General features: G+C 38.3%; 3 protein-coding genes across 3 annotated transcripts; 1 reads left to right on the forward strand and 2 right to left on the reverse strand.

The window, feature by feature from the left end:
• Positions 1-1398: 1398 nt before the first annotated feature.
• On the reverse strand, positions 1399-14170 carry arhgef38 (Rho guanine nucleotide exchange factor (GEF) 38; the record flags this gene model as incomplete). Its single annotated transcript, XM_079238158.1, has 14 exons — positions 1399-1581; positions 2245-2528; positions 3486-3687; positions 4863-5000; positions 5091-5459; positions 6199-6318; positions 7092-7196; positions 7347-7480; positions 7564-7763; positions 7846-7863; positions 7983-8130; positions 8218-8335; positions 9535-9719; positions 13966-14170. 14 exons carry the CDS (start codon positions 14168-14170, stop codon positions 1399-1401), a joined length of 2409 nt encoding a protein of 802 aa, XP_079094284.1.
• Positions 14171-20449: 6279 nt separating this feature from the next.
• ppa2 (inorganic pyrophosphatase 2) lies at positions 20450-27302 on the forward strand. The gene is made up of 12 exons (XM_079261198.1): positions 20450-20667; positions 23882-23946; positions 24038-24079; positions 24178-24231; positions 24464-24583; positions 24731-24817; positions 24935-25061; positions 26140-26267; positions 26381-26466; positions 26544-26613; positions 26721-26760; positions 26847-27302. The coding sequence occupies exons 1-12, from the start codon at positions 20463-20465 to the stop codon at positions 26867-26869; spliced, it is 1047 nt and encodes a 348-aa protein (XP_079117324.1). The 5' UTR covers positions 20450-20462; the 3' UTR covers positions 26870-27302.
• Positions 27303-27517: 215 nt separating this feature from the next.
• Positions 27518-57473, reverse strand: tet2 (tet methylcytosine dioxygenase 2). The gene is made up of 10 exons (XM_079264496.1): positions 57124-57473; positions 35459-38452; positions 35283-35373; positions 35092-35185; positions 34799-35007; positions 34355-34505; positions 34155-34244; positions 33415-33552; positions 31804-32158; positions 27518-31572 (listed from the first exon to the last, which is right to left on the reverse strand). Exons 2-10 carry the CDS (start codon positions 38406-38408, stop codon positions 30224-30226), a joined length of 5427 nt encoding a protein of 1808 aa, XP_079120622.1. The 5' UTR covers positions 38409-38452; positions 57124-57473; the 3' UTR covers positions 27518-30223.
• Positions 57474-60948: the final 3475 nt, after the last annotated feature.

Consider the following 60948-nt stretch of genomic DNA (forward strand, 5'->3'; position numbering starts at 1 on the left):
TTATACACAAAGGAACTTAGAATTTCATTGAACAATTAACAAAAATAAACAAATAACTTGCATCAACCATTTCACACATCTTTTATAAATCATTTCACATATTAACTGTAAATCTGCTCGCATATTAAACTTCATATTCAATTACTTCATCAATATCAAACACTGAAGAACAAAAAGTGCTTCTTAAATTGCACTGTCAATTGAAATTCACCAGAAATGTTATTTTTTTGGTTGGTGAACCTTCGCTACATTCATAAAAATCCAAGATGTTTGAACACTTTCAGTCCAAGGTGATAACATCTACTATTGCAAAGTGCACTTGGGACTTTTACCAGAGATGAAACTTCAAAAAGATTTTTCCAAAACAGATGACACTAAAATATACAATAAATAACAAACAACAATGATTTTCATATTAATTAAACGATATCTTGATTAAAAAACAATGTAGAGACCAAATAAAAACACATTTTTGTTGTTCTTTACGTCATTCTGGTCACAAAAACATGATTACAAAGAAATCTGAACAACCAGCTAGAAACCAATTGCTTAAAAGAAAAGAAAAAAACGCACATTTGGTGGAGTACTTGTCAATTACATTCATGGGCATCAAGCGGGGAACTTGATTGTTATCAAAAATTTTAATCAATCTAAGAGCGACCGGGTCTGTCAGAGATAAATACTTAAGTCCCCACTGACAGTCTGAATCAGACTGTACAAGGTCTGAATGCACAATTTGACTGTTAAAAATGTTTTAAGATGTAAAATGTCCAATAATGGTTAATTTCACAGGATTAGGCTCCATGAAATATGAATAACATACTGGTTTTATAGCAATATGCTACCTTCCAGATGCTATTTCTGTCAGGGAAGGTCTTGCTTGTTTCAGCAAGACGTCAAACTGCATTATGCATGTTTTCATAACAGCAGCGTTTACGAGTCCAGAAGCTGGACTGGCCTGTCTACAGGTCAGTTCTGTCACTCACAATTTAGCTCATGGAATGATTAAAGGAAAGAAAAAAAAAGATTACTTCAGAATGGGGTTCAAGCTGACATAACACAGTATGTTAATTTGATTTGGGAAATATTAAAAAATTACAGCAACTGCTGATGTTTCCAGGCACTAATGTTTCTAAAGCTTACAGAGTTTATATCGGTATCCAAGTGTCTGCATCTACCTAAAAAACACTTTGCTGGTATCACATTTAAATTTGTCTGCTGAAAACAATCTCTTATTTTCAACAGCTCTTATGCTGCCTCTTCTAAATTAAGTGTAAGGGATAAATCATTATATCTTCTTTTTTTTTTTTTTTTTTTTTTTTTTTTTGGACTGTAAAAACACATTACTGGATTAAAAAAAAAAAAAAAAAAAGAAACTAAAACAACTTTAAAGACTGTTTATGCATAAGACATTCTTCCGAGGTAGTTTGCAGGCACATATCCTTTCTGTCCATTAGCCTCTGCTAACCACCACTCTTTATTGCCTCCCAGGTCACAAAACTGGAGTATGCGGACATGCTGGTACTCCTGCAACGTCAGCTCCTGGTCACAGCGGGCTTGAAATGCATACACGGCATAAAACTGTGGAAACAGACACAGCTGAACTGTCATAAACAGCAAAGATCTTTGTTTGCACTGATCATTATTAAGCTTTCACTCATACACAAACACAAATCCGTGAAACTGTGTATTTCCCTGTAAATCCAGGAGGTGTCCCTGTTCACCCACATTTCTACGTGTAGAGAGCAAAGCACTGTTTTACTACCTGCTGATGCTGACCTGCACTTTGAAATCATTAAACATTACTATGGCGAAGAGGACAGATGTATATTAGTTAGTTATACCAAAGGGAACTGTGAAAAGCTCAGGATGGATGTAATGACCAAACTATCATCTTATTATTATGGGAAGATATTGATCGTGCCATTACAAACTTACATATCCTCTGTTTTGTAGTCTACATACCTGATAAATCTGATAATTCTTTGTATAGGAAACAACTTTGGCTCTGAAAGATGTTTTGCTATGGCTGAGTTGGTTCTTTATTTCTTTATTTTTTTTTCTTTATTTATTTTTATTTGCATATCCTCAATTGTGTGCTGAATTTACAGTCTTTAATGTTGTGTCTGTGCTAAAATATGCACAAGACTCTTTGCAGAAATTTTATAAGGGCCTCAATCTTTCTGACTTTAGCTTTCATTCTAACAGCAAAACAACAAAATCACTTTAATGAGATGAACATACCTGTTGGGCTTCAGCATCCACTGAATCTTCCAGGTCTTCAGTTCTCTCCAAATCTCCCTGCAGACCAGAGAGGGTTGAGCTGCTGTCTGTGGTGTTGAGGTTGAAACTGCGCAAGCTGCTGCTGCCACTTCCTGAGACGAACAGACTGAGGTCATCAAAGTCCTCATCCGCCATGGCAGGTTGCTGCTGCTGTTGCTGCACTTTCGCCATCTGGCCTGCCCGCTGCAAGTCCCTCAGAGGGTTGTACTGCTTCAGGAATGTGGAGTACACGTAGCCTTGTGTACCTAGTAGAGGCACAGATGCAAAACCTCTCAGAGCATTTTAAAGATTTTAATCATCATTGTTAAGTTTTTTTTTCTTAAATGTACATTTAGTAATGTGTAATCCAACATCTTATTCTGATGGAGTTTCATATGTTTGTCGTGATTTCAATTTTTAATAATGTGCAATGTTGGTCTTGATAATCCAAGTGTATATAAAAGAGCATGTTTGTTTGAATGAATACCTGCTTAAAATGTGACTGAAGAAGTTATGAACGACTCAGTGAGATGCAAGAGCATTTGCTTACATCATCTTAAACCTGGATTCACCGAGTGACTGAAAGAATGTGTAAATATGATGCAAACATATTCATAAAGCCGGTATCAACAGAAGGATGAACAGCAACTTTCCAGGAATGTTTTTTTTTAATCCCAAAGGGAAAAAGAAGTCTGTACATGCTTTTTAAATAAATAAACAAAACAAAAAAGAGAAGATATCACTATTGCAGAGTACAGAGAAGAGCAGAAAATTCTCCATAGCTGTTTGTGAATACCCAGAGGGAAAGGCTTGGAACACTGCTTACTACATAAAGGGGTTTGTTCCAACAAGATGCTGGGATCTCGGCTGCCTCTGTGAGAAGAAAAGGGAAGATGGAGACAAGCTATGGCGTTGCCTCTGTTGTGAGGCAACCGTCTCTAGATGCACCAGCAACCATGACTCCACAGCCACTCTTGGGACTGTGTGCTGACTTGTCAGAAAGTAAAGTATGGTATGCAAAGAGGGCCTGAGTCATTTAAAACATGCAGGTGGAATCACAGAAAAATGCATATGCGATGAACCTAGAGTAGAGCAAGCACACACACCCAGCGGTGACTCAGTCTGATAACTTCATGACAATGTGTTATTCCCACCATTAAGAGCTGATAGTTAACTCTGCTGCACAAATCTCTTCCTTTATTCGCACGTACATACACATTTACCTCCAGTGTGCATCAGCCAGCGGCTGCTGCTGCCTAATGGGTCTGTGTCCTCCAGTAGAGCCACCAGCTCCCCCTCCAGCAGGCTGAGGTCCTGCTCTTGGCAGCCATTACACTTTCTCTTCAGTTGATACAGCCGGTTCAGTGGGAACTCTGCCAGCAACCAGTCACGCTGCTCCTCGGTCTGATGCGGCACCTCTGGCACCTGGAGCACAGCGCAGCGTAAAGAAGTATTGATAAATATAAGTAAGTTGCATTCTGGGTATATGTTGGACTGTTTTAAGGAAAAGGCGTTCTACATGTTGGAACATGAAGCTGACAAAATGATGCTCTCTCTACCGTGCTTTACTGTTGGAATTCACTTATACTTGCATTCTAGTTTTTGTACATTAACATGCAACATAGTAGAATGGGGAAGAACTGCAAGTGAATGTGAAGTAGAGAGATGATTATGCTGGATTATAGTCCAAGACATCAGCAGTGTGAAATGATATTACATTATAGCAATATGTCACAGATGAATCATGTCACTGTGCAGTGAGATGTGGTAGCTGATGGATGTCATCACATAGCGAGAATGTGGGTGGATGTTAAATATATATACATCATGGCAAAAGCAGCATTTCCATGGAGGCATAGTGAGATGAGGGTGTTAAATAAAGTTATAGTACAATTCATGAATCTTTGTGGTTTTGTGAAACTGTTTGGCCCATAGACAAACCACTTTTGTACCCAAGGAGGACCCAAGATTATGATTATTTATGTGGTGTTTCCTGACTTATATGTAGTTTGTAAAATTTTGTGAAGTTTGTAGGTGATCTAGAATCCTTTCAAAAGTACATCTCATTCATAGTCAATCAGAGATGCATGCAGCCTTTGCATGGTTTACATTTGATTTATGGTATTCCAACTTTCTGGCCGACTGGAGTTAGAGGATTAGAAAAGATGTATTAAATGCGATTGAAAATAAACACTGTAAAAGTGACTCATGTTAACAATAAAGCGCAGTTTTTGAGTGAGCATAAATTTCATTCTACCAATTCTCTGTATGCGCAGGTCCTTATGTGTATATCTTCTAACATACAGCATGTATACATGCTTCAGTGTACTGATATGTGGAGGACCTATTAGTTGTGTCTGCGTTTCTGTCTCAAAGTGTACAGAAGCTAATTTAGGGATTGTAAATTATTAGAAAATTAATGTTATTAAATAAAAAAGAGGAAGATGTGAGACTGATATTCTAACAAAGTGTCAGTGAGATGTTTAGGACGCGTTTGCATCTAGCCACAAAGTTAAATACTGTAGTGTACATTTCAGACTGTGGAGAGATAGTTTAGTCTGTAAGTAAATCTAATGGAGATGATTATTTAACTTCCTTACCCCCATCTTCTTGTCTCGTTGTCTCTCAAAGCTGACTTTTCGCTCCATTAATTTCTGTGCATTGTCTTTGACAAACGTTAGATTGTTAAGATGATCCATGATGCTGTTCTGCACTTCAGTGATATTGGACAATGGAGCCTAAAAAGGCAAAAATAACCCAGTTTAGTTTAATTTAGAAAAACAAAAACCAAACTATCCAACATTATGATCTGTGTGTGGCATCCTCACTGGTAGCTGCTGAATGGAGGGAGCACCAATCAAAGCATTCCCCATCAGACCTCTGAGCAAGTCCACCAGACACACCACACTGTTGGCTACGATAGTATAAGCTGCCATGTTGAACCTCTGCAACTCTTCCACTAGCAGAGCATTGAGAGCTTCATAGTCTCTCTTTGCAGGACCAGGCGGTTCTGCAGACTCCGGTGAGGTGGATGAAGAAGTGGTAGATGGTGAGGATGCAAAAGAGGATGAGCGCTCCAGGCGACAGCAGTAATCCAGCAGTTTGTCATAACGCTTCTGGATCAGCTTCTGTGGAGCCGTGAACATGCCCTGCAGGGAGGACAGGGGGAACAGGACCAGTCGCTCCATTCTGTCCTTCTAAAGTTAGAATCAAAGAGAAGCAAAAGATGGCAATTAGTCAGCCGTGTTAGTCCTTATCATTGATGTGCACCATTACTTTACGAATGTTTGTCTGTCTCTTAAATCTTTTTAATAACGTATGACCATGAAGGTCTTACTTGTAATACACAGCACTGTTTCTACAGCATATTCTACAAGTGGTGATATCAGGAGCACACAATATAGCTACACAACTTCAAAGAAGAAGCTCGTCTCCAATGCAACAGGGACGTTGACCATGATGATAAGCAGATTTCATCAGTTTTAGCGAGGATAAAACAGCAGGTAGTGCTGCACATAAAGTAGAAAAATCTGTTTAATCCACAACAAGTTTACTGATTCTCTTCTTATCAGAGTATACATTTATTCATGTTTTCACCCGACCTGTCAAACCCATCGCTGAAGTCGTGGTGTAGGAAGTGATAGTTAAGGACATGGCTTACAAAGAGAGTAGGAAGGGAGGAGAGAGTGCCAAGGTCACACCAGGATCTAACAGGAACGTTGGAGGATCAGAAGAGGAGGATTAATATTGGGGAGAAGACAGGTAGCTGTAGGTAAATTGGCAGATGACTCACAGTAGGAGGGTGAATGGGATGTCAGAGAAGAACAAAACAAGAACAGATACACACACACATGCAGATAAGAATGAGAAAACTGGAAGACGGTAAAGCTGGACAGATGAGTAAATGTTTCCTTGTGACACAAAAGAGATACTTACAAAGTGCTTGTAAGGATCATTGCCGTTACTGTGTGATGAACCATTTATGTCAATCTTCATTGGATCTTTGACAATGTTTTCCATGTCCTTCCCGTTCTGAACAGCCACAGACACCATCTCCTGCAGACAAGACAAAATATTTGACAACATAAAGAAAAACAAAAAAACAACAACTTTAAAATGAGGCGTATTGTGTTTTTTTTTTTTCCCTGTCCTTCATTTTTACCCTGGAACTCCACAGGAGTGGCTTTACATGATTAACAGGCTGAATACAAAGAAAATCTTAGACACTGGCCCTGTCAGCCGGAAAACAGTGCAAACCAGTCAAATTCTGACACCTCACATACATCATGACATGTTTAAGCCTTAATGTGTTTAAGATTGCGAATGGGAGCCACAATCTGCAGTAACAAGGATTATAGCAGGAGTACTTATTGCCTCTGCCTTATAATGATATACAGTTGGATTTACACTCAGTCCCAAGCTCTGAGATTCTGTTTATATTCCTGTATGCAGCTCATTTGCTAATACGACAACTGAGCTTTTTATATTACAGGCAGGATTTTAACTAATACTTTCTTTAAAATGTACTAAACACCTGGTATTACAACATTACATTCAACAGTAAATAAAGAACCTGAAAGTGTGCGCAGTTGATCCCATGTAAAGCAACACAACAGTACTTTGAAGGCTAATTCAGCATCTGTCTTGCATCCTGTCTCTTTTCTGAGCTCTGTACAGCCAGTAAAAGTCAGTCCAGTGTTGTGCTGTTTCTCAGCCTTAGGACACTACAGGCAATGATGGCTCCAGGAATGAACATAATGGATATCAGTGAGCCATCAAATGAAGTTCTTGTATGTGGTGTTGGTTAAAAACCATTTTGTTGAACTCACCTGAGTGTACTGTATGTAACAGTGAATATTCTTGACCAGCTGCCTCACAGCTTTCTCCAGGCTCCTGAAAAGCTTCTCCTCCCTATCAAACACTTCATCTCTCACCTGTTGCAATAATAAAAAGTTATAAGAATTTTTATTCACGCAACTTAAACAAGAATTTCCATTTATTTGTTTTGGCCTGTTCACATTGTTTTGTATACAGTATGTGTTTTAGGTGAACTTGAGAAATGGTATATTGTTGCTGTACTTTACCTGGGGTTCAACTCCAGTGAGGATCTTCAGATAACCAGCAAACCTGTCTCCTTTTTTCCTAATAGAGTGGATGTTGAACTTATGTAGCTTGCCCCTCAGCGTGCCTTCATCTTCCAACCTCTTGTACTTCATAACTGACAATCAACAGAAACATGGAATCGAAACTAAAACAATTAAATTTAAACATATTTGGCTCATACAGTAAACATTACCACACCTATATCCTTGCGCCTCTTGAACTCATTGATGTTGACGTTTATGATCTTGGCGGCAGTGAACGCCTCCTGCAGCGGTCTGTAGTCGGGGTGATCTTCAGGTGTGGCCTGCCATAGTTCTCCAAGCAGCAACGGATACTTCATGACCCTCTGGACAGGTTTAATGAGCAATGAGCCCATTTCCAACAAATTAGGTTTTCCTCTGTGAAAACAAGCATCTGATTTAGTGAACAATGACCAACATGACGGATGAAACACAGTGAGAGAAGAATTATGGAACTTACTCTTGAGCATAGATTTTCCTATGATTGAATACCCATAAGAAAAGAAAAAAACACACAACAGGTAGAAAATGTTAAATTTTATGATTGATAAGTTGCAAATAACAAGACAAATATCTTTAGGAGGTGATGTGACTTACTTCAGCTCTGATACACAAGCAGTAAAATGTTTCTTTACTTGTTCGTCTTTCTCATATGATTTGAGTGACATGTTAGCATCATCATGGTGATAACAGTAAATTTTATATACATCTTCTAAAGCTGCCTTTGCCTGGATGAATACTTCCCCTTTAAAAGAAAAGAGTTTCAGTTATGAAAACAGTAGCAATAAGCAATTTTAAAAAGTGAGAAAACTGGTTAAGAGCAAAGCCACACCTATGACAACTGCCTCTGGATCAGGATCAGCCAAGGCCTCATGCAGTCTGTCAAGGAGCCCTGCTGAAACCTCACAAACGGTCTCCACATTGGTAAACAGTCGATCTACATCTACAACCTATGAAAAGGATAACAACCTCTGTGATCATTTCCACTTTTTCCTAATCAAATGCTCAAATGATGAATGGTCATTATCCAGTTTTGGTTTAATGATTCACTGATACAATACAGGCAGAATTAATCAGAGCCATGTGGGGAAGTCTGATCTATGGTCTATGGGACACTGGTAAATTCGCTACATTTTGCTGCCACATTACTTTCAGGTACAGAAAAAAAATAGAAAATGTTAAAAAAACAAAAAAAAAGTGTGAATACATTTTTGGAACATTCTGCCACCAATGAATTTTTAGTTTTGCATATGCGACAAACATAAGGTAACATTGTCATAATAAGACATTAGTTAATATAATCATGATATTATTTGTACATTTATGGCTCCAAATTCTTGCAATAGACCGGCGACCTCAGGGTGTACCCTGCCTCTCACCTAATAGTAGCTGCAATAGGTACAGGTGGCCCTGCAACCCTGCTTTGGAATTACAACCTGAGTGTGTTTACTTTTGTTTTCAATGCTCTGTGACATCTACCCAACAACAGGAGCTCCAACAGGTGATGTGCATGGTGGGAGGGGTGTCTGATTATATTTTGTGCCTTCTTGAGGCAGCGAGAGTCCATCAGGAAATTTAAAGGACAACCAGTAATTTTCTGGTCCGTACTGACGCCCTCTTGTTTGCTATTATGCAGTTGGCAAAAACCAAACACACATACAGTAAGTGAGAATGACCTCTAAGAAGCAGCGATAAAAGGCCACCAGCAGAGACTCCCAGGATGAACAGTCTCTGCTCTGCCTTCTTCACAGTGGCTGCTCAAGATCAGCAATGACTTGCTAAACTTATTGACAGCTAAAAGCCTAGTAGTCAGTAACATATGCAGTATAATGACAATGCATTTTCCAAATAAATCATAAGACACTACAGTCACCAACATGAAAGTACTCAAGTACTTAAATAAAAAGTATGAGTACTGATATCAATAACACTGGGTTTATATAATTTATTCATTAATTTTCCAAACCGCTAAGGGTCACTGGGAAGCCGGAGTCTATCCCAACAATGATTTGGCCGAGAGGCAGGGTACGCCCTGGACGGGTCGCCAGTCCATCGGTTTGTATCAAAGTTTCACACACCACTAGTGTGTATGTAAAAAGTTATTAAGCATACAATAGACTTCTCCCATGGTTTTTGGAAGTATGTGTACCTGCAGATTTCGCAGAGGCTGAACCACTTCTCTGATGCACAGTTCCAAGTCAGTGAGATAATCCCTCTCAGTCTGCACCAGCTCCTTAATGACCTTTGCTCTACGGTTCATCTTCCTCAAACGGATCTCCTCTGGTTCCAGCACAGGAGACGGCAGCGCGGACAAGTCAAGTGGCATCAGTTTTTCTGTAGGGAAAATGTTCATTGTTATTCTGAACTTAGAGCTGATGTAACCACTTGTAGTGAAAACAACATACGAGATATACAAGCTCATATGAAAACTAACGGCACGTTTTACTTTTGTTTACTGTTTAAAAAGAAAAAATATATATGTTTGCTATCATCACAACCCATATGTGGAATATATGCATCATCTAAAACCTTGCAGTACACTTTTGTTCTGTGGCCTCTGCATTCTTCTAAAAACACACATCTATTCTAACACCTGCTTGACACTTGAGCAGTATTCTGTATTTCAAGGTGATCTAATTATTTTCAACCAAATGCCAAAGAAGCCTCACTTAACATGCCTGTCAGGCTCACGTCTTTTTCTTTCTTTCCTTTTTTTTTTTTTTTTTATTGCTCTGCTGCCTAATCAGTCAGCTGCTGCTCTGTGCTTTGCATGGCAGGCAGGACTTTCTGTCTGGGGAAGAGGATGCTTCCTCGCTGCCTAATCGATGCCAAGCACTGCTTCCTCCGCCTGGGGAAGAGAGCAATGAAGAGCAGAGATAGAGGTGAAGGGAGGTAGACAGACGCTTGCGAGGCTCGTGTCAGGTTACGAAACTAATCATGCTGCTGATGTAATTCCACCGTGTGCTCAGGCATTCCATCTGCTCTGACTGTGTGTGTGTGTGTGTGTCTGTGTTTTGGAGGTGAGAGGTGCAAACACAAACCTAAAATGCAAGGGCGTTCACTCAAATCCACTGACACTAACTCACAAGTCACGCATGCACATGCAAACAAATTTTCTCCTTTCTGCTTCAGGGTACAGCTTTTACTGATTGGCACACACACACACACACACACACACACACACACACACACACACACACACACACACACACATATACACATACATATGTGCAGTGACTGTGCATGAAATTCCTTCCTACTTGGCTTTAATGTACTGAAAAATGACTAACAATTTATTTATATTAAATACAGCTGCATGCAGAGCATCTTTTCAAAATAATACCATGAAAATAGCAGGAGATTAGATTTCTCCTCAGTTCGGTCTCACTTTCAGCTCTAACGCCTTTTTAGTTATTTTGGGAGTTTATGGTAGTTGTTTTTAGTTCATTTCAGTCATTTTTTTTTTAAAACTTTTTTGCACTAAAGTAAAATGAGTGTGTTACATGCTGAAGAGGAATATGATACATTTAACCAGTTCAGTCTTTTTTAATGATAACATGAATTTAATAAGTTGCAGATAATGACAAGAATACAGTAATCACTGGATGTCCTTTACAGAATGGATCATGTGATTCTGGCCAATGGGCAGTGCTTTTGGATGAATGTGAGCACTGTGTAAACTGTGTGTAACTCTAACAGTGATCTGATCTCACTCCCACTGAAACACAGTTAAATTTGACTTTGACTTTTTTCTCTTTGAAATGATGCTGTAGCCTTAACAGAAATAATAATTTATTATTACTTTTTTTTTTTTTTTTTTTTTTTTAATTTAATGAACGTGATTGGAGTAAATTTATCAGCTTTTGTGTCCTGATGTGGATCACATATCAGGGGTTGGAGGGCAGGGTTCAGTTTCTGTGAGACTGGTGAGGTCCATGCACAGATTTTAAAGCTGTTTAGGCTGAGACAACATGAAAGCCTTATCAAAACACTCAGCATGTGTATTTCTTAAGGAAATCCAACCCAGATTTAGTAGTGTGCTTCAGGCACACTTTAATCTATCGGTTCTTATACTAGCTGGTGTTTCCTGGACTCCATTCTTTACCTGGGAAGTTTTACTTGAGCTGGTGTCTGCAATCCAGGTTCAAAGCACAATAAATCTATCATTGTGATCCTTAGCGGGAAATGATTTTTTTTTTTCCATCTTCCTTCTTTCTTCAAACACATTTGCAGGTAAAAAAGTCTTGTTTTATTGACTCTTCATAAAGGCTCGATCTGTGCAAGCTAACCTTCTCCACACGCAGGAAACAAACCACCACTTGAGAATCCAAAATCATATTTCAAAGTGGTATTTTTTGTTTTTTTTGTGTTTAAAAAGCAATTATTTGAGGAGTTCTCAGATGTCAGCCAAAAAGTCTGCTATTTTCTCTATTTTCAGACTCCTATGGAGCTGCATGGTGGAACCCATAGCAACTAAATATTTCAAGAATGTTTAAATTTGACATCACCTGCCTTTTTTTTGAGTAATCAGGAAGCATAGTAAGATCTTAAACCCTAGTAAAAGAGTTTGAACCTAAAAGGAAACCTTCTTCTGGAGTATAATGAAGTGTCATGTGTCAACATTAGCTAAAAAGACCTCCTAATATCTGAAAACCTCCTCTCGTGAGAAAAATCCCCCTAATGATAGTTTGAGAGAGGCTTGATGGAGAGAAGTCAGAATCTGTTTTAATCTTCAGAGCCTTCCATATTCTGTTCTGTCACTTTTGATTATAGATTGATCAGCGTAAAAAGACACATTGGTTACCTTAAAAACCCTTTGTACCAGGATTACCTTATCAATACTGAGCAGCAGATGTAAAACTGAGCTGACTAATTCTTTTGGTGAGGATTTCTTTTGGAGAGGTATGGCTACCGGCGCAGGAGTTCCCCATGAAAGCGGATACAGAGCTTTTCACTGTTGAGCCCAGTGAAAGGGATTCTATGGACTGCCCCGGAAAGAATACAAAGTGGGGTGTATCATGTGGCACCATCGAGAAGAAAAATGACATGTTAGACCTTGCAACACAGCAAAGTGCATGATCCATTTTCCTATAGAATAAGAAGGACGTGTATTTCTTTAAAGAGTAATGATTTTAAATTTTTTTAAAGGTTTTACAAATGGAGTCTTCAACAACGCCTATAAACTGGAACAGGATTTTTCTGCATGCATGATTTGTGAATACATTTTGTTCCTTGTGGGTTATATGCCAGTAAATGATTGTCCAAACTATCATATTTGGTGACCGTAAATAATTAGACATACTGATGTCACGTTGCCATGGCTCTGTGACTTGATCAACCGGTCTGACAAGCAGATGAGAAGAGACCATCGGGCAGCAACTCACATGTTTCCTCTTTTAGTGAAGTCATCGTTCTGTCAATATTTGCATAGGTAATACCACAGTAAATATGTAATACTGCTCTTCAGGTGTGAGGCTAAAGTCAGACGAGCAGGTGACTGGTTTACTGAAAACACAGCTGTGTTTTCCAACAACTCCGCCTGTCATGATGCAGGTTGGACAAGAAAGTAGAAAGTGCAGAGAAGAGAGTGGCTCTGTTGCAGGTAAACACTTGGTTCTGATGAGGAAAGTGTGTGAAAGCTGCTAGTTATCTATAGCTAGTTCATATTTTACCAGTTTAAACTTGGTGCTGCTGCTGGTCATTCTGGCACATGATGAAAGTTGTTTAACACAAGAGGAAACCAGGGAACAAGTGGTTCAAGCAAGTCAACATATTTTCTCCACTTATACTTGGATGATAACCCCCCCCCTACTGACAGATGATGTCATTTTGCTTGAAGTGCAGCATTCCCAGTCAGTGACTGCACTCTAGGTCAGGCACAGCCAGTTTTTCTCAAGCATTCATAGGTTCACATGAAAAGGCTTTGTCAGCAACTATTTATTTATTTTTTTACAACTGGTTTTCCTTTCCAACTTGCACCTGCCTTTCACATATGCACACATCTCTCTCTTTATCTCCCTCACACACACATTTACAGTCATTTGGCCATGAAAGATAAGAAAAAGTTGGAAAAAACAACCAAAAAAAAAAAAAAAAAAAACTGGAAGTTTTGGTCACCAAGGAAAATGAAGCATCTTTAAATGTTTTTTTTTTTTTTTAACTAATCTAAAAGCTTCTTTTTTTTTTTTTTTTAACACATCAGTGCTGTCGAAGTCTTGTTTACCTGCTGGTCCGGAACATTTCTAAAGCCACTCCTCTGTGCCCGAGTTTGGGACACAGTTTGCATATGTGGCTTCATCCCAGAGGGAGTATCTTGCTCAGCACATAGTAACACAACAGGTGCCCTGTACGGAGTATTACGCACTTACTGTGACTGTGAGTGTGTGCGTGGAATTTTTGTCCTCAAGGTATTAGTGCTGCTTGAAAGTCTGTCTGTCATGGATGGAGTAAATTATTTCAAGTTCTCCGATACTAGATCATCATCAATAAGTTTACAAGAAGAAACTTTTCATATTGATAACTGTGTGTTTAAGTTGTTGCCGTAGTTCTTGTTCCATGGGAACATCATGAGCTGCTGTACCTTTAAGTTTAGTGCTGTACTCCGTCTTGTCAGACTGACTCCTCCTCACCAGCGTTCCCAGGTTGATATCACCTTTGGCCATGTCATCAGATACAATAGTGTCCGTTTTTCTCCTCTCCAGGTAACGCAGGAACACAGGACGGTTCCTCCTTTTTATCACTTTCTCCTTCTCCTTCTCACTACCGCTGGCCTCCTTGGGATCCATGCTGAAGCTGTCAGCTCCCCTGTGCCCTCAGACCAGTGAAGGAGAAAAGGAGGGCCTGGGAAGTCCAACAGGTGTACTGTTCACTGTGTCCTGACTCCCAGCTCTGCACAGGTAAGGCAGCTCCTCCCCATGTCTACCTGTCATGAGGGCTGCATGGCCCCACCTCTTTAGAGCTGTGCTGTGCTTTCTTCCCTTTAGGCCATCACATCCATTCAGGTAGAGGAAGTGGTACACTTTGTCTTTGTCTGGAAAGCTTGAAGACAAAAGCGACTAACATGTGCTTTTAGCTCATGAGCAAAAACAAAATACACCTCATAAAGTAAGAATGATCCAAAAAGGTTCACCAGAAAGTCGTCATGTACATGGTTAGAAATCAAAATCAGACATGGATATTCAACAGGTTCAAATTCACTGAACTTACTTACTGAACTTGGAATATATATATATATATATATATATATATAATATATATATATATATATATAATAATAATATATATATATATATATATATATATATATATATATAATATATATATATATATATATAATAATAATATATATATATATATATATATATATATATATATATATATATATATATATATATATATATATATATATATATATATATATATAGTAAATAAGTTCAGCAAGTTTTTGATTGGTTATTAAAAAGGCAAATTGAAAGAAAATGTCTAGTCTGGTTAGAAAGCCACAGACAATGACTTCTGTCATAAAAAAAAAAAAAAAAAAAAAAAAAAAAATACGGTTCCTTTTCGAAACAATGAATGGGTGTATTTCCTCCTAAAGCACGGGAAACCTGTCCTACTGTGTGCTTATGTTGGAGAAACTCAGCTATTTGAATTTTATTTGATTAAATGCACATGTGCGTTTGTTGACTCAGCTGGTCGTAAACTCAAAACTATATTTTTTTTTTATTATTTTAGTTCACATTACTATTATTTGAGTGAGTGTTAGAAAAGATTTTTTTTATAAAATTTTTTTAAAATGTTTAAAAATTTTATTTAAATGTTGACTGTGTCAAAAAGTATCACATTTTAGCTGAAATGCTTCTTGCATGATGATTTCTTTTATTTTTCACTGGTCATTCTTTTTAAGTTGGGCATGTTCACTGTGTTTATTATTTTAATTTTTTTCTCCCTGTTTTACTTTAGTGCTTTAAATCTTTTGCTGTGCTTTTTTTTTTTTTTTTTTTAAACAAAGCATATATCTTAGTAGAGTGCATGTCATGCATTTTCTTGCTGCATAGGTTGGTCATCAACCCCTAATACACATCTACAGGGTGCAATGCACCAGTGGGAAACTTGACCAGATACCTCTGGGAAAAATGTTGGGTTATTGACTGGGGACTGGGGATTTCGCCTTGCCACCTCGGATAATGTTCTAATGTTACTTGGCACACAACTCCCTTGTGTTTCCTCCTCAGCAACAAACACAGGTTGTCTTTTTATGCCTCCTCGGGAACTTCTTTTACAGCTTTTCTGGGGTCGGCTCCAATGACACCATGCTGTGGGACATTCAGGAGACTGAGATGCTGAAGAAGACTTTGGGTCCACCTTGAACATCAAACTGTCCTGCAGCCATCTTCACTTTGTAAAACTTCACATTTGATATAATTTATCATTTAAATAAAAGCTGTGGTTATTTTTTGCTCTTGTTAGCGTAATCAGAGAACTGGTATGGCATGCTAACAGGATAATTTTATCACTACATATACCAGTCAGGCTTTATTTGTGTATCACTTTTCATGCAAAAAAAATGTATCACTGATTACTTTAAGGGGTGCTTGTATAATGTAAATGAGAATGAACATAAAAGCTATGTGAAAACCCAAAACAAAACCAACACATCAGTCTGTGCCACTTTATTTAGGGTAATGTTCCATACCTGAAAATGTTCTGGCTCTGCCACTTGTCTTCTGCTGCATCCAGGTTGAAACCCGTGTGAAGCTACAGTGTTTGACCACTTTGAGTCCTTCTGAATATAGATATACAAGAGAAACCTTCCTATTGCAATATGTGCTAGTCTGACTTTGATAAATTCACATTTGTTCAGTCAGACTAACAATAATGTTTGCTTTAAATGTACTGACTCAGTCAGATAAATACAGCAATTGATTGAATTTTTTCCTGCAGAGAGTTGTAAACCTACGATATCCACCACTTAGGGATGAGCAAAGAGTCATGTGATGATTTCAGGGTTTACCCACTTCCTTCTACTAACGTTTTTTATGTAACCAACACTAAACCTTGTTTTGTAATTCTATCAGACAATTCAATTTTATTTTTATAGCACTTTTCATACGTGAGTTTTACAAAGTGCTTTACATGTTAAAAACAACAGTTTTTGCATACTGTAAATAACATAAAACCACATTTTTTACCCATACCTGCTCTTTCTCTCTCTCATACCTTTGGTAAACCTATTGAGTTTTACACACACACACACACACACACACACACACACATACACCCAAAGCCCTTCCTGTCTCTTACCTTGATGTAAATATACCTGAAGACAAAAGTATATGATCTACAATAAATTAAATTGTAGTCTTTAAGGTAAATTTTGATGCATTTCTGTTCTAACAATGTCTGACAGGGTTGGGGTGAGTTGTAACAGTGATTTGTATTGTAAGCATCTCACCAAATAAAACTAATAGTAATTCATTCATTTCATCCTTTTTAAAGCATGCCTTGGTAAAGAGAACAAACAACTGCTTGAAATCCTGCAACTGCTAGAAGTTGCTGAAGTAATCTGTAAAATGTCATTTGTCAATTCAAAGCCAAAGGAAATGCTGAAAAAACGTTTCTCTTTATTCTAAACTGTTCTTTTTTTGCAATGCACACTTTTTTTTTAAAAGAATAGTCTATGGTGTGGCCTTTGTTTTTGCTTGTTTTGTCTAATTTTCTAATTCCCCGTTATGTGTTACAACCTATTCTGGTGGTGAGGTAAGTTGTAACTCAGGACCACCCGGTGTTTGACATTGCCATTAAAAATCTGTAATATACTTACGGGGTTTTTAATAGGTGTTATTTGTAGTAAATGAATTCTGGTCTTTTTCATGCAAGTTTGCTAACTTAGCTCTAAAATTCAGAAAGTAGCAAGTGCTGAAGCAAAGTGTAACAACCATACTAGGTCTCTGTATAGTAAGTTGTTGCAGGTGTACGTTCCTCTGTTTTCTTGGTCTGATACAATAACATGTTTCCACTGTCTAACATGTTTTTTTTTCTTTTATCATCACTGCAAAGCACACACAGGGAAAGCAAGGGCACGCACCATGCAACCTGTGTAAGCTCAACAAACACTGAAAGAATTATTGTCTAAAGTTGTGTATTTGCAACACACACACACATAACCAAAAAGCTTATTTTCACATTTTCACTTTGTTGTTTGCAAAAATTCTTAAGCAGGCCTAAATGAAAAACAATGCACACACGTCATTATTTTTGGTTGCAGAGAAAATAAATGACTGCACAGACAAATGTGGCAAATAACATATGTATTTTACATAAACCCATTTCTCTTTCTTTTCCTCGCCCCTAAAATGTCCAGGTGATTCTCAGAAACACAATACAAGGGTTAAAACATCTTTTCTTCTGTTTCAACATTATATTGAAATCAAACACATAAGAGTTGTGTTATGAGCTGTAGTATTTAACCAAATATACTTGGGAAAGTTCACCATTCATATCAATCATAAACTAAATGAACATAGAAGTGAGTAAACAGTGTTATCTGTTAGTATGGTGGTATGAATTGCTTTGCCCTCGGGGTGTTACTAGGGCATTATGTCAGGGTGTGGTTTCCTTGACGTGCTAAAAAAAAAAAAAAAGAAGTGTATGCTTTCAAATGAATTCACGTCTGAGAAAAAGACATTTGCCACCGAACCATGCTTAAATTTCTGCTGCAACAGAACATCAGCTTTAGATAATAAGGATAATAACATATAATAACAAACTAACTGGCATGTAGTTTCTTTTACATCAGTCTAGAAACTGGTTGATTATTTTAGCCATGCTTTACCTCTTTTTGACTCCATTCACATTTTTCTAAACTTTACAGAAGCAATAATTGGTCAGTTATCATTAATTTAGCCATTTAGTCCTTTAAGAAGTCAGACATGTTCAAATATTGCTGCAGCAGGTCAGCTTGCAAGGAAAATCCATAGTATTTTGACTTTAAATATGGCTGTCCAACAGGTTTACAGCAATTAATCTTCCCTCATAAACAGAGTACAGTACATCATTTATATGTCCACTGGTTGCTGAAATCAACAGAATAAGATGAAGTTGTACAAACAAGAATCAAAGGTCTTTAGCAACAATGTCAAAGACAAGCACGCGCTCAAAGATTTTGATTAACCTGCTTTTCAAGGCTGCTTTGTGTCATTTGTTTGAACAGAGCCAAACATTGAAAGAGGCACATTAAGGTGAATGGGATGAATGTTTGCTTATGGCACAATAGATGCATATGGACTTTGATCTCAGGATGCATTATAGAGATTAACACCAAAGAAAGAAATCACAGGGAGGAAACTGAAAGAGAGTGAAGGTTTTGTGGAGGATCTAATGTGGTATCACATGTTGCAGTGCCACTAATTGTAGAATAACGTGTAGTAGAAGCCCGATGTGACACACTTCTTGTTTCTTCTGTATCTAATATATCAGAGCCCAACAGAACCTTCCTATATAGTGTGGATACAAATATAGCCTTTCAATTCAACCTATTGCCGTGACAACAGTGGTGACACAATAAAAAAAAAAAGAGTGCTTCTGTGCACTCACATTAGACCCAATGCTAAAATATAAACAGTAAACACAAGGATGATACCATGAAAATAAAACCTAGTTACCATAAAATAAAATCACTGCTGGTACATGTGCAGAAATCAGAGGATGATAAAGTCTCCATTCAAGCAATGACTTCTTGTGACTACAACACGTTTTTTCAAAATATTGGTATGTTGATGCGAGAAAAGTGTTGCATTCACAAAAAATTACACCTGGAATAATGCTTTTAATGGACATTTCCAGCCAAAAGACAAATATGTGGTTTGTTAAAGCTTTCCAAATTTCATGCTGCAAAGTTACTGTTTTATTTTGTTAAGTGTTCTGCTGTATTTATGCATAGGATTTCCTGCTTGACTGTCACGCCTACACAAGGCCGGATTATCCAATGGGCATTATGGGCACAGGCCCAATGGCCCACATCCACTTGGGGCCCATATGGGGCCCACCTAGGGCAAACACCAGCAGTTTGGACATGAAACAAAATGTACATGAAAGCCAGATAGTTACACCACAGTGTCTAGTGTATTGCTGTTGGTACCACTGGCTGAGAGATGTTAGAAATGTCATTTCACAGTGTATCATTCACAGTTTTCACAATGTTGCGGTGGGGAAGGGGGCCCCTGGAACACTCTGGGCCCAGAAGCCTGTGCACTTTCAATCCGGCCCTGCACCTACACATAAACTGACAAGAAAAAAAAAGAGAAATTCAACTACAGGCTTGCTTTAAAAAGCTAAAAATCCTGAGCCAGGATAAAACTGCTTAGTCCAAACACTTTTTTATTCATCAGTCTTTGTATGCTATGCTTGTTTGAATATATCACAATAATGATCTTTAACATGGTCTCTGAACAGAACATTTCTCTCTACATACAGTTTCCTGTATTCGGACTATTTTCATATGTATCCTTTAACTTTTTATGTTTAAGTTGCTGTTGTTTTCACATGCTTGGCCAACAGAACAAACAGGACCTTAAAGCTCTCATATATTGCAGAGTGCTGTTGTTCTATCTATTTATAAGACGTGAACACTGCATACTGCTTTCATACGACTTGCAAAGCCAGTTCTTGTACGGTAAGGGTGGTCAGCAAGGGAAAGACATGCAGCAAAGGACGCAAGTCCATGATTTCAACCTGGGCCAGCTGCATGGAGGGACTGGAACCTTTATGAGAAAGCTGCTCACCAAACGAGCCCTGAGATAGGTTCATGTTTAATTTCTGTAGTATTTCAAATCTAAACAACCAAAATAATAATAATAATAATAATAATAATAATAATAATAATAATAATAATAATAATAATAATTTGTAATATGAAAGTTATCTAGATAATATATATTAAAAGATTTGTGTGTTTGTGAATATCCCCCTGTAATCACATATCTGGCAACATGTGGTTTTATTATGAAAATCCTCAAACGGAAGTTTCCGTTTCGTCTCCCTGAACCTGGAAGAGGACGGGAAGCAGGAACCAACTGAATGGGGATACAAGTGTGTATAATGAGACCGCTGTTGGTGCGCTCGTCGCTCGGCTGCTTAGGTTTTGGTTCATTATCCGCCTCTCCTATTAAATCCGTTACACAAGCAACAGCTGTTTCACATCTGTATTATATGAGAAAAACGATGCACTATCAAACGGAGCAGAAAGGACAACCGAACTCTCCAGACTACCGCATTTATTTTAGTAAGTTCACTGCACATCCGTCACGATGAAAGGAACAATGTATCCTTCTTCAGTAGTGCACATCTTGGATGGCGAAAGCCGATAAGTAACAAGTAACCGCATGTCTACATGCAGGTCACCTTAAACGCGTAACCTTTTCATCAGCCATGTTTTATGGACGTGCTGTTCTGTTTTTCCTCTTATAAGGTACCACTTAAACCAGGTCTTAAATTTGGGTTTAAAACACATTTGGAAGAAAAGAAGAAATGCATGTGCATCACAATGTGCTGTTACTTCCTCCAAGGTCATCACGTGGTGTCTTCTTCCTTTCAACAGTGGGGAAGTGAAATCGCTCTTTATGAAGCTAGACTCTTCATTTTCGTAGATTTTTCTTTCTTTTGTTTGGTGAGAATGACAAAGTCAGAGAGGAGCAGAGCCATAAAAAGCCCACAGTGGCAGGGGCGGAGTCAGAGGGGGTTACCAGGGTGGCATTGGGCACCATTTAAATAGTTGGACACACCAGGCGCCAGTCAGATGATTGACAGGCCACTGGAGGATGACGAAAGAAATGTCCTTCCAAAAACGCATGGACCACTAACATCACTAAACGTGTTTGAATTATATTAAAGCAGTTTCCTAATACGTTGAAATTTGGCTGCACATGTTTAGAAGAGTTTTTGTTGCTGTTCATGTACAGTTACTAACATTATGAAAGTGTAAGTTGATGTTGGCCTGAAGCTATGTAGCAGTGCTAATTTAGTGATATGATAGCACCAGATTAGTTTTAGGATAATGTGGGAAAACCATGACATTTGTGAGCCAGTGAGTACATTAATGGACTATATTTAATTAAGTTTTTCACAGTGGAGCTGAAAATAAACCATAAAGATGCTCATTGAGTTACTGTATAGGCCAGGCATGGGCAAACTACGGCCCGGGGGCCACATGCGGCCCGTTAAACGTTTTAATCCGGCCCGCCGAACTTGAAAAAAATTCAATGACTAAACCTCGTTACTGTTTTATTTTCCCTGCAATTCTGATGTTTTCCCACTAGATGGCGCACTGTACATTGGCTTTGTTGAGGTGAAGCGTAGGCCTATTACTTCACGTTTGCACTTTACCTTCTGACCCATCAGCCTTTCTGTAAAGATGAGCGGACCTAAGAAACGGAAAGTGGACAAAGAATGTCGAGTGTTCAAAAAGGAGTGGACAACTAAATATTTTTTCACTGAACACGATCATCTGCTGTTTGCCTCATATGCCAAGAAACTGTGGCGGTTTTTAAAGATTATAATATTAGCTGTCACTTTGCCACAAAGCATGCTAACTATGCTAGCAAGCTGTCAACAAAAGAACGGGAAGTTGCTGCTCATAAGTTGGCAGCTACTTTAAAGGCTCAACAAAGTTTTTTTCACTGTCAAACTGCCATTCAAGAGTCAAGTACCAAGGCCAGTTTTATGCTTTCATTCAAAGTAGCAAAGGCCAGCAAACCTCTGTCTGAGGGCGAGTTTTTAAAAGAATGCATGGTGGAGACAGCAGGTATTTTGTGCCCAGAGAGCAAAAACAAGTTAGAGAAAATCAGCTTATCACGAAGGACAGTGACTCGCTGCGTGGAACTAATAGATGAAGATATCACCAGCAGCTTAAATAAAAAGACGGAGTCATTCACGTTGTATTCTTTAGCACTGGATGAAAGCAACGATGTCAAAGACACTGCACAGCTCCTTATTTTTATCCGAGGTGTCAACAACACTTTTCAAATAACGCAGCAGTTTTTGACAATGGAGTCTCTGAAAGGACAAACACGGGGAGAAGACTTGTTTGATCGTGTGTCTGCTGTCATCAGAAATGTGAAGCTTCCTTGGAGTAAGCTTGTCAACGTCACCACAGATGGATCTCCAAATTTAACAGGGAAAAACGTTGGCCTGCTGAGGAGAATCCAGAATAAAGTGAAAGATGAAAACCCTGACCAGGATGTCATTTTCCTCCACTGCATCATCCACCAGGAATCTCTATGTAAATTGGTATTACAGCTGAATCATGTTGTGAATCCTGTCATGAAACTCGTCAACTTCATACGCGCAAGGGCACTTCAGCACCGTCAGTTTATTGTGTTCCTAGAGGAAACTGATGCGGATCACCAGGACCTGCTTTATCATTCCCGTGTCCGCTGGTTGAGTTTGGGAAAAGTGTTTCAACGCGTGTGGGAGCTCAAAGAGGAGATTGGCGTGTTTTTGGAGCGACTTGGCAAAGCTGATGAATTTCCTGAGCTGAGCAACAAGAGCTGGATTTGTGACTTTGCGTTCGCTACGGACGTATTTTCACACTTGAATGAGCTCAACACGAAACTGCAGGGGAAGGATCAGTTTGTGCACGACATGTACACAAACGTGAAAGCCTTCAAATCCAAGCTGGCTTTATTCTCCAGGCAAATTTTGAACAAGTCATTCACTCATTTTCCTACACTAGCCATGCTGAAAGAGGCCGGAGCAAAAGTGAAGAAATACAGTGAGTAACTGGATGCACTGCACGGATTCTCGGATTTCGACAAAATTGACAAGTCACTTCAGTTGGTGGCCTGTCCTCTGTCACAAGACCCCGAAACAGCTCCAGAGGAGCTGCAGCTTGAACTGATCGACCTTCAGTCTGACCCAGTCTTAAAAGAGAAGTTCAACTCTAAACTAAATGACTTCTATGCGTCACTCCGCACAGCAGCGTTTTCAAGGCTCCGGCGGACAGTACAGAAGATGCTGGCGTTGTTCGGCTTGACCTACGTGTGTGAACAGACCTTCTGCATCATGAACATCAACAAAGCCAGCCACAGATCCAAGTTAACAGACCAACACCTCAGATCCATTCTGAGAATGGCCACAACAAAACTAACTCCAGACTTTGATGCGCTGGCTAAAAAATTGAGACCAACAACACTGTTCCCATTAAAATGGAAAGTGTCTCCCTGATGTGCACGCAAACACCTGCACTGCTCCTGGTCCGGCCCCTTTGTCAAATGTTAGAACCCATTGTGGCCCACGAATCAAAAAGTTTGCCCACCCCTGGTATAGGCCCTTTATACACTCAATTAATGTCATGACCTCTCTAGTCTCAATATTTAGCAGCTGCACTATATTTCTGGCAGAATATTTCTGGCAGCAGGCTTCTATCTTATTTGCAGTTTGCTTTGCAGTGATCTTTCATTGTATTGTTGGGTAATATATTTTTGCTTTTGTTGTTTTAGAAACCTCTGAAGGAAAATACATATCACCATTCCATGATATTCCGCTGATAGCAGAGTCAGAGCAGGTGATTCATGTTTCACATCTGCACTTTTAGTTTTGGCTTAAAGTTATTATTTGAAACAGGAATTGACTTTTTTTTTCTTTTATTTTTACAGGGTAATGATGTGCCAGCAAAAAAGCTTAAGAAAGAAAACGAGGTATCAGTTGCTGACAGTTGAAGTATTTAGGTCTCCTCTGGCATCTGAAAATGTTTGCAGCAACACATGCTGTACTTTTGTGTCTTGTTTACATTTAGGTGCTTTATAACATGGTGGTTGAGGTGCCTCGATGGTCAAATGCTAAAATGGAGGCAAGTACTTTTCTATTATGTTTGTCTTTTTTTATAATACTATATGATACATTTTTTAGATAATATAAGTCCCCCTCTGCCCTCCTTTTTAAACACGGCCTCAATAAAACTGGTCCTATATTACAATGTATACGAACATAATTTCTGTCCTAAGCCTTTTAAGTCAGCTGCCCATAAATGTTGTAAAAGCACAATAAATGCATGCTTTTTTTTATAATGCCTTCAATCCCAGATTGCAACAAAGGAACCGCTGAATCCTATCAAACAGGATGTGAAGAAGGGGAAACTCAGATATGTCGCCAACATTTTTCCACACAAAGGTTATATTTGGAACTATGGAGCTCTCCCACAGGTGAGGAAAACACTGTCATGATACTTCACAATATGTTTGTTCAGAGATCATTAATTTTACCGTGTTTTTTTTTTTCTTTTTCCTTCTTTGAATATTGTTTTAATTTATTTGTTGTTTTACATGCTATTGAATTGTTTCTTTGTGAAGACATGGGAAGACCCAAACCACAAAGACAAAGAAACAAACTGCTGTGGTGACAACGATCCAATCGATGTTTGTGACATTGGCTCCCAGGTAATACTGTTGTAGATGTTATTTTAGAGTTTTGTCTATAAATGGAACTTTAGGGCGTGTATTAACAATTGTTTTTATTTACTCTAATTTTATCCCATTTGTTGACTTGTCCTGCAGGTGTGCTCTCCGGGCCAGGTAATCCAGGTGAAAGTGCTTGGCATCTTGGCCATGATCGATGAGGGAGAAATGGACTGGAAAGTCATCGCTATCAACGCTGAAGACCCAGATGCTAAAAGCTTAAATAGTGAGAATTTTTTTTCAACATTAACCGCTATCATGCTAAAATAACACATCTCACTCGTTTGCTCTGATCAACAAGTAGTAAATAATTGTGCACCATCCTTAACATTCACATATTTATCTCAATGTTCACAACAAGTACAATAAGAACAATGGGGATAGGGCTCTGTAAGGTATTCGTGCTTGTGAAAGTTGTGCACATTTAGAAAAAAAAAACTTCACAACAAATTTAGCAAACTATAGTATTTGTGATGTCACATTCAGCTGACTGTATATCTGAAACAAAAATAGAAAGAAAGAAAAATAGACGCAGACAGAACCCTCATACTATTTCCGTCATTAACACTGGAGTTTGTACCCAGAGGAGTGTTTATTGTCAACATGGTATTGTTTGCATTAGGTGTTACTCTGCAAACATATTATGTGTACCCTTATTTTCTTTCACTAAACCTGTTTCCTCTGACTTTAAATCAACTTTACAACTTGTACTTTTTATTTTATTTAGGTATTTAAGTCTTGCATAGCTCATTACAAATATATTTGCTGGATACGTTTAATTTTGAGGGTATTTTATTATACAGAGCCCAGTTTGGAGATGTATTATTTTAGTGTGGAGGACAGGGAGTGGCTGTCATGAAAAGTCTGATTTAGAGCACAAAAATGTCACTTTCTGAGAATTTCACAGTAGTTATGTTTTGAAACACAAATAAAAACACCCACAATCCAAAAACATGTGTGACATTCACAGAATTTGAGTAAATGCATCTGAAGTGCACCCCTGTGTTTAACTGTCTTGTGCAGGCTGCTCTGACCAGCACTGCTACCCAAACACTCCAGCAAAGAGATGCATTTCACACTTCAACAAACCTAATTTGCTTAATCCACCCCCGCAGCTTAAACCTTTACAGAAATGCTGAAAACTCATCCCTGAAAATATTCATCAGCATCTGAAAAGATGGCTGCTGACATTTAGGTTTCAATTGATTTAGATCAGTATGCATCTTATTTGCAATCAGTATTTGTTTTTGTTAAACTTGATCTGGGTCTCTAGGCTTCTACTCTATTGTTTATTCTTTCCTCAGGCATTGAGGATGTTCGTAAAAGCCGGCCAGGCCACTTGGAGGCCACCGTTGACTGGTTTAGGAAATACAAGGTGCCTGACGGAAAGCCTGAGAATCAGTTTGGATTCAATGGACAATTCAAAGACAAGGTCAGTATCCCTGTAAATGGTTTAGACATGACAGCTGGCTTAATATTTGTAGTGTAGTTTTAGCAGCTACAAATGGATTACTTAGACTTTTTCCTCTTTTAATTTGCCGACAGGACTTTGCAGTCAAGGTCATTATGTCCACCCACAACCTGTGGAAGGCACTTATACAAAAACAAACAAATGCTGCAGGGATTGAATGGTAAGATTATTACAAAACACATATTTGACAAAGGAAAGTGGAATGTATATCATTATTTTTGCTCTCTTTTTCTTCAGCAAAAACATCTCTTGCTGCGATAGCCCTTTCAATTGCAATGCAGAGGAGGCCAGCGCCGTTGTGCAGTCGGTAAGCATTTCTAAATCAGTTAAATACAGTTGATTTACACAATAATCTGATTGAAATCTGTATCTGGGTTTGATTTGGTAATTGTTATGATCTTTTTTCCCCTCTAGGCTCCTGTGAATGGTAATGCACTTCCAGTGTCTCCGGAGGGTAAGCAAAAATATCCGTTGGTTGATTTTCAGTTCTGTAATCGTGTTGAACTCATGTAATTCTAAATCTCTCTGAATCTTGTACAGTGGACAAGTGGCATTTTATTTGAACCCGGCCGAAACTCCTTGGAAACTGTCAAAACGTCTAATGAAACAGAGTCAATGCTGCTCTTCATTATTTTTGTATGGAGAAGGATTCATTTTTGATAAAAACTCCCTCTGCGGCGTGATGTGCCATTTACATGTATTTGGTTAAGTAAAAGCTAATGGTCAGTGTTTTTGAAATATAAGCCTTTTCAATCCACTGTTTGATAAGTATTAAGTCAACAATCACATGTTGGACATTTGATTGAGTAATTTTTGGCGATATTGATCATAATTTGGAGGGAAATAATACAAGTATTGTTTTACTTTTGATTTGTGTTCATTTTTATTGTTGGCTGATTTGCAGTTAAGCATTGTGTATGACTGAAAGTAATGACTGTACACCTGAAATCCATTTATTCTTGCAGCCACAAACATTTTGTATAAAACAATAAGAAATGGACCGTTTTTTTTTTTTTGGTAAATAAAAAGAAATGAGAAGTGAATATTACTCCTGGCTTTTTTTTTTCTCACATTTAGCAGTTTACAAGCTAAACATATGTATAAACAAACAAATGTGTAAAATTATTATTGGTGGTTTGAAATGAAAAAAAAAATCCAATTGCTTTAAATAAATATAAATTTTATTTAAAAAAAGAAAAAACACCCACATTTCAGCAACATCTGGAATGATATAATAAACAGCTTTCAAATAAACTGCATCCAGTACATTACAATACTTACAGTATTATTACCCATCCTAAATTCATTTATTTGTAGCATAACAAGCTTTCAAGAGAACTAAGGGAAACTTTAAAAAGTATGATGGCAAAAGTTGAACTTTTTTTTTTCCTTCTGTTTTTTATACCTTTAGTGTCGAACTGCAAAAAGTGTGTAAGTGTGTATGAACTGCTAGCTTAACCAATGAGTAGAGCATATGAAATGCTCAAGTTAAACCAGGAAAGTCATTCAAGTAATTTTGACTAACTTCGAAATACTCTGAAGCATCTTCAAGTATGGCTATGCTTTCAACCTGCTATATCTTCAGTGGCAGATATAGCTACCTTTGCTTTCTCAGCAACAAACCTGCTACTGTAGCTGGGTCCTATACAACAAAATTCAACATTTTTTGTGATTTAATGTACAAAAAAAACCTTCTAATTACTGAACTATCACCATTCTATCATTGTAAACATTGCTGTGACAGTGAGTGTAATATTTACAAAATCATCCTGGATAATCCAGCCATTCTCATTCTGCAAACTTGGAAAAGCTCAAAGGATTTTTATTAATGATAAATGAAGAGCTGTGGGTCAGTTTGACTAAATGAAAAGAACCAACATGAATATCAAAGGGTGAGTTACACTCCTGAAATACAAATTCTTGGTATATACAATGTAGCATAATTTATTTTTTGTTTTTAACACATATACATTATGTTTAAATAAAACATTTTTGTAACTCTTTACTACATACTTCTGAAAATAAATGAAGTGCTTTCAGAAAATGATTAGGTGGAGTGGGGTGAGTTGTTACAATAATGTGGCTGTCATTCGATTACATTGCATCAATTAAATTGAACAGACAGGGAAAAATCACTTTACAACTGTTTAGTGGTTATAAATACATGAATCTATACACAGACACAAAGATGTGGAACTACACAAAACGCTGCCCTGGTCTTGTCTGAAAAACATTAAAAAACTATCATTCCCTTTTGTCAGCTCAGTGCATATATGTTCAGGTTACCTTGGAAAGAATATCACCTTCTCACTAGCTAAACCAAGCAAAAATTTGCAGGATAGTATCTTTTACTTTTCTCAAAGGATGAATTTTTTCTGTGAACCATATTAGACATGAATGCTATAGGGATTCAGGATGCAATGGCAAGTCCCTGAATGTTAAAAAAAAAAAATCAAGATGAATACAGGTGGTGAAAATGTACACATTATTAGTTCAAAATGTCCCTGATTTTACAGTAATAGTAAAGTTCAAGTAGTACTTTCATCACACACTGAAAGTAAGAAATGAACTTTAATGCCTTTTGGTGGTTTAACTTTTTTAACTGTTAATTACATCTTGAAAGAAATATACAAATGAGAAAATATATGTAAAAGTCCTATTGCAAAGCTAGTTTTGAGGTATATGACAGTTTTATACTGTTCATTATTTAAAAACCTTCTCACTGCCTAAAGATTCTCACATTGTACATTTCTAGTAGGTTGAATAGCACCTTATGAAATAAAAATCCAATGAAACCCAAAGAAATTCAATGAAATAGGCTGTCAGCACTCTTTACATCACGAAATCTATAACAGTAAATCCAAAAAAAGAAATTTAATTTACTGTACAAATATCACCTGCTTATCTTACATTTAGATTACAAAAGGAAAAAAAAAACAAAACAATCCTACAGCAAGCCAGCTGCCCTCAAAACAGACACTGAGCTTACCCTGTTTTGTGTTTCTCAGTGTAAAAAAAAAACAAACACATTGAGCACCACAGACTACTTATAATATTCACAAAGCAGGTTCGTTCTGGCAGCCTGCTATTAGGAAGATTAAAACAGTTGCTGACAAAGTAAATCCAGTAAATAAAACAGGCATGTCTTTTTTTTTCTCAAAATGTTTAAAAACGCACCATAAGAGTGGCTCAACTTTACAGTATAAATGCCATTGGTAAGTAATAGAAGCACCAACATGATTGTTTTAAAAGTTGTTTTGCATGTACTTTAAAACACTTTTATGGGTTGCTTACAACTCCTGCAATTAATTCATGACTGTTACATCAATGCAGTATAGCCCATTTTTTTTGGGATTTATCAAACATTTGAAGCTAATGATTAAAAAGTGCTCCGAGAAACACTGACTTCCTAAGTATTGTGATGCTGAGTGAACAGTTAAATCATATTTTTGATTTAATGCACACAGAAGTGTCACTCTTAGAGTGTGTTTTGTCTTTAGTGTGAAGGCATTTGAATGAAAACAAATGGTGATAAGTGCCAACTTTAGCACCACAAAGGTTGTCACTTATAAAATCAGTGTTTTATGCCAAGATTACATCTCCAAGCATTGTAGGAAAAATAGCCACCAAAAAAAAAGAAACTTTGTTTCCAGCTAAAATAGATCCTTGTGTATCAGACTGAAAGCACCAGAGAGTTTTTAAAATATTTTTCTGCATATTGCAAAAGTTACCAAACAAAAATAAATACATCCATAGTTGAACTGGTAAAGCTCAATTGTTATAGAGGTGGAAGAACTGATGAGGAAGGTGATTTATGCCTGATCTGACAGGTTCCGTTTTCCAGACAACACAAGGCTGCTAAGGGGAACTGTGATATTTTTGACCATAGCACCTTCGAGCTCTTAATAAGTTGTTTTCTACACATGGTGACTGTAAGGCCCTGTGACCTTGGTGAATGCATATGGAGCTGTACTGACATATGTGTTAGTTGTGTTTGATAACGATCCTTCCATTAGTGCCTTGATAAAACGCTTGTATGGAGGCTCCCCCATGGCTTCTGATGACTCGGAATGCTCACGCTTCACCCCCTTCTTGCTGCCCTTGCTTGGTGTGCCTTCCCCACCGTTCCTCTCTGCCTCCTCCTCCTTCTCTCTAGCCTTCTCTGCCATCTTGGCTTCCCACAATGCTAACCCATGCTTTGCCTCATTCAGATTCTTGTGCTGGTAGAAGACTAAGGAGATGCGTGTTGGGTGGTTGCGATCTGGGTTTTTAAGGGGTGTCGTGGCATGGAGCTCTCGTTTTGCACACTCAATAAGAACCGAGCCGTGACTTGGTGCCACAGCCACACCGCCAATTTCAGGATCCAAGAAGTTGTGCTCATTGTCTGACCACATCTCTGGTTTTTGTGGGGTTGTGGGTGTCTGTGGTGTTCCAGGCTCCTGCTTAATATGGGAGCCCATAGCACCTCCATTAGGCATACCAAACCCTGTTTCAGGGTTTAAGCACCCACCACTTGCCTGCACAGAGAGCATCTGTGTGCCAGGCATACCCATCTCTGTCTTGATTTGCATATGGAAAGGATCCTGGCCCTGGGGCAAAATATTAGGGCTTTGAGGCAGGTATGGATTTGAGTATTCTCCAAACTGATTGCCTTTGTTTACTGCAGGTGTGTAATCCATGCCTCCATGGGCAGATGGTGTTCTTAAGAGAGGGTCGATAAACTGGGCATCTGAGGTCCTGTTAGGACCATAAGGGCCATAAGGTCTCATGGATTGAGTTGGGCTGATGGCATTGTAGTTACTGACTTGTAAACCCGGCTCACTATATCTTGGTGGATAATTAACTTCATAGCGTTGGGATGCTCCATACGGCTGCTCCGGGTAAAGCGTTGGCCGCTGTTGTTGATAAACGTCCAGATGCTTTTGGTGTGAGGAGTAGTATGGATGATAATTGTCAAGGGGCATTCCTCCGTTACATTGATAACCTTGGGGTGGACGATTTGATCTATTCATGTAAGTGTTTGGTACATGGAGAGGTGGAGGGTAAGGGCTCGCTGGTGGTGGTTGCTGAGGGGAATACACACCGCCTGTCTTGGAAGTGCTTGGAAATGATCCAGGATGGCTGGAAAACCTTGTGAAAGCAGCATTTGTTGAGCCAGGATATGGGGGAAGTATGCCTTGGTACTGTTGTTGCTGTGGATGGGCTCCAAGAGGGTGTGATGGATGACCTGACTGTGGAGTTGCTCCAAGAGCACCAGGAACAGGGCCTGGAAAGCAAAACCATGAGAAAGATAAAGGCCTATCCAGCTGCAAAAAAATAGCTTGTCTTGCCATTCAATACTTTTCCCAATTTATTTATCTCATTTTAATTTATTTTTTTTAGTTTAGTTTGTTTGGAGTTTTTTGTGACAGTTAAACATTTTACCAGAGATTAATTAAAAATTGCACCATATTCAAGGTGAGGTTTCTCAAAGGTATCATAATAAATGTTACCCTACCTGCCAGTGAAGTGTTGTGAACAGTACTCTCATAAGTGCCCACTTTCGACTTGGCCAGGTTGGCCTTTTCTACCTTATCGGTAGAGCTTTCCAGCATGGCGTTCTTGTTGGCTGCAGCCTTCTTTGCATCCAGCTTCTTTTGCCGACAAGACTTGGCAGGCTCTGCAAGCATGCGAACCTGGCGACGGAAGGCACTGAGGACTTGGATGGCCCCTGACTTTATTTTTTCCTGCTGGCCCTCTTCACTCCCAAATTCATCAGTGTTGGAAGCCTTATAAAGAGGTAAGACATGGAGCTGCTCATCTTCTGGTATCTTCCCAATTTCTCGGTTATCCTCTCTTGTTAGTGTGCACACCTGGAAAAGGTTAGATACCAAAATAGGTTATTATTCATGGATATGGCTGGTATTAAAAATGATTTCTTATATGATTTCTTTTTAAAAATGGTTTTATTTTCAGGTTTCAGGGTAGTGTTGTAGTTTTTTTAACTTGATGTGCCATTTAAGTCTAGTGAATCTTTTTATTAGTTTCCAACCGGAGTCATGTCAGAAGAATATTCTTCCACCAAAGCCAAAGCTGTGCAGTTACAATGTTGAAATTACTGACAAACTGATTGTCTCAGTAAAATGCCATGTGTAATGCAGCAAGTTCCCATAGTTGCAGTCTCTTCCAAGTCGAATAGCAGTGGTTCCTACAAAAACCTTCTTTCGGAAGACTTAAAGGCAGAGTATGTAAGATTTCAAGGCGATTCTTTCCACCACCAGGTGGCAAACACCAGGTCGTGAGCAAAACCACAAAACTGCTACCTCCACAAACGACCACAGGTTGGCAGTAATGAGCAAACTCATCCCTCAACCCTCCTCCTTGCCAGCTCCAATGAGGGCAGGAATTGCTTGTGAGCTGTAGCTCAGAGCCGCTCTGCAATAAATGGGCTTTCACTCACCCTACTGGCGGAAAAAAAACCACTTCTTTTTTTTACTGGTCAGAAAACATTCAAGAAGGGTCTTTGTCATTAATTAAACTTGTAATTTAATAACGCATCAAATATGGACAGACTGGAATCTACATGTTTAAAAAACTATCTAATTATGATTGAAGTTATTTTTTTAGTTAATTTATTTAGAAAATATTAAAAATCTTACATACTCTACCTTTAAAGAACCCTTCGAAGGTCAAATCCACAATGACCAAACCTGACAACCTACAAAGTTTTAAAGGATCTAATGCTGACATTCCTTGACAAGCAGATGTTATTTTTCCCATTCACCTCGACTGGTCAGAGCTCTTTTTATGGGATTGGTTGGATTGTTTTATGATCGTTGATGATATTGTATTTTGTAACCTTGAAGGAAGTCTCCACGATCTGCAACAATGTTTAATGGGGCTTTCTTTAGCCCGCAGCATGCTCACCAACCTTCATAAAGTTTGGCTTTGTTAGTTTTACATCATCTCTCCTAAAGACAAACAAAGCACTAATTGTGTACTGCTGCATAAGACCTCACCTTGGCGAAAGAACAAATAATACTGAAAAAGATATCACTAACCAGACTTTGACAACCTTGGCTCTGCTTCACAACATTCTTTTAAAGTATGTTTCCTAGATTAAACTTACCACAGTGCTGCCACCCTGCATGTTATGAAGGTCTCTGTGGGCATGAGCACAGAAGTCCATACAAGCAGTGACTCCAGAGAAGGGCCGACCATCCTTGAGCCCCAAACGACAGTCTGGTGCTCTTTGTTCATGCTCCACCTGTGACCGTGAACAAGAAGAAAACATGAACAAGATATTCTGTCCTATCTCCTAGCTTCCAGACTTTAGCTTCTACGAAACATAAGTGTAGCATTATAAAATATAATAATCCATCTCTCATGTCTAATTCCTGTATGTCTGTTTCATTGATCAAATGTTAGGAGAACTCTATTTTGTTTTGTTTTTTTCATATACGCGTATAGTCAGTTCATAGAACAATTCAGATTGTTTTGTGTTGAAGAAAGACTTTGTAAGGAGGTTGTTTTGCAGACTATAATCATGTTGACATCTTGTCACTTTACCTAATTACCACCATGTTTATGCTACATTTAAACATTGTAACCTAGAGTGTTTTTATTTTTACATCAACAAAACTGACTCTCTGGAAAATCAGCTGTCACAGACTACTTGGAAGATTCAATAAATGTGTCATATGGTGGTTAGCAGTAACAATTTTATCTTGAGTCCTACTAAATATCTGATCTGAAAAACAATTATGTTGTTCAGAACGGGAACATTGAAATGTCTTCCATCAATAATAAATATCTGAAATGCTAGCTGATGTGGAAAGTGAAGCAGTCTATATTGTCAGACATACTCACCTGGTTTCCATAAGCTTCAGGTGCCATAGTTTTATACAATGGAGCCAGTAAGGTTGCCAAATTTTGAAAGTTTTGTTCAATTCTCTCCTCCTAAAAAAAGAGCATTTTCAGTAATAGATTACTAACTTGGTGCATTGCAATAATAAGTGCAATGTAATAATGATTTACACTGTAGAACAACTTTAATCTGCAAATCCTACCTCTCTCACATCATCTACTTGTAGCTTGAATTTCCTTGGGATTTTGCTTCTAGCAAATTTGCAGCCATTGTAGTACATGCTCCAGGAGCAGCCAAAAGAGAAAGATGCTCCACAGGCTTCAGGATTTAATCCCTGGCATGCACAGGTCCGCCTGGAAAATGCACTTAGTTAAAATGTGGTATCCTTAACTAGATACAGTGGTAATGTGTTCAACCAAATAATTACTTCAGATCAAATGGGGAACTGAACATAATTAGTTTAATTTAGTTTAGAAAAGAAAAGAACCCTTAGAAAAACAAAAGCAATAACTGCATTTTCCTTTGCGCAATATAAGTACAGTAAGTGAGTTATATTTCTTAAATGGATAACGACGAACTTGTCAGATAGACACTAAAATTCTGATTGAATAAGATGTGTTAAGAAGTCTGTAGTGCTGTCACTTACTCTTCATTGAATGCACAGCGTCTCTGGGTGAGAGCTCCATGTTTTGTTAGAGTATCACTCAGCTCGAGGTAGAGGCGGTCAGCCAGACTGGGCTGGATGCCCTCCCAGACCAGGATTACAACAATGATGCATGCACTGTCACATCTGTGACCAGTACGTTCACGCACCAACACCAGTAGTTTTTCTTCCACACTAGGCCGACGAATGACCTGAACCATTCCAGAGGAAAAAATATTTTCACATAGAAATATTAGCCGCTGATTTTCCTACATGTCAAATTAAGTAGTTCCTACCCATTTAGCTATGGGGCATCCTTGTGTACTTTTCCCTTCCTTGCCGGTGTATATTACTTTCTCTATCCTGATCGCACGACCAGTTAGGCCAGACCTTCAAAGCAGAATAAAGGAATTAAAATGAACATGAAAAACACAGTGGTGACATAACACTGTGTTTATAATATTTGTTTTTTAAATTTTTATTTAACCTTTTCTCCATCATCTCCCGTATGGCAGCAACACTTGGGGCTGAACCCAGGTGAGTGTAATATGGGCCCTCATCCTTCTCAACAATTTGTTCTACATTCAATCAAGTAAAAAAATGTTATTATATATACACTCTAACCAATCAATCATTTTTCAGCACCAATATTGTAAGACTCACCAACACAGTGGCAGGATGCTATGTCATATTGAGTTTTCATGGGGGTGTCTAAAAGATTCTTAATTGGGGTATCCAGTAGCTTCAATGGAGACTCTATGAAACTTTGCAGGAGTTGTTCCTTCTTTGGGGTGGAATCAAGTGACCTTTTCTGAGCAACAGTGGGTGAGAAAGTTGCTGCTGACTCTGCTCCAGCCATACCAGTGTTGGTTGAAAGGATTGTAACAGGCCCTGAAGATTCCACTTTGACTTTATTTGATGAACCAACAACTAGAGATTTCTTCTCAAACACAGGCGAGAGCTGGTACTGCCTCAGACTTTGTTCCATAGAGGCCAGAATGCTTCCCAGGCTTTGGTTGTGATCACATGGGGATTGTTGATTTTCCTGCTTAATTTGAATTCCACCCATGCCTGCCTCTCGCATCTGTAGCAGCTGCTCCTGTTGTTGTGAAGCTGGCAGCTCAAATCTTTGTCCATTCTCCATTTTTACTACTCTCAAAGGTTTTTTGGGGTCACTAGAACTGTGAGGGGGATGAAGAGGACCCTGCCGTTCCTGCCTTTGTAGCAGGTGCATACGCAGAGCTGCATGCCTCTGAAAGTCTACATGGGTGCCTTCAGGTCCCAGAGGTAGTCGAGGTCCCCTTTGGAACTGAGTGCAAGAAGTCTTCAGCTGCTGTTCAGCTTTGGGATACATGTGTGCCGTCGCCTGTTGGTGTGATGTATCTTGTGGTAAGTGAGGTTGCGATTGTGTGGATGTCTGGGGGAAGTCTGCTTGGTTGGGCTGGTGGCAGTGGTTGTTTGGCTGCTGAGGTGGAAATGTCTTTAGGTTTCCACTGCCTGAGTTTGGTAGGTACAGTCTTTGATGTTGTTGTGGTTGCTGCATCTCTGTTGTGTTTTTGTAAGTGAGAGTTCCATGGTCACTGTGCTGCATGTCATGGTTGTTGGGTTGAACCGAGGTGTTTCTGAGAGCGTGGTTGGGTTGAGGGTGGGGCTGACCTGGTGGAGGCTGACTGTGAGGTCTGTAATTTGGAGACTTTAGTTGTTCTTCAAATTGTGGAGGATGAGAGAGTGGACGTTGGAGATTACAGTGCTGCTGTTGTTGTTGCTGTGTTGTAACAAACCCTGGTGACAGTATGTGCTGAATGTCAGTATCTTTGCATAAGTGCTCTGATTCTATCCGGGAGTAGCAGTTGTCAAGTTGCTGGTTTTGAGGGAAGTTTTTTTGTTCATGGTTTTTACGGGGAAGAGGTCGTTGCATTTGAGGTGCTTTAGGATTTGACTTCTGCCACTCAGGGGCAGTGTTGTGCTGCACTGAAACATATTGCATCTGGGCTGGTAAGCAGTCTTGCTGTTTTTGCTGGAAGCTGTTAGAGCCTTGGCTACTATCTATGAAAACCCCATGTGTCTGGAATCTTTGTGCTGGGTTTGGTTCCAGTATCTGGCCCTGAACCTGGGGGTTAGTTGTCTGGTGGTCTGGCTCAGACTTAACGGGGAAGCCTCTCCACATGTCTTGCTCTGTAGCCTGTGGTGATGGACCAGTTGTTGGCTGCTTCTGGGAATGTGACGGATTTGACTCCATCCAAGCTCTCTGACTGGGAGTGGAACAAGACGTATTTGCTCTCTGTTGTGATATGCTCTCCATGCCATTTTCTAACTCAAGGTGTTGGAGGCCAGGCCCTGTGTGTCCAGTGCCATTAAATCTATTTTGCTTCCCAGCATTTTCTTGAAACTTCTGGATTTGAATCCCATACTGCAGGCTTCCATCAGTGCCATGCTGCAGAATTAGACCAGATTCAGGTTTCTCATTTTGCTCTATCTCTTGCATCCTAGCATTGGGAAAGGATCCATATTTAGCTGTCTGTGCTGCTTGCTGAGGATTATTACTCTTCAGAAAAGAGTTCTGGTCAAACTCCTGCGGGGCTTTTATATATATATCATGGGAATGTGTGTCTTCTGGAAAACACTGTGCACCGTTTGGATGTTGTTGAGAACCAGTGGCATTACTTGTTGGTGGGATCATGCCAGGCGACTGCCCAACAGCAAGCTCCTGATGAGAATAAGACGGTGGTCGTTGCTGATGTTGTTGCTGCTGGTGGTCTGCTCCAAAGTTGCCGGAGAATCCATTTACAATGTAGCTGACAGAGTTATAGCTGTTGCCCCCCTCAGAATTCACAGATGTCCCAGGATGCTGCTGTGAGCTGGGCATCTGTGCTGAATTGGGCAATCCTGAGGTTAAAGCAGGGGATTGAGCACCTTCACTGGACAACTGATTGGTCAGTGAGTCATTGACAGTATCCACATGTGACCCTGATGTTTGTGGTGCAATTGACACTTGCTCAGGATAATACTGAGACAAAGTTTTTTCTAGCAGATCGCCTGGAGTGCTTTCTATGGTTGAGGAGGGTGATACAGCACCATTTTGAACTTGCTTATTTTGTGGTAGACAAAAAATATCTCCATTAGGAAAATGACAGTTCCTTTTATCTAAACTGATCTCTCTTTGTGGGGAACTGCATTTAAACTCTGATGCTTTTGTCAGTTCAGGAAGGTTGTCCACCAAATTAGAGCTGGTGTCACCATTTCCTTTCATTTTAACATCTACTTTCATTTTTTTGTGTTGGGGGACTAATAGGGACTGTTCAGCGAATGCATGATTCAAATCCCCATTCATCATCAAATCTCCATTCATTTTATAGGATCCTTGATCAAAAAACCCTTGTTCTGATGTTGGAGTGTTGCAGTTCTCCCTTTGTCGCTTCATAAATTTGACACCTGTGCTGGGCAGGTAATGCACTGGGCTTGAGATCCAGTCTGTGTCCCCAGTGATCTGCAGAGAATCTCCTTCTGAAGATGGGTCTCCATTCTGAAGTTTGTGAGAGAGGTTGCGAGACGTGCCAAATTGTGCTAACATCAGATTTTCTTCCGTCTCATGTTTGGCCTCTTCTGTTTCCATCTGGCCTGCTCAGAGTCCATACACAGGGCTGCCCTCTGTCCGTACTGCAAAACACAACAAAGTGAAGGAAAATATCAGTTTGGTACATGTATAACTCCGTTTTTCAGTCATAGTAATGTATATTATGGTTAAAAAAGACTCTTGCCCTCTTTAAATATTTGTTCCCTCCAAGATGTTTTTAATGTGATGACACTTTTATTGATTCTAAGTCATGGACATTTTCATCTAAGGTGGAACAGTATGAAAACACAGCTGCACATAACTAACCAACCAGTCAAGTTTGCTTCAACATAAAACTCCTAAACACAATTGCTAAGCATCTGTTTTTTCAGTCAGTTAGTGACATTGTTCCTTATTTAAAGTCAAGAAGCTAAAGTGGTCAAATTTAAAAAGATGTTAGAGGTTAAACCTTTGGTTTATAGAATAGAATAGAATAGAATAGAATAGAATAGAATAGAATAGACTTTATTGTCATTGCACACAAGTTACAATGACCGACCGATTTATCACTGTGAAAAATTGTGACTGATTAAAAGTTGGACATGGAAAGCATGTGGTCAGCACACCAGGTCTTAAAGAGAAAAACATGTTGCATCAGGTCATAATGGCCTAAGCTGTATGTCTGGGGATTTTGGCTGTTTTATTATATTTTATGTTCTCTGAAATGAAAAAAAAAAAAAAAAAAAAATGTTAAGGAAAAAATACAAAGTAAAAGCAGTTTAGTCTAACTTATTATTTTCTTTTTTTAATTTAAGTCCCCAAACCAACTAATTCAGATGCAAACAATATGACTTTCTAGCAGGAGAGAAAGTTGTCATTTTTACACTGAATTTCTGTGGGCAAGCAAAAAGCTCTCCTGTAGAATCTAGATATTACCTTTCCATCATCAGTGTAATTGTGTTTCAAACACATCCACAAACTTAGTGACACTCTGTAAGTTCTGTGATTCTTTCTCAACCATAAACCACCTTTCTTTGTTTTATTTGTCACACTGCAACACATGCATAGTGAACCATCCACTTATCACTTCCTCTGACACACAGGCAGGTGTTTAATTAAATATGTTTCAGAGATTCTAATATGACTGAATTTGTTCACTTTCATAAACATGAGTAATGTGATTCCAGTGGATTATTGATTTATATCTGCCACCATCCATTATAAATTAATGTCACTCACAACCACATCATCTGCAAAGTCATTGCAGTGCACAGGTTTGGAAAGCTGCATTCATCATAACTTTAAGTAAATCTGTTACAGGTGGTAAAGGTAGCCGATGAGCAACAATATGAGTCCTTATTTCATGTTCAGCAAAATCACAAGTACTGGTTATAAAAGCTGGTTGCTCACAGAGGAAACGTAACTGCCTATTACACAACAGCGTTCAGTCAGAATTGTATCTGAAATATTTCTGATGTTATTGTTTCTGGATGATTCAAGTTGGAAAATCTGATTCATTTTCAACCACCAGCCTGATCAAAAATATAATGAAAGAAGCAATTAAAAAAAAAAAAAAGAATTGGAGTTTTGGCCCAGTCCCATATCTGGACTCAGACAATGGAAAATGTCAGGACATGCTCTGCCAGGGTTGGCAAGCTGGTTGACATAATGATCTCCTCCTCTGTGTCAATCACCCTTCCAGGGCATTAGCAGGCTTGCAGACCTCCAAAGTTTAAGTGCTAAATCTCCCACTAACAAGCCAAGCTGTTACAAGGCTGTCTGGAAGCTCCCAGCGTTGTCACAACAGAGCAGCCAGCTGCCTGTTAGCAGGTGGAAAATGAAAGCAGCAAAACAAAATTGAAGACAGCCGTCAGGTCGATGGCAGCAGAGCTTCTGAGGTGTTCTTTTTGTTTGCACTCTGGGTCCCAATAATTCCTGTCCTGATATCTTAATGGATAATTATGTTTTGCCATATTTTGCAAAGTAGAACAATTTAACCATATAAAATACTTAAGAAAAACTACTATACATGTTTTCTATTGATTTTTGTCTGCACATTCCAGACAAGGATCATATAACTTAAAGAAAGCTTTGTGCATAGACACAAAACACAGCAGGATCACAGCAAATCAATGCATATATGTCTAATACTTAATACAAACCAAACTCATAACAATTTTCCCCAACACCACCTATGTAGCTGTTTTACTTATTTCCGACTTTATTAATTCTTAAAGATTTTGCATTTTACTTTAATGTATTTGCAATTGATCGGCTCAGTACTTTGATAAAAACGATATTAAAACTTAGAATTTCATATTTTAGTCTGTAAAACTGTGACCAGTGGAACTGAACCCAAGCAACAAGAGGAATTTATGTGATATGCAACATTGGAATAGAAACAATCAAATATTACACCTCTGTGAGTCAGTCAAAAAATATCTACATTTAAATGCATAATAAATAGAATAAAGTTCAGATATTTCATCTTTAAATCATAAATTGTACATGTCCGGTTTTTAAGTCTTTAAATTCCGTTTTATTTTCAACATGATGCTTAATCTTTTCTTATCAGTGGCAGGGCTTGCGAGCTCCTCCCTGCTCTACTCCACCAGCAGGAAATAGTGAGACTATTAGGTGATTATTATTGATTATACACCACCTATAACAAATTGCAGAGCTTATTACTACACTCAGTTCTGGTTGATTTACCAAACGAAATACCTGACGTTGTTTTTCACAAGGACTTGTGAAAACATTTGTGTACAAATATAGTATAAAATACATAGTTAAGAAATCAGTGCTGTTTTGTTTTTTTTTAAACTCTTCCAATATAAAAGCATCCTTCAGCAGGGGAGCAAATAAATTCCTCTTTCCAACCCCATGTGAATGTTCCTTTGTTTTTCTGGCCCTCGGTGCAGTCTATAAATCAGCAACAATGTCAAGAGGTGAGCATCGGTGCTAAGCTGCTTACAGGGCAGCTCCATTCCTCAGGGACACTCCAGGATTTACAAAGCACCGAACAGAGCCAAGCAGCTTGTCACAGTTGGATACACCCACACTGACAACAAAAAAAAAAAAAAAAAGAAAAAAAAATCTTTGCAAACCCAGAACAAAGCCAGAGATCCCAGCTGTGTGCACGTCTATCCAGGCTCTGCACAAACGTCCAGACACACGCAACAATTATGCAGTGATTTCAGCAACAACTTTAAATATGTCCTTTTAAACATTTGGCAGCAATCAGTTCATTATCTATAAGATATGATACATGCAGAGAGGCCTATTTTTGCTCTGAAACTAGAGCACTGAGTAAAGCCAAAGGCATGGCTCTGAAGTAGCTGTGATATGGATGCCTTCTAGTGGTTACAATGCTTTGATCTATTAAAGTTTTCTTTCTAGTTGTTTATGTCGACCAAGGAATGAGCTCTCTGCTCAGTTAAATTACGACTGGACTTACTTGGCTTCAACTGAATGCCAGGCAAAGCTTCCTTTCCCCCTTAGAAGTGACTTTCTTTGTCTCTCTACGTTGTTGTTTGTTTCCAAGCGTTTCCCAGAACCTCACCTCTGCCCTGTAATTACACGTCAGGTTCATCTCTACTTATGTCTGATGCTTCTCTGTCGCCTGCTGTTTATCATACCAGTTACAAAACTGGCTCGCATGTCACAACCCCAACTTTGATTTCCTCAGTGGCAGCAGAACCGGCTAACATTTCTTTAACTTTAAATAGTTTATGATTAACTCACCTCTTACAGCTTTAAGTTAAACATTAATTATTTCATACCACATAGATTTCTAATCTCCTACTGATGCCTTACACACCGTGCCAACAATCAGTTGTGTGAATCATTTGGGGCATCTGTGAACATCAGTGTCTGTGGTCTTTTCATTGATTAGTGTCCTGATTGCATAGTTGGAGTCTGTAAACATTTTCATCAGCCAAAACAGCAAGCAAATTTGGTGTCTGGTCAGTCGTGGTGAGAGATCACTAACTGGTTGCTTGGTGTTGAGGAACATCCCTGTTTATTATCGCGGCATTAATTATGTTAAACTGTCAGCTCAGTGTCAACAGAAACAGTTGGAAACAAATGTAAGTCTACATGTTTAATACAGTTTTAATATGCTGACCTAAAAAATGTGAAATGATAACATTTTGTGAAGTTGTTAATCAGAGCTGTAAGCAATGAGTATTAAATTACAAAGTCCCTGACAGTCAATAGTTTTCACACCCCTAACTGTGTATTTTTAAACCCTTATCTTTAAATCATAACCATTAGTGGGTGGAAGCAAACTAAACATGTCATCGCTGATGTAGAAAAGTGAAAGGCCGATGTAAAACCTTTTGCAGCAACCTTTCACTTAAAGGCTGTGGGGGTTTATACAACCCACCAACCTCTACTCACTCACATGGGACTTCAGTCCCAGTCAATAGTGGCAAATGTCAACATCATCACATTGTTGATGTGTATGTGGCAACATGAATTCAGACGTCATCTGTGGGGCAACATTGACATTATAATAGAAAAAAATTGAAGCAAAAAAAAGAGATTTATTAATTGTTCAACTATTAGTTGTTGTTGCAATTATATAATTCTATAATCATATGTTTCCATGGACCAATGTCTTTGTTGTGCAATTTATCATGAAATTGCATTTGCATTGTAAATTCTTAACAAAAACACAAACGTAAAAACTAATCTGTATAATGTGTTATTTCAAAGAAAATGCTAGTTTTCAGGCAGCCAAGGTACATTTAAAGAATTGAGCCACTATGTACAGATTTAAGCTCCGCTCTGTTGTCATCTTGCACTACAAAAAAAAAAAATTGTAGAGATGTTTGGTAGAAAAGGAAAAATGGAGGCACATCTGTTGTGTTTATCATTGCGTCACATCATCCTTCCTTTTAATGACATAGTTTAATAATTTGGTAGCAGGTATTAATAGTTATTAGTTTTAAAAAAGTTTGCCCATTGTTGTAAAATATAAATAAAACAGATGTTGGGAAAACTCATCACTCTGAGGCTGGCATTTCTCTCTAAAAGTCTTACAAACATCTCTACATCAGTTGTACCTTCAGAGATGTGTATCACACTTCTGTGGCAGAGCTGAGTCTGCTTTCAACCCATTATGGGAAAAAGATGAAGAAAGGATGTGGCTTGCAGCCAGAATTGACACATCAGCTTTCACTTTTGTGATTGGGATTTTATAAGATTGTAAAAATTAGTGTAAGGTTTTTCTGTATATGTTCTGAGCATTTGGGGTGTGAATGTATCCTGGGCTAATGGGACGTTTCTCCTGCCAACGACAAACCACATTGCTTTTGGTATAGTCCTGAATCAAATCTGGTGCCTGCAGCTGTTTATAATAAGCACAGAGAACTTTCAAATTAGCATATATGTAGCCTATAATAAATGCTGATTTTAACAAGTCTTCCATGTCACCGTCAGATGCTGCATGAGAAGACTTCACAGACAGTGCTGAAATAAAATCATTACTATTAGCTTTTACTATCTCAATAAATTGTTGATTTTAACAGAAATGACTGTTGCCTAAACCTGAAGAAACACTGAAGAATTGTGTCCGGGTTGATGCAAAAACTTATGGTCAAGTTATCTCCCAATTCAACCAAAAAAAACTTGCCTCTAAAAACTGATTCCTCATTGCTTAAAATAGGAAAGAAAATTGCATGTTTTTTTTGTGTGTGTGTGTGTGTGTGTGTGTGCATTACCAGTCAAAAGTCATTAGATTTAATAGAAAAGTGTATATCTTAAATCACATCTAAATGAATATAAAATAGAATAGAATACAAGAAATGCTAGAAGTCTTATAATGCATATATTTCAATCATATGTTTAAGCTTAAATGTAAATGTTACATTTATTATACCTACATGTTAAATTTTCTATTGAAATAATAAATCTAAAATTCTATTTAAATCTTATATCTAAATCTTAAACACTATTTATGTATTTAATACGTTTTTGTCTGTGTTGACGACATTCATTGTCAGTGTAAAGTTGTCAGCATCATGATGAGTGTGGAGTTATGGGGCTTAGCTAGAATGTTTAACCAGGATTGGACCTAAAATGAAAAGCAGGTGATGCAACAGCTCCAGTTGCCAAATGAGCAACACCCAGTTTAACATGTTTGTCTTTGAACAAGTGGCAAAATCAGGACATGAAAGTGAGATCAGAATAAAAGTTGACCCTCAATTGTTATTTAGACGACTCTGGTTGTTTTCTCAACAAATAAGATTCAATCACAGTAAGTGCAGCTGTTGTAGATTTTTAAATACCTTTTAAATTGTTTGCCTTTGCCTGCCCAGGGACTGCAGATGGAAACTAGCTAAGGCTAAATCTGGGGTAAGGCATCTTTTTAAAATGTTTTTACACATGGTCCAGACAAATAAACTAATAAAGTAATCAAAATAAACTAACAGTATGTAAAAGCAGTATTATCGCAATCAAAAGCAAAAGGTTGTGTATACTTGATCAAGTGATACTGTGAGGTTGTCCTCCATTATTGTGAAAACTGAGGCATTAGGTATAGAGGATTTCTGTTTGGTTATCAGCAAGATTAAAAAATATCTTCTGGTTCTTTGACACTTGGTGGAAAAGTGCAGTTTGAGAAAAACAAGAACGTATAAGATTTTGGCGCAGACCACTTCCCTTAAAACTGGGAGATTGTTTATTGGCATAGGTGGGGGACTGTTGGACTCTGCAGGACTCCGTAGGACTCTGACTCTATTTCACATTATTTAAGAAGACAGCAAAATTTATAAAAATTTTTTAGTAAGAATAAAAAAGTACATTTTTTAAATCTATAATTTATGTAATATTAGCATTAAAATTAGCATAAGGATAAGTAAGCCCTGCTACGGACTAGCAATCTGTCCAGGGTGTACACTGTGTCCTGCAACTACTGGGACAGGCTCCACAATCCAATAGAAATGGATGGATGAATGAACCAATGATTTGACTGAAAATAGTTCATTATTCTGCTCAAGACTTTTTGTCCACACAAGATTTAATTATATGTGGAACAAATTCTTGTTGATGTGGATATTTAGCACCATTTTGACCAGCAGTGTATTGCCTAATCTTGCACTGGTCTCTCACTTTGTGACTTGCGCAGAGAGCTTGTGAAATATGAGAAGTGCCATAGTAGATGTGGACTGTTTGGCGTGACTTGGCAGCCCAATGTGACATTAACCACCACAACAGCTGCCTGCAGACTTGGGTCTCTGGACTTTTAGGTCGAGACCTGTGCAGCTACTTTTAAAGAAGAGAAAGAGAGAGAGAGATGAGATAAATCAACCTCACGCTTGCCAAGCTAACCCTTTTTTGTAGAGTAGTTTGAAGAATAGGTCATAATCTCAAGTGTATATTTCCTTTTCATTGCTAAAAAGGGCCCAGTTGCATTTTCCTCTTTCAAAGATAAGAAAATGTGCACCGTCTGGAGACTATAAATTTTCATAGCGTTTTGTAAAGGCTGGTTGCCGACTGATTTATATGAAAGTCATACAGACGGCTGTTTACAAGGATAAATCGCTTTACTAAATGCTGTCACTGTATGACTTGAACTTATTGTTAAATCTATAACAACTTGCTTAATATATAACAGATATTTTTTTATAGGAATCAGAGTCAAATTAAATCCCAGTTCTTATTTATTGCTTAAATTTTGGTAATGAATGTTTAACAGCAAAAAGTAAACGTAATGTTTCCGTGTCTGTCAGACTGGACTTAGATGCTTCGTACGGCACAGCTGAGCTGCTAGTGAAACCTCATCCTTAGCAGCCCTTTACTAGCGTAATTAGGTCACATGATTTGCATTACAGTGTTTTAAATCCTCTTGGTAAATATAGAACTGAACTTGCTGCTCTACAAACCTAATGACCTCTGACAGTATCTTCACAACTTTGCATACGAGCCAGAAATGAGAACAGGAATTTTTTAGCACACATGCTTAAAAAACTGTTAAAAATCAAAAGTCAACAAAAAAAAAAGCAAAAATTTCCAGATTTAAGAAGGCTTTTGATAAATACTTGAGGCACTTGCATTGATAGGCTAAAAAAAAAAAACATGACAGCTCATGATGTATGGCTTACATGTGAAATGTCCAGGTAGACTTTATTATCTCAAATGTTTAGAGGAAAGTTAAAGGAGTGGACAAGAAAGTGTGAGAGGTCAGAACACGCAGTTTTATAAAAGCACAATGTGCTGATAGCACGTGTTGTTAGTGATGGTCAAATGCTCCACAGGCACAGTTGGACAGATGTTCATTCATGTTCCACGTATCACTGGGTCTCTTGTGCTTTCTGTCACATGGCATGCTTGTGCCTATTGCTGCCCACACAGCTGGTTGTGCACTCGGGCCTTTTCTGTCTATCAGCCTGAACATATGACATTGCCTAACATAACAAACAAAATGCCCCTTTTGTTTCTTAAGGCATGTCTGACTATGTCTGTCATCAGAATTATAAACTGTACAGATCTTTGCAACTAATAGGAGCGCTGTATTTAATTGTTTCTTTCTTAATTACGATGTGTACACTACCAGTCAAAAGTTTGGACACACTTTCTCAGTGGATTTAATGGGAAAGTGTGTCCAAACTTTTGACTGGTAGCGTATGTGGATTACACTGCATTGCTGTAGTAACAAAACAAAACATTATAAATCATGTAAAAAATTGCAGTGATATTACTTGATTTTCAGGCAGTGAAAAAATACAGTTTTGAAGTTGAAAATAGCAGGCTAATTGTTCAGATGTTTATGTTTTTCATATTTATGTAATTTAGACCTATTTTTGCAATCATTATATATAAAAAGGCAGTTCTTAATTATCTGACTGCCTTCATTCACTGATTAAAAAAAGTACCAATATTAAGTAATAGAGAAAATTGAGGATAAAATACATAGTTAAGCATTGTGGAATTAAATCAAATCAATGAAAAGATAATCAGAAACAATCTGACCACAATCCCAGTGAGGCCAGTGAAGATGCACAGCCCAAACAACCAACACCATTAGTAGCCAGTATGCAGCTTGCTGATTGCAACTGGCCAGTCAGCAAATAGGAAAAAATTAAATGAGGAGAGTGGTTTATATTTATGGTGACCCCTGCTTGTTTTGCATCGATACAATTTATTTGTATTTTATATTTCTGTATATATGTCTTTATATATTCTGCCCAACAAAATTAAATGGTTTTTCCCCAAAGGCGAAGGCTCTTTCTAAGTAAAAGTTGGATTACACTCACATTGAATCATAGTAACAGTAACATTGTGATACACTTAAACCGCATTCTGACCGACACATTAAGCAGAACTATTTACACAAGCTAAACATGAAAGTAACACACTGGGTTAAAAACTGATCTCACACTGGTCAGCCATCTTTGCCTTCTTCCCATTTCCTGGTGTTATGAAAATTATTTAATTCGATCTCAGAATAAATAGAAACAAAATATTTCCCAAAATGTCCAGTAATTGTATTTTTAACTGTATGTAACTCTGAAGTGCTGAAGTATGCCACTGCTTCAGTCTATTCATCCTATTCTTAAATAAGTACAGCGTATTTGCTTTGCAAATAGGAAGCTTGTGCTTTCCATTCAAACAGTGATCTTTGGTGTTGGTTACTGCGGAAAGCAGATACAAGTGAAGGTTATTATCTGGTATGCAGAAACTTGATGTTGAGAGTTACTCACGTGACACATGTTGTTCCCATTAACAAAACAGAACAGAAGTTGCCGCTAAAGGCTCTGACTATGCATTGCACAACCTCCGTTCTGGTTCCTCTGTCAAGCAGAGCTCAGCGGTTACCTGTTAAGGCTGTTTGTGCCTGAAACACTAAAGTATGGTGGTTTCGTCACATAGCAGCATAGAGTAGCTGACCTGTTTGTCGTCATTTAATACAAAAGCAGCACTCCAATTCAAATCAGCTTTCCTAAAAGATTAAAGTGATAAATTCTTTAAACTATACATGTTTGCAGCTTTTCTTTGTTTTTCCACTTATGTAAGCGTGCACAGACATCTTAATCCCATTTAGTAGCTTGATTTTTTTTTAAGCTGATGACAAGAGCAATATACCAAGGCAGACAAAATGGATATAAACTTCTGTTTGTAATTTTTTCCCTGGAGAGCCTCCTCCCCCACCATATGAGCAAGGAATCAGTACAATCGACATTGTTCTTTATGTCTAATGCAAGGCAGATGTGGCCGACATGCGGAGGTTCCCTCTGCAGTGCTTTTACAGCTTTTTGTCACTGTGATCTATGATTGTACTGGGATGATCGTTTCTAACTCTAGCATTAAAACCACTCAAGTTTTCTGTGACACTGAGTCAGGACAAATAATTGTTGCGACTTGGTTGTATATATTGCATATAAAGTCAATGATTAAATTATTTACCGAAAGTGGCCTAAAGATTGAAGTGTTGAAAATTTTGCCAGTTAAACCTAAACAAAGGCAGATAAATAAGTGACTGGTGTTTTTTCAGGAATCCCATAAGAAGGAAGTGGGAAAATTTTAAAGTTGAGACTGCACAACTTAAATAGACAGATATGCATTGCAGAAACAAACTCCTGAGGTGCATTGTGCAATAGCTATCTGAAGACTGCCTAAAATCATCCTGATGAAGCACTGAATTCAAATAGTCTAAGTGAAACAAACAATTCTGCAATAGTCCCAAGTTAATAGTAAAAGGTGCTATTTAGTTGGTAAACCGGTGACCAGGTAAAATAAAAAGAAAAAAAAACATAAAAAAAGGAAAAGGTTAGGATAATAATGATCTTCATTGAGAACTTCATTACTAAATATTATTGCTAAGGCAAAACTACTTGATAAATAGTGTCATACAGAGTAAAGAGAGCATTTTCAGGAATTTAGAAATAATTATGAACAACATTAATATGCATTAAAAATGCCACTGTCTCCTTGTTGGGAGGATGAAGAAGTTTCTGTTTGTTTCTGCTCCTGCTAGATGAAAAACTTTTTGTTCCTTGACATTTACTGTGATTACGAAGACATACACGTTTTAGCATGATGTGTAAATGACACATTTGTACACTAAATGTATGGGTGAATGAAAGAGTTTTAACGGATGACTCAGTGAATGGCAAGCTGACAAAAGTTTAGAGATGACAAAATTCGAGTTCTTCTTGTAGACAACACCGGCATGAGTAACTCAGGGGATAAACCCCACCTCTACACATTTCTGATACAACTCGTTTACCTGGTATTCTGGGAAAACTACAAACACTCGCATGCAAAACACCATGCTGGCATGTGTTGCTTTTGTCTGCTGAAACCAGCCTGTTCTGCTTTATGTTAACAAATCCAGTTTAAACACCTTATGAAGGAGAAGACAGCAACTTTAATTTTGTGTTATATGTTTACAAAATCCACCAAAGTGCTTTCTCTAAACAGAACAGAGTGTCATAGATCAAATGGGCTAACCTCTCCTCCACTGCCACTACATGGGGGTGTTTCCCAGAACAGGTCGATCCTGAACATCTAAATGAAACCTCCCAATCTTGGACTTTTATCTTTTCACCTGTTCAGTCAATGCAGTCTGAAAATAAAGTATGCCTGGCTTGGAGGCTTCCTAAGCAAAGCTCACACAGAGAGTCTAAACTTTCTTTGTGCCTTCAAGCTGCATCACATGGAGACTTAAGAAATGAGCTCCTGAACGTAGAAACCCAGTGACCTGCCCCCAACTCCTTGCAGTGCTATGTTTCTCCCTCCTACCACCTCTCGCTCTCTTTTCCTCTTTTCCCCTCCAACCCTGTCGACAATGCAACAGTCAATATATCTGACTAACTTGATGAACTGTGCTCGGAGCAAAGTTAATTTCTTTCTGAGTGCACGGTAGTCATGGTGACCATCTTATGAGTGCTTCAAAGCCCATCTGGTCTAAACATTACACAGCTCGACTGAGTGCAGAATAGTCTACGTTGCCTTGCTGTGCACTTCTGCTTTATACAAACTGATCACACAGAAATACGTGAAATGACCAAAAGGTTTTAATACTTACATGTTTTTCAAAACTGTGCACTTAGTTGTTGGAAATTAAGTGCTGGGAGCACAGAACTAAAGGTAAAGTCAACCCTCTAACTATAGCACTACAGTCACAAAATTTTAACAAGCACCAGGCCATGTGTCCTGACTGAAACCTTAAACCTGTTTCCTCTTCCCAACGCTAGATGGCAGACATGTGAATCGGCCATCAACAATCGGCCACCGCGTCAACATTCGGTCGCAGTCATCACCGCACTGAGCTCGACTGATCACTCCTGCTGCTGGAAATATGTAGCAAATCTATGAAATGTTGTGCGAAACTTTTTGAATGATATGCTATGAGGAAGTAATTTGAATGAGTTGTTTAGTGTCCAATCAAGCTCTTCTTATCAATACCAATAATAGAGATAATAGGAGAACAAAATGATCCTTTCAGTAACATCATGTAACTAACCAAGACTCTGAGGCCAGGTTTCATTCAAAATGATCTGATGATGTTGAAAAAGAAAAGAGAGAAAAAAAGACATACAAGAAACACACACACACACCAATACACACTCAAAGATTATGTTAGAGTGTAACACTTTTATGAATGTACAGGGGTTTATTTTGTGAAATTACAATGGAAATATTCAAAACTTTATTTTAAGACATTAGAAAATGTTACTTGTATCTTTATTCCATTGTTTGGAACCAAAAAATTGAGCAGACATTACAGCAAAGTTTCAACATGGAACATTACCCTGATTTCTGTGATCACAGCAGATCATTTTGAACAATTATGTGCCGAATGAATAAGCGATGAGACCTGGTGGTTATTTCACGTATTTCTGTAAGATCAGGGCGATTCTGCCAGTGCTTTACTTGTGGCACATACTCAGAAACTCACATTTGCTCTTGTGCAACACAGCAGTAAACTTGCATTATGGTCGTGTAACTTTAGGAAGTGAAGGTGCAATGAATGAATCCAGAGAAGATTTCTTTTCCAGTTCATATGTGAAATGTGAGAAGAAATTCAGTCACAAATCCCAGTGAGGTGCACAAAATTGTAAGTTTACATGAACACATTTTTTTAAATCTCTATCTTGCACAATTCACATCCAAAAAGTGAACAGAGAGACCAAAGAAATGAAGGATAGCATGGCTGTCAAGAATCGTAAAAAATTAGCTGTAATTTGAAACATTTTAAATTATTAGAAAACTATTCTACACGTTTAATACATTTAGGCTGCTAAACTAAAGTCAACTTTAACAACCTAAAAGTTTAAATATCCATTGGCATCAAAATATTTGTTAGTGGTGCCCATCATAACTTTAAATAATAAATAATTGCCATTTGAAAAGTGGTGAAATATGGTGACAGTCTTTAATCAGTGATTTCTGAGAAACGCAACCTGCTGACTTTGCTAAGCTTCCTCTTTCCCTTCATTGAGTAAGAGGCATGTGACTTTCATTGACCAAAAATCACAAATCCTCCTGAGTGAGGGATATTTTTTATTTTTTATTACTCCTGTGAAACGGCCAAAGGAGTCCTTTGTTTAATCTTAAGAATTAAATGAGAAATAAAAGCAATGAAAATCTGTTTTTTTTTACCATTGCGTTAAAGTAAACACATTATGTCAAATGTTGCACTTTGTTAGATAAACAGTAATAAAATTTTCCTGCTAATTTGAGCTGTAAAGCAAAGCAAATTTTATGTTTTTCTGCACCGTAGCTTTATATGCAGCTCCCGCATTTGTAGAATGTTTTAGGAAGTGTCTTTTCCAGAGAATTATTGTTTGAATATGTTTCTTATCACATCCACAAGTTTTTGTTCATTCAGAATCATAGCAATAAAAACACTGACAGGTTTGCAATTTAGATACATATATGGATCCAAATTGGTCTGGCTGACTTTAAGCTCGATAGCTCACATTAACCCAGCTGCTGCACTTGTACATTCCACTCAGGAAACCTTATATTGAGTCCAAGTCCTTCAAAGTAGTAAATGATGTCATTCAGGGCGTTTGGTTGGTTATGCTTCAAGATCACAATCAGGACCAGCTGTCTGTGTGTTTTTTTGGAGACAACAGGGGCCTATGGGACCTTAGGGACACCTCCAACCAGCAAAACGATTCGTATCCGACATCCATTTTAAAAGACACTATGTCTTATGGACGTCTTTTAGATTTTGCTGTGACAGCAGTTTTTCATTTCTTTGTTGGGGCATTAACTACTAAAATCATTTAGTCAGATATTGATCAACATCTGACACATTGTTTTAGCAGAAAATACATTTTGACAGCTATTTTTCACAATGACTGTCTGAGGTCGAACCTCTTGGTATGCGCCTTCATCATCGTTGATTTGACCTAACTGGAACTGATGGGTCTCTATACATTTTGATGGTAAAAACTTAGCAAAGGTCAGAGTTTAGTAAAAGGTTGGGTCACTTTTTACTATATTTGCGAGGACTGTATACTTTCAAGAGATCTAAGTTTAATTTTAATTAGTAAAGGTTCATAAAAATCTTTAGAAAGCCAATATCTTCAATAAATAATTGCTGTAAAGCAGTTGAGCATAATAAGGTAACACTGTGCCCTATTGGTCGTGTTTGACAAGACCACCAGGATGTGTGCCCAGATTGGTGTTTCATATACGTGTTAAGGCTTTCTTCTTGAAACCATGGAAATATTGCAATTTTGGTTTGTTTTTCTGAAACTTTCAAGAAACCTATGAGATTACATTTTAATCCAATAATCTGCTTCTTTTTAAAAGGCCTTCGCCCAGACTTTGTGAAAAGACGTAAAAAAAAAACTTCCTGGTTGCAGTCTTGCTACGTTCTCAGGAATAAACTGTGCTTCGACTGTGGTTTTTCACTAATAGAATCATAAACAGGAATAGTAATCATTGAAGAACGATGTCTAAGCTTAGGAGGAGCAACCTGGTGAGAAATGGCTAGAGATGCTCTTCGCTTTGGGGCAGTTACGTAACATCGCACTTGCCTCTCTCCCCGCGGAATGCCAGGATAGTGTTTGTAAACAGAACGGCCATGTGCGTGTACTCACGTGGAGGAAGCTTTTGAGTTGCTGCCCTCGCTGTCTCACCCATGAGGTAAACCCTGACATCGATACAGGCTCACACGGCCAGCAACACTCCCTCCAGCCCTGCGCCACTCAAACAGAGCCTTATCACTCCCCCCCCCCCCATATTTACGCCTCAGCTCGGCTAACAACCTACAGCTTCATAGAAGAGGAAGACAACAAGCCGTATTTGGAAGTCATAGGGTATGGCATGTGGTGTGGCAATTACAGATAACATTTTGTATCCAAGACTCATAAAAGTATCATTACTGGTTTACAATGTCAGCTGACTACCTAACCTGTCCCAAGCCACGGATACACACAGTTTCTTTGACAACATAAGGAACCCATGGGTGCAAGGGCCCCAGATTCCAAAAGGAATCTGGATCTAGTTTGGTACGAATTTCATACCTAATATATTTTACTCACATGGCTTTTATTAGAAGATATTTTATAAAGCACAGACATTCTTGGACGTAACCTACAGGAATAGAGGATCCCTCTCTCAAAGGACATTTCGGTGCTTTCTGTATCTTTCAGCACTGATTGCTGCATAAAACATGTATAAACTTTCCACTAATGGTTATACTGATGCAGATGTTGCAAAAAAATGACACAATGACACTAAACTTAATATTTATATCAAAACTGTGCAGAGATATGTGAGAATAAAACAGTTAGTTATGGGCAGAAATATAAAAAAAAAATCAGTTAGCAGTTCACCGTTGATGGTGCGACCTGTGCAAATGTGTAAACTAAACATGCAGGCAAACAATATCATAGCACTGTGACTCCATTGCAGAGGCAATAGCTTGTGGTTTGCAGCTTCTCTCTTGTTCGCCATAGAAAAACAACCCCCAATAGCACACAACAGGGAAATCAATATTTGTAAAAATCAATACAACTCTCAGTATCTCGCCATTTTGTCTTGAGGAAGCAGTTGAGCTATGACCAGCAAGGAGGTTGTGCAGTGTAAAATGTCTAACCTGTAACTATCCTTGTTTTTATGTCCTTTGTGCAACAGCCCCTGGGTGGAAAAATGATATGTGGGTTGGACAGAGCAGGGTCAGAGGTGAGGGCTTGGGTACGGGCTTGGGCATTGTAAGTGGACAGCATTGTTGTAGAACGCTATGGCAACTGGACATTTATCCCAAAGGTGATATTGTCTTTGCCCGGGGAGTGACTTAAAGGGGGCTTACAGCCATGAAGAAGAAGCAATCCAACCGCGCGGCTTTATCTGTAGGTGTGGAGAGATGAGAGAAGCTATGTGCATGTGATTGATCTATATGGCCCTTCCCCCACCCAGCCCCCCGTAGCCCTAATAATGCTCTGGTGCCTTTTCAGTTACTGATGTAAGAGCAGACATGTAGACACAGAAGAGAAAAGCTCTTGTCTGAATCTGATTTTTACTTTTAGATAAGGAGAAGCATTTTAAATAAAAAAATCCTGCACATAGAGTGGCTTAAGGGAAATACAAGCTACATACCTACATAGTTTTTATGAATAAAATGTTCTTAGCAGGCAATGTTCTGGGTTAGATTCAGTTTATCCAAACAATGTGGTAATGTAGTTCTTCTATATGACCATTTAACAAGACATTGTCTGATGTTTCTAAATATGGTTGTGGGTCAGTAGGATGACTGAAACACACCCACATGTATATATCCTAGTGTGATCACATGCGACCCCTGGATCACCTGATCTAAAGCAGTCACAACATATTCTACGATAGAGATCTTCCTAGCTCGAGCACACATGTTGACACTCCATGGTCAATGACCATATTAGCCATATCAAAACACAGCCATCCCATTGCCTTGTTTTGTTTGTTTTTTCACCATAAATGTCTGAATGAAAGTTTGACAAAAAAACATTATTGTTACTAAAATAGGACTCCATTAAGCGTTGTTTGTTTTTAGAGCTTTTTCTTTTTCTGTTTTGTTATTTCTGATTTATTCAGAAGAAGAAAATAAACACTGTCTTATGTTCCTCTTTTCCTTCTTATCTTAAAACCATCTTTAACCGTGCTCCTCCAGCACCGAGAATACAAAAAGGTCTCCTTTTGTAGCAGATGGTTTCTGATCATTCAAAGCTAATTGTGCTGCCAAGTCAAAATGCCCAGTTAAATGCCGATGAGTCCTTCCTACCTTCAAGGTTTTTACTTTACTCTGTGACCTGAAGCCATGCTGTTGCAATATTTTGACTGCAGTTAGTGGAATACACAAATCCCAATATGCAGACTCCACAGGAGATGTGTTGTATCCTAATAGCCCATTCAGATGTTGATCTTAGAGTAGCTTTTGATGCACTTACAAAAAGAAAACAACTAACAACTACTTTGCTATTTGTATATTCAAATGAGGTTTTATGACATATATGCATTTTCATTCTTCTGTCATTTATTTGACTGTAAGAATATCTAGGTGATCATCTCATTGTTTTGTGCTTTGCTAATTAAATAGCTAACCATTCAAGTTTTTCTTTGCGTATAAGCTTACTGTTCTGTAAGCTACAAACAGGTTCTAGTTTGTTTTTTTTTTTCATTTGTAAATATTTGTTTCCACAAGAGCACCTCAGCATAATTTGTCTGCTTTAATGCAACAAATATATGTGTTTGTTGATATCCTGTTACTTAAAGTTCAGCCAACTTTTAAGAGGAAAACTGTTTCAGTTGTTCCTCTGTGGCAACAACTTCTGTTAACCCTCCAGGTTAGTTCAAACAAAAAAAAAAAAAAAAAAAAAAAAAAGAAGAAGGAAGAAAAGAGAAAAATCTGCTGCAAAATTAACATTCTTGTTCCCTTCAGTTAATGGTGTGGTAGGATAGAGTTTCATGTCCCTCTGAGCTCCCTGACCTTGCCTGTCTTCCTGACGCTTTGCCACCTCAATTCTCCTGTCTTTTGCTCCACCTTGGGATTCGTCTTTGTGTCTGTGTGTCATTTAGTGGTGAAAGCATTAAAGGCTGATTCATAGAGATGCACAAAGCCACAAGCTATTCCTGCTCTACTACCGTACAGATACTACGCGTTCAGTGACAGACATGTCCAGGTTGGACTTTTACTCTGCCACATTTAATCCCTCTGAACAACAAGCACAGACAAAACAATGGATAAGAAGCCAAAAGGCTTCAGAGGGTCTGAATCTGGATCTGAATACATTTATTTATAAAGACATATATCCTTGCTCTGTAATAGATTCATATAAATGTCAATAACACATATATACCACTTAGCCTAACACATATTTAAGATTTTTTTTTAAATATTTGCAGTAGGTTGAAATGTTAAGGAATAGCTTCGTACAGACATTTAAATTTAGCATCAAGAAAAACTCATGAACAAGCAGTGTTAGTACACCATTTTTTTTAAATGCAGTCAAAAGCAGCAAGAATGTGGAGTGAATACAGGACACACAAGAGGACATGGGCAGTGTCTTTAAATTTTAGCCGGCAACAAAATAAAAAAAAAAAGAGAGAGAGAACAGAAAGAAAGAAAATTGTCAGCCATGTTGGAGTAGCTTTATCTAATATCCCCTCATTATGTTGGCTCTTGCTTTTTTTTTTTTACGGTGGGGGATATCTGCTGTGCCTCACCTGACACACACATACACACACACACAGAAAGAAAAGACTAAAAATGCAACCAAGGTTACGGGGGTAAAGGGTCAACACAGGATTAATAAACTGAGCAAATTCTCACCTTCTTTCTATGTCCCTCCACTTTGTAGAAATTCCAACAAACCGTCTGGATCTTCTCTTCAACAAATCCTAAAGGGCAGCCATCTTGCCTCCTTCTGTTCTATGAAACAGTCTATCCTCCACATCAATATTCATGGAAACCAGTCTGACGTTGGCTCTCATCATCAGGAGAAGCCCGGGTGTCGCTGTTTTGCCGGCCTGAGAAGCACACTCATGTGTGACTCTGGTTTAAGTCAGCAGTAGCGCAAAAGATGTAGTTAGAGCTTAGAAGGAAGAGCCTTGCTTTGGTGACAAACTCAAATAATCACAAAATCACTTTCCTGCTGAGTCCTTCTCACACAAAGAGACAGGTTTTCTTTCCCCCCTTCAGCTCCCTCTTTTTTTCTTCTTCCCTCAGCCGTACACAATAGTGAACACTATGATGGCTACTCTCAAGCACTGGAGTGGATTTTTGTGAACAGGGCAGGACTCCACCCCCAATGCACTTTTTGTTGAATATTGCTGGTCTCAACTGTCTGACTGAACCAGAGTAGAAGCTGCCTCCACCCCCTTCCTTTTCTCAGACAGGAAGCCAAGTGACTCAGGGTTTTTCCCTCCGTTTTCTCAAAGTCTATCTTGACTTCTTTATTTTTTTTTTTCAGTCATAGGTTACAGAACTTCCGTTTTGGTGTAATAGTGCGTCTTTCTGAGAACATTACAGCAACAATCACACGCAGCCAGCCAGTTTAGAGTCCTTTCCAACGACCACTTCTTATTTTGGCTGTCCTTGGCCGGCCGGCTGGCTGGCTGGCTCATTTTTAGAGTGGGGAGCAAGAAAGCACTGCAGTTTGTGTACAGGCAGCATACTTTACTTCATTCCTCTGCCAGAACCCACCTCCTGTTGACACTGGCCACGTGGGCTTGAAAGAGATAGAGAAAGCAGTGTGAAAGAGAAAAGGGCTGAGAGGGATTCAAATGACAAATTTAACCCTGGAAAGTTGTTGCAATAATGTAATTAAAAATGTGTTATAATGGGGCAAATTCTAAACATTTAGTCTATTGGTTTGGTTTTGGTTTGTAGGTCTATTTCATGCAGGGCTGTTAAGTCCGAGGTTCTGGTTGCCACACGTGTTGTCTTTCTTCTTCTTTTTTTTTCTTTTTGGTTGACCTTTGACATTGAAGGTCACAAACATAATCTGAACATGTGGTCACAGCTACAACCAAAGTGCTCTATAGTCAGTGGCCTTTTACATTTGTATTTGCTATTTAATTCCTCCATTACGAACAGGTGGGTCTTCTTTAAATATAATCTGCTTTAAGCTGTGTTCCAGGCTTAAAAGGAGACCCCACCTCTTTCCCACCAGCCCCTGCTTTGCTGCAGTGACATTTGTTGACTCAATACTTTCAGGCTCAGAGCAGAAAAGGAGATTTGTTTTTACACAGAATGGGGGAGGGGAAGAGACAGAGAGGAAGGAGGAGTCACTTCTGACTGCGAGACAGATTAGACTCTTTTACATGGTATTTCTATATATAACTTCAATGTGTTTGACACCTTAATGTACAGATATCTTTAGATGACTGCTGTTGGGATGCAGTCAGATTGGCTTCCTAATGTTTGTAAGAACAGCCCATTGGTCAACTTTCCAATAAAAATAAGAATGTAAAAGAAGGTCTGGTGCAGAAATAATGTATACAATGTGAATATCAGTAAGGGTGGACATATAACAGTCTGTTTGAATTGTAGTTTTTCTTGTGTTTTTGTTATTTGCATTGATTCAGCAGGTAATGTGAACTGCAGCAGACTCCAACTAATGATTAAAGAGCTGAGTTAAAGTCCCAGGATAAGTTAGGAGTATCTTAAGAATTACTGAAAGAAGTACTGCATTTTGCCTGTTTTGAATTGTCAATGGAAATGCCTGAAAACGGGCATGAGACCTGCCACTACCATCGGGGTGATGGTACTGAAGAGTACTTCTAATCAGTGCTGCAGGGCTTTCAGTACTTATTTGGACTGGTTAGTTTCCTTCCATTTCCCTTCTCCCTCAGACTGATGCTTAAAACAAGAAAGTGAGTTTGATTAATGTTTGTTGTCTATTTACAATGAAAATACTACATGTCTCTTTGCTCAGTTAGTTAATCAACTTTTTTTGTTGTTGTTGAATTAAGGTTTTGTTTTTTGGTTCAGTTTTCTTTGTTTTTTCCATTTTCAGTGACAAGAAGCAAACAACAGTGGACTACTTTCCCAGCAGACTGCAGACAGATAAAGTTAACAAATACAGATGCAATCTATAATGATTGGGTCAAGCAGTTCAAAAGACTGTCACTTTGCAGCTCCAAAACACTAAATGAATAAACTATTGTTGCCTATTGCAGCAACACACTCTGCCTAATTTATGTGTAATTTTAATCTATATTTGCACATGTTTTATTAGGGTCCGAGCCATACTTATTATTATTATTGTTATACAATAATAATAATAATAATAATAATAATAATAATAATAATAATAATAATAATAATAATAATAATAATAATATTTGATTACATTTCTATTATATGTTTCTGCTGACAGCAGCCAAAGTGTTATACAGTTAATCCATGATTAATTCACTCCACATTCATAGTTGGTGGTAAGTTACATGTAGCTGGTCTGAGGCTGACTGATGGAAACATGGCAGCCAATCAGCGACGAAGAGCCTCTCCGACCATTCAAACACATTCATACATCAGCGAAATCGACACTGGAAGCAAGATGGGTGAAGTCTTTTGCCCAAGGACATAGCGATAGATTGACTGGGATGAGCAGGACTGGAACCCCCTAACGTATAGTAGACAACCTTGTCTGCACCTGAGCTGCCACAAATGTAGGCAGGTGGAGAAAGTTTCCTGTGCAATCTTTTTTTTTTTCTTACAAAATTATATGTAGATGACACATCATTTAGGCTGATCTATTTCAGCTCAAATGGGTTTAAGTGTGATTAGAATGACCTAATTTCCCGTTTGTTCACATCAATAGCAGTTTTTTACCTCCGCCAAGGAGGTTATGTTTTTGCCGGCATTTATCTGTTTGTCTGTCTGTCTGTCTGTGTGCAACATAACTCAAAAAGTTATGAAGGGATTTTCATTAAATTTTCAGGACTTGTTGGAAATGTGAAAAGGAAGAACTGATTTAATTTTGGTGGTGATCCGGATCACCGTTTGGATCCAGGAACTTTTAAAGACCTTGGCAGAGGTTTGCGCTCTCTGAGTGTTTTTCTAGTTTAGGAAGTGTGTTTGAAAAATGAGACTTTACAAAAATTGTTCTGAACATATCTTTTGCTAAATGTGATTTTTTTTAAATGACAGGTTTTTCTTTCATTTCAAAATGAAGAAAAATCCTGTCAGGTCACAGTTCAGTTGATGGGGCACTTCTTTGACCTATAACCGAAACCTCAAACTAGCCAGTTTACTCTGCAGATGTTTGATGCAGAAATAATTTAAAAGATGTGAATACCAGTAAAGGTGGACACATAACAGACAGTTTGTCACCAAGTCTCAGATAGTTCCTGCAGAAATTAGCAGCAACCAAAAACATCACCAACGCATAATGAAGATAATCCTTACCTGTTGTGTCAGTATTTGGTAGATGTTTGCTAAGAACATCATCTACCAATGATGTAATATGTGTTCTGTGTTTAGCCCCCCTGAAACAGAAAATTTGCAGGTTTCGCTTCACAGGAAATGTACTCCTGCAACGTCGTCTTTTCACCTATTAACACTTTTTGCTACGTGTATCATCAGCAGTCAGGCAGGAGCTCCCCGCTGAGCTGCTTTGTAAGAATTGTAAAGCAAGCTGCTGTTAATACA

The sequence above is a fragment of the Telmatherina bonti genome, assembly GCF_933228915.1.
Source record: "Telmatherina bonti genome assembly, chromosome: 3".
In the NCBI taxonomy this organism is placed as follows: domain Eukaryota; kingdom Metazoa; phylum Chordata; class Actinopteri; order Atheriniformes; family Telmatherinidae; genus Telmatherina; species Telmatherina bonti.

What these genes read in the sequence shown, in the direction of transcription:
- tet2 (XM_079264496.1), bottom strand. Translation starts at nt 38,408, where the DNA reads ATGGAAACAGAAGAGGCCAAACATGAGACGGAAGAAAATCTGATGTTA. An exon ending in CGCTGTGCATTCAATGAAGA is followed by an intron (nt 34,506 to 34,798) that starts GTAAGTGACAGC and finishes TGCATTTTCCAG; the next exon opens with GCGGACCTGTGCATGCCAGG. An exon ending in TCACAACACTTCACTGGCAG is followed by an intron (nt 31,573 to 31,803) that starts GTAGGGTAACAT and finishes TTTGCTTTCCAG; the next exon opens with GCCCTGTTCCTGGTGCTCTT.
- ppa2 (XM_079261198.1), top strand. Translation starts at nt 20,463, where the DNA reads ATGGGGATACAAGTGTGTATAATGAGACCGCTGTTGGTGCGCTCGTCG. An exon ending in AATGCTGCAGGGATTGAATG is followed by an intron (nt 26,467 to 26,543) that starts GTAAGATTATTA and finishes CTTTTTCTTCAG; the next exon opens with CAAAAACATCTCTTGCTGCG. An exon ending in ACTTCCAGTGTCTCCGGAGG is followed by an intron (nt 26,761 to 26,846) that starts GTAAGCAAAAAT and finishes AATCTTGTACAG; the next exon opens with TGGACAAGTGGCATTTTATT.